This window comes from Glycine soja, chromosome 10 (genome assembly GCF_004193775.1).
Source record: "Glycine soja cultivar W05 chromosome 10, ASM419377v2, whole genome shotgun sequence".
In the NCBI taxonomy this organism is placed as follows: domain Eukaryota; kingdom Viridiplantae; phylum Streptophyta; class Magnoliopsida; order Fabales; family Fabaceae; genus Glycine; species Glycine soja.
The window spans coordinates 38,770,658-38,825,358 of record NC_041011.1 but is presented as its reverse complement, the minus strand read 5'-3'; the positions used below and the strand labels follow the sequence as shown (position 1 = coordinate 38,825,358).

At 31.9% G+C, this 54,701-nt stretch overlaps 3 protein-coding genes across 5 annotated transcripts; 1 reads left to right on the top strand and 2 right to left on the bottom strand.

Moving 5' to 3' along the window:
• The first annotated feature begins 29,747 nt into the window (after positions 1-29,747).
• On the top strand, positions 29,748-31,084 carry LOC114371734 (putative pentatricopeptide repeat-containing protein At3g23330). The gene is made up of 3 exons (XM_028329086.1): positions 29,748-30,439; positions 30,744-30,847; positions 30,924-31,084. The coding sequence occupies exons 1-3, from the start codon at positions 29,748-29,750 to the stop codon at positions 31,082-31,084; spliced, it is 957 nt and encodes a 318-aa protein (XP_028184887.1).
• Positions 31,085-34,759: 3,675 nt separating this feature from the next.
• LOC114370212 (transcription factor PHYTOCHROME INTERACTING FACTOR-LIKE 15-like) lies at positions 34,760-37,260 on the bottom strand. 3 transcript variants are annotated; one of them, XM_028327501.1, is made up of 6 exons: positions 36,895-37,260; positions 36,125-36,755; positions 35,933-36,034; positions 35,777-35,842; positions 35,601-35,666; positions 34,760-35,511 (listed from the first exon to the last, which is right to left on the bottom strand). In XM_028327501.1, exons 1-6 carry the CDS (start codon positions 36,963-36,965, stop codon positions 35,098-35,100), a joined length of 1,350 nt encoding a protein of 449 aa, XP_028183302.1. In that variant the 5' UTR covers positions 36,966-37,260; the 3' UTR covers positions 34,760-35,097. The 3 variants fall into 3 exon arrangements, with proteins under 3 accessions (XP_028183302.1, XP_028183303.1, XP_028183305.1); XM_028327502.1 differs by having other exon boundaries at positions 36,838-37,258; XM_028327504.1 differs by having other exon boundaries at positions 37,042-37,258.
• Positions 37,261-40,704: 3,444 nt separating this feature from the next.
• On the bottom strand, positions 40,705-47,993 carry LOC114369865 (meiosis-specific protein ASY3-like). The gene is made up of 11 exons (XM_028327134.1): positions 47,750-47,993; positions 47,368-47,443; positions 45,269-46,786; positions 45,037-45,163; positions 44,614-44,733; positions 44,462-44,522; positions 44,204-44,353; positions 44,070-44,128; positions 43,093-43,227; positions 41,944-42,035; positions 40,705-41,088 (listed from the first exon to the last, which is right to left on the bottom strand). Exons 2-11 carry the CDS (start codon positions 47,398-47,400, stop codon positions 41,017-41,019), a joined length of 2,367 nt encoding a protein of 788 aa, XP_028182935.1. The 5' UTR covers positions 47,401-47,443; positions 47,750-47,993; the 3' UTR covers positions 40,705-41,016.
• Positions 47,994-54,701: the final 6,708 nt, after the last annotated feature.

The window sequence follows — 54,701 nt, the reverse complement described above, 5'->3', positions numbered from 1 at the left end:
TGTTAGTAACTGCTAAGAGTTTCGGGGCTTTTGTAGAGTAGGCGAATTTTCTGCATTGGAACCTAAATTGGTAACTCTACCAGTATTAGACTAGCCGAAGTTTTAATAGCTTTTATGTCTCAAAATGAGTTGACAATTGTTGCATAACGTCATGTTATCACTCAATGGAGAAAAAAGAAATTGCATGATTCTCCATCAATCGTGGGCCATTATCCAAAGTAAAATGAAAATTAATGAAATTTTAAATAGAATTTCATTTTTCCCCCAATTAGTGTTTGGATAAGAGACTTTAAAATTTTAAAGAACTTAAAAACATGAAATTTAATTACTTTAGTTAAATTTTTTTTATTTTTAAAAATTGTTTGGATAAAATAATTTAAATTTTTTATATTTCATTTTTTATTTGGATAAAGTAGTTTAGTTTCCATATACAAAATCTATTGTTAAGCATTTGTTTTTTTTTTAAATGATAGCTTTTATTATTAATAGAAACGTAAATTGAGAGAAGGGGAGATGGACGACACAGAGAAACAAAGGGAAGAGAAAAAGAAAAAGAGAGAGAACACGTCAAAGTTTTGAGATTAGAGTATTCAAGTTAAGATCACCAAAATAATTCTTTCATTTTAGGTGTTATTTGAAATTCCTTCATTTTGCTATAAAAACATCTCTTATGAAATTCTAATAATTTAAAATTTATTTGAATTTGATATCCAAAAAAAAAAGTCACTTTGATGTAGGGTATTTTAAATTTACTTAAATTTAATTTTCTTTCTTAAAATTCACCATCCAAACATAATTAGTATTTTAGCCATCCAAATTCACTTTGATAAATATATCTTTGTATAATAATAATTTTAATTATAATTAATAATAAATAAATATACATAAAGATGAAAAGATATTAGTTTTTGATGAGTTGAAGAGATATTATTTTCTTTTGATGATCATATTATTGGTGAGTATTCATTAGTTTTGTAAATAATTAATCTTTATCAAAAAAATTAATTGATCACCTTTAATGGTATTGGTGTATGTAAATATACTATATGTGTAAATATATATAAAAAATTAATTTCATAATTAATTTGTTAGGACATTTGTTAGTTTGTTAGAACATAACATTGTTCTGTAACTTCCTTTTATATAAGGATAGTTAGTACCCCAATTGTTATTTTGACTAGTAATATTTAGCTATATCATTCATTTTAATTATGTTTAACATTTTTTAGTAAATGAGGTTCTCTCTTTTTAATTATATTATTTTTATCAAAAATACTTAATTACAGGATCTTATTTAAGGAAACTGAATCGAGTACCATTTAGACCAACAAATTATTGGTAAAAGACTAGATAATAGTTTGAGTTAATCGAAAGAGATCTTTATATGATAAAAGAGATTTTTATATGATAACATGTGATATACACCTTCTAAAGATAGAAGAAAGATGATGAGAAGAATGAATTTCTAGTTAAAAAAGTGAGAAGATTTAGAATTTTGCTATCAGAATTAAATGTTCTAATTATTCAGAGGTCTAACTCAATTAATTAAGTATGGTGTGTAGTGTGAATTTTTGTAAATTTTTTTATATTTATTTTTTATTTTTATAAATAAAAAATTCTAATTTATGATTAAAGAGTAAATGTATTTGAATGTTCATATTTAAATGATGATATGGTGATATAACGTAAAATGTTCTTCCGTATATCGGCAAATTTACTTCACAGGGCTTGTTTTAGAAACAATTTACCAAACAGGGTTCCTTTTAAAACTTATTACAGACAGGGTCTGTTATGGATATGGATGCCGCCATTGTTGCCGGTGGGAAAGCTTGTACCGCCATTGGCAACAGCGGGAACAAGGATGCCATCATTGGCAACTGCGGGACTCAGCCTAAACCGCCAGTACGAACGGCGGGACAGGCTGAGTAGGAGAGAGAGAGGTTGTACCGCTGCTGGGGCTGGCGGGACATGGCTGACGAGGAGAGATGGAGCCATGCCGCCATTCCTCCTGGCGGGACATGCCAACGTGGCAGTCCCGCCACTGCCTCCTGCGGAACACGTTGACGGGACGCAAGCTTCTGAAAGGCTAGGGTTCACATGCATGCTGAATCATTTTTATGCAGGCTAGGCTAGGGTTAACATGCAAGAATCATTTTTTTGTGATACAGGCTAGTTCACATGCACCCACCTCTTGCTTTAACACTCTATTGGATTGGATATAGGGTAATCAGGAATCTTGCTTTAACACTATTGGATTGGATAGGACACTGTATGTATTAGATAGGGCAATCAGAAATCACATGGATGTCATTTAGATTAGGGCTAGGCAAGTAAGTAGGAACTGACGTGCATACAAATTTACTTTAATAATAGCATGTAAATTTACTTTGCAGATAGGTTTTTGGTAAAAAAATTCTTTAAATAGAGCAAACTTGCAATCCTTCAGCATGCAAAAATTTGTCATTCAAGAGAGTATCAAATAGTGTGTGAGAGAGGAAGAAAGATTTTCGTTTCGACATTGAAGAGAGTATCAAATAGTGTGAAAGAGGCAGAAAGATTTTCGCTAAGTTTGTTGATTCTATTGTAAGGATGTTTTATATTTATTTAAATTAAGTTTTCTTTCGTTTTGTTTATTTATCATGTACAAATTTTTTATTTTGAACTAACAAATATTATGGTTAGAATGAAATTTGAATCTCAACTTTAAGTGTATTAATTTTGTAAATTACGTTTTAAATTTAAAAATTATTAGTAGTAATTATTTGTAAGCCTTTTTGTTAATGGTTTTTGCGTTTGAAGTATTATTTGACATATAATTTAATTTAAGACAAAAACTAATTACATGCTATTTGTTAAGTATTTTGTGGTTTGTCGTGAGTACGAAGTTTCACTTGTAATAAAATTTAGTATAAGTTAACAAAAAGAAATTGTAATTTTAATTATAAAAACAATAAGAAAAATATTACCATAATTTTAAAAGTCTCGTCATTTAAATTTACTAACATAAAAACTAGCATGGGAATAACAATTTTTCGTTACTATATTTATTAGTAATTTATTGATTTTTAATAATCTTAAAAGAACTTTACTTGGATTTTTAGATTATTTTATAGTTTATGGTAAATAAGAAAAATATTGAGACGACAAACTAACACTAGATCAGGTCTAATACTTCTCCAGTTTTCGAAAAATAATAGGTGAATATTTTATCTCTCTAAGCAATCACTAGGACAAAATATTAAAAAATATAGTTGAATTAATTCTTTAACACTCACTAATTTTGTATCTCTTTGTTTTTATGACATATATAATATTAGTTATTATACTTGAATTGTATATATTTCTTTTATCTCTTTGTCTCACTAAGTTTCAAATTAGTTGTTCATCGAGTATTTTTTGCCTTACATATACGTGCATGTAGTTAATTAATTAACCATTGAGACTATTCACTCGACATGGAGAACAATTAGGCCTTATTTGTCTCCCCTCCACTCCTATATATAGAATTTTCTCATATGTATATATATATATATATATGATATATCATTCATTACTGAACATATATCATTTGAGTTAAGTAAGTTGTTCTCGTCAATTAGTACTGAAAAACGACTTCGAAGATACAAATATTGGGGCGCCTAGGCGTGTTGGCCATGTTTCGTCTGAAATTTTCTTAAGTCTAATCCTTTCAGTTATAACCCTTCCATTTTGTGTCTGTCTGGAATTTTTTTGAAGTTGAGGAATTTTCCATAAATTATTTAATTAGAGTAATTTTTTATAGAATAAAGTATGAATGTGTAGTTTAAGTTTAATAGAGGAAGCAAATAAATATTTTATATTTGTATCATCGACAAAATATTTAATTGAAGTAAGGATTTTATTTGTTAGACTAAAATTTGAAGGTAAAGTTTAAGTGAATTAATTTTTTTAATTAGAATTTTTATTATAAAATTAGTATCATTAATTCTTTATTTTAAAACTACTATTGTTATGATTAATTATTTTTAATTTTGATCAAGTAGGTATATCATGAATTCAATTATTACAGTGTTGTATTTCAACGGAAGAGTATATGAAGACAATGATGGTGTAATATTTGAAGGCAGTAAAAAGGCCATTCAGATTAAACGCGAATTAGTTTCAATGCTTTGAAAAAAAATTGGAGATAAGGTAAAGTTAAAAAATAATGAAATTATTTATACTATAAGTTGTAGATTTTTAGTTTCAGGAAAATATATTGTGTTGCAAATTTGTGATGACGAAGATGTTGAAACTATGATCGAAAGTTTTCAACAACAACAACAAATGTCAGTTCTAGAATTGTACGTAGAAAAGGATGTTGCTAGTGGTTCGATGTTTCATGCTGCAAATTCTGTTACGTCATGTGGACGTAATGTATCTCATCATGAATCGGAACTGCCAAGAAATATAAGTAATTTACATGATGATGATGATGATGATTACCTTGCATCTAACTCATACGTTGAAGAGTCTTTCGATGAAGATGATAGTGATGATGGAATATCTGATACAGACGATGAAGTCACTGACATCGTTGAACCAGTTTCAATTGTTCACCCAACCGAAGGTAAATGTTTGTGAAATACAAAATTAGTTGAATACATCTATCTTTTTATGAGAATTGTATTTAATGGTAACTAAATAGGAGTAGTTTGTTGACGTGATTTTTTTTTTAAAATTATTAGGTGTACCACAAATTCAAAATCCATTTTGGAATGATGCTATGCATTATAATAATATCAATTGGAGTCATCCGGACGAGGAGGACATTTGTGGTCTGGACATGCCAACGACTTTTAATGTTGGACAAGAATTATATGTTGGCATGGATTTTGACAGTAAAGATGCGGTCAAAAATGCACTGAAACAATATGTGATGAAGGTGCATCAAACTTTTAAGGTTGTTGAAACGAAATCACACAAATATATTGTTTGTTGCCCCAACAACACCGAAGAGTCTCCTTGCCCTTTTTATATGAGTGCAATTTTATCCAAAAAAACTGATGCATGGAAAGTGACACAATGGGGTGGACTGCACACATGTCTAAATATGACTATGACACAAGACCATGAGAAGTTTGATTCAAATTTAATTGCGACTTGCGTAGTAGGTACGTTTTTTATGTTCATATTATCCTACTTTTGTGTTATTTGTTATTTTAATTTGTAATTTTATTTTATTATTTGAATTACAGGCATGATCAGAGAAGATCCATCAATAAAAATTTCTTTGATTCAAGAAAGGATAAATAGTGAATTTTCCTATAAGGTTTCATACAGAAAAGCATGGATGGCCAAACAAAAGGCGATTGCAATTGAATATGACGATTGGGAAGAGTCGTATGCGAAACTCTCGTCATGGCTAACACACATGCAAAATCATTCTCCTGGCTCTTACTTTCAAATACTACATGACGATTTTATTGTTGGTAATAGGGTAAGTCGCGAACATCGTCAGTTTCATCGAGTATTTTGGACATTTGGTCAATGCAAAGTGTAACATCCCAATTTTTCGTAAATAAATTTAAAAAGCTTTTTAGTAATAAATAAATAAATAAATAAATATAGAGCAAATAATAGGCTGAGTACCCTAGGTATAAATAGTTATGTTAAGTCAGCTGCCTCCTTTTGGCCTCATTTTCGTTTTTCCCCTTCTCCTCTCAAAACCCTTTCTTTTTCCCGCAGCCCACCAAACCAGTCTCAGAAAAACGACGATCTCGAACCCGTTCACCGTTGGATCGTCGTGAAATTTGATTATCATGTTCGCAACAGAATTCCGAGCATTCTCACCGTTGGGAATTTCGATATCATGTCTGAACTGAGAGAAACACCCTTCGCATTGTAGCCTTTTTCTTTCTCGCAGAAACCCAGAGCTGTCTTGGTAAAACTACGATCCCGGTTTCGTTTACCGTTGGATTATTGTTAAGTTTGGATATGTTGTTCGAAATGCAATTCTTCACGCTTCCACCGTTGGGATTTGCGAGATAATATTCGTGGAGGGAGAAAAAGGAATCGCATGAAGACAGTATAAGTGGAGGTTTCAATCTCTTCTCCGTCTCTCTGACGTTTGGGAATTCTATCGGAGCAATCGGAGGAATAACTGAAAGAATTTCAAGGAACCGCTAGAGATGTTGCTATCCCTGGCTGAAGACACGTGAGTCCGCTCAGAGGTAAGGGATGAGTTATTCACAGTTGGGGATTAGTGAGAACATGTGTAGGGATCCTTAGAGGATTAAATTGGGGTTTTATTTTGAGATGTTTATTAAATTGAAATTTTTCCTTTATGATTATAAATAAAATATTGATGTCCTAATGAAAATTGCTTGATAAATTGTGCTCTTGATATTTGTATATTTCGACCTATGATTTTGATATAATTGTGTAATATTAGTTAAGGGGTTTTAGTCCTAATGTTGTGATAGTGTTTTATATAAATTGTTATATTGAGGATATGAAATGATGATTCAAATTGTGAGTATGTGATGAATTGTAGAAGAATATGTTGCTCTGAGATTATAATATTGTTATTGAGATTGAGTATAAGTGTAAAGTTGAACATGTGTTAATTTGTGAGATACGTGTAAACATGTGATGGTGGATTGTCACACTATGAGAAGTGAAATTGTGAATGAGTTCTAGTTGTGGATAAGTGTGTAGTTAACACTTGATGTGAAATTACTTGTGTTGTAAGCTATGAATTGTACAATAACCCGACCAGTGTTATCTTGAGAAAAGCGTTGATGCGCAGTGTTAAAGAGAAAATGTAGGTTTCCTATTTAGGAGCCAGTGTTAAATCATAGTGCGATTGTGTTGAACGTGTTTAAAACACGAGTGTAAGGTCGTGGGTATTGTATAATTCATGAGCAGTGTCTGCATGCAAAAATTATTTTAGGGGTTGGACCTGAATCAGGAGGGAGAGGCCTTGACGGACTCTTCGGAGTGTAGGCCTTGGGGGTCACCGGGTTTGAGTGCTCCTTTAAGCCTATGCTGATCTCATATGGTTGGAGCATTCTCGCAAAACATCGTGACCCTGACTGGTCTCCCTATGATCTTACTTAGTGAGAGTGACCTGACAAACCAATTGTGTGGTGTGTCTTGTTATGTACTCCTAAGCGCCCCAGGGTGGTTTTTCACTGACATGGTACCACATTGCATATAGAATTGAGTCTTAGCATAACTATTGCATATGCTTGCTAATTGATGTGTTATTATATCTTGATCGAAGTGTGGGATTCTTGTGTAATGTGATTGATAATTGAGAAGTGAATTTTGAATGACGAAGTGGTGAAGTTACGTGAGCTATGTTTAAGCAAGTGGTATCTCATTTATATAATATGTATATTTAATTGTCTTGTTTCTCTATTAGTTAGGAATGTGATAACTCACTCCCTGTGTGTTGTTGTGTTTGGATCCTGTGATGATCTTGAACTTGTGTTCGGGGGAGCAGATGAATAGGTGGATGACTATGAAGAACCTCATGCTAGAGGACACGGGAACACCACGCTCTGATAGGATGTGACATTAGGATATAGGTTCTATATTAATTGTATGAGACTTATATGATTTTCTTTGAGTCGAGATGACTTTATTATTTATTTGCACAAGTTTGAATAAGATGTAGAAGAAAGTGAATGTGAGCCTTTTATCCATTTGAAAAGCTTGTATTTAAAAATGTTTTAAAAATACTTTTAATTAATATTTGAATTTTTATTCCTTTATTAATATATATGTGGGGGGTAGAGGGTGTCACACAAAGAGGCTTTTAAGTACTGTAAGTCAATCATACAAGTTGACGGCACACATTTATACGGCAAATACCGTGGGACCCTGTTAATGGCCACATCGCAAGATGGAAATGGTGGTGTTCTTCCTCTAGCATTCACGCGAGTATAAAGTCTGTTGCCGCTAACGAACATCTTGGTTGGCAACCTCCCCACGGTTATCATGTGTACTGCGTCCGACACATAGCCAGCAATTTCAATCGCAAATTCAACAACGCGAAACAAAAAGAGATGTTCAAGAAATTGGGTAAGGTTTATTTTATACATTAATTTAATTTGAGTTTGAAGTCTACGTATAACTTTTGATGATAACAAATTTGATGCAGCGTACACTCCTTGCAAGCATGTGTTTGATCAAAACTTAGAAAAATTTCGTCAACTGAGTCCAGCCATAGCAAGATGGATTGATCGCATTTCAAAGGAAAAATGGAGCATGGCTTACGATACATCTGGACGACGATATGGTCACATGACAACCAACCTATCAGAATGTGTGAATAAGGTGTTGAAAGATTGTCGCAGTATTCCAATAACAGCGTTGGTCAAGTCAACATATAGTAGGTGCCGAAAGTACTTTGTTGATCGTGGTCGCCAAGCCCAAAGACAATTAAGAGAAGGCCAAGTTTATTGTTCTAAGCTTGTTACAGAACTTAGGAAAAATCAAGAACAAGCTTGTTCGCACATCGTTCGCGTGTATGATATCCACTCGACAAGGTTTGAAGTAGAGGAGACCTTCAATCCTATAACGCAATGTGGCGGACAAAAATGGGCAGTTAACTTGTGCCTAATACTAAAAAATCTAATATTAGGTGTGTCTAAAATTTACAAATATATACCTAAAGTTAATATTAACTTGTGCCTAATACTAAAAAGTCTAATATTATGTGTGTCATCCTAAATATCATGCATGTATATATATTTATTAGGCTAAAGTATCATCCGTCTAAATATATACCTAATACTACAAAAACTAATATCACATATATAAAATTTAAGAATATATACAACAACTAAATATATATATATATACACGTAATATTTTTATACTAACTAAACAAATATATAATATTTTCAGTAACCAAATAATAATTTCAGCCAAATATTATTTTCAATTTCAGCCAAATATTATTTTCAACCAAATATATACAATAACCAAATAAAATTTTCAACCAAATATTATTTCAGCCAAATATTATTTTCAACCAAATATATACAATAACCAAATAAAATTTTCAACCAAATATTATTTCAGCCAAATATTATTTTCAACCAAATATATACAATAACCAAATATAATTTTCAACCAAATATTATTTCAGCCAAATATTATTTTCAACCAAATATATACAATAACCAAATATAATTTTCAACCAAATATTATTTCAGCCAAATATTATTTTCAACCAAATATATACAATAATCAAATATAATTTTCAACCAAATATTATTTCAGCCAAATATTATTCTCAACCAAATATATACAATAACCAAATAAAATTTTCAACCAAATATTATTTCAGCCAAATATTATTTTCAACCAAATATATACAATAACCAAATAAAATTTTCAACCAAATATTATTTCAGCCAAATATTATTTTCAACCAAATATATACAATAACCAAATAAAATTTTCAACCTAATATTATTTCAGTCAAATATTATTTTCAACCAAATATATACAATAACCAAATAATATCTAACAATATATACAATAACTAAATAAAATTTTCATTCTAACTAACCAAATAATATTTTCATACTAACTAACCTAACATTCAAATATCTATTAACACGTAAAAAAAAAAACCTACGGATACTAACTAATTTAAACTTAGAACTTTTGATAATAATACCTAACCTACTATTTACATACTAACTAACTTAGAATATTTCTTAATACGAGCTAACTTAAACTTATAATATATATTAACAAATTTACTTAAAAAATACTTACCAGGAATTTATGTGAAGATAAGAGTAAGGGCACACTTGAAGGATGGAAGCACAGCAACAACAACCACCAAAGAAATTTCAACCACGAGCACACGCAGGCACAATAAGCTCTCACACACAGAAGAAACAAAGAGAAAGAGAACACAGCTAAAGAGAAATGTAAGCGTAAACAATGAACTTCAACCATTTTTTTATAGCTGAAAACTTACCCAACGTTCAAAATTTTTTAACGTTCACTTCACATGCAATAGGCTTTTCAGAACTACAAACTCTAACCTGCAAGCCTACCTATCTTCTCATCACTGCAAGCCTGCAAGTCACGTCCCATCAACGTGTTCCGCAGGAGGCAGTGGCGAGACTGCCATGTTGGCATGTCCCGCCAGCCCCAGCAGCGGTACAACCTCTCTCTCTCCTCCTAAGCCTGTCCCGCCATTCGTATTGGCGGTTTAGGCTGAGTCCCGCAGTTGCCAATGGTGGCATCCTTGTTCCCGCTGTTGCCAATGGCGGTACAAGCTTTCCCGCCGGTAACAATGGCGGCATCCAAGTCCATAACAGACCCTGTCTGTAATAAGTTTTAAAAGGAACCCTGTTTAGTAAATTGTTTCTAAAACAAGCCCTGTGAAATAAATTTGCCCCGTATATCTCGATTCTCGACCAAGCCGAAACTGGTTTCATTTAAACGGCAAAGATTTTTTAGACAAGCTTTACCTATTATATATTATAAAATAATTTATTTTGATGATGATTTTTTCTTCTTACGAAAATATTGTTGTAACCATGGAGTTATTGAGTTTTTGTACTATATATATAACTCCCCACCACATAATCAATCCACAAAATTGTTGTTTTTATCAAAACTCAAGCCAAATTAGGCATTGATCTGTTTGGACAATTTTAGTTGTTGATCACGAAAGAAAGTATGCATATAGAGCACTGGTAACTACTAACTAACTTTCGAAGCCAACAAGGAATAAGCATTCAGGAGGGGCACACTAGTAAAAAGGGAAAATTCTTCTCGTTTGTCATTTAATTTTATATCTATGTTAGAGAAAAATGTACAATTTTAATCAACTAGTGAGTATTGTCTAGATTGATTTTATTATTTGTGTAGAAAAATTATTTTCTACATCAAAGATAATTAATTTAAAAGTTCATCTTTTACACTAATTTTAGAATGGCTGATTTAGAAAGAAGACTTTCTATATTAGTTTTTGTTATAATTGAAATAAAAATTCACTTTTTATATTGATTATGGTAAAAATCAATGTTAAAAACATATTTTTTACAACTTTTTTTATGCATGACATATCACATAACTATACTTTCAGTCATTCATAGCCAATTCAAGCACTAAAAATAGAACTATAGTTTGACATACCAATTCACATAAGTAAAAAAAAATTTATATACATTTATAATAATATATACAATTAGAGAATAATGAAGATGAGATGCAAAATTAAGATTTAAAAGAATAATCAAGATGGAAGTACAAAATTAAGGTTCAAAGAATGATGAAAATGAATGATAGAAAAATAAGGCTGAAATATTAATGAATATGGATAAAAATTTAGAATTTTTATTATTTTTATACAAAAGAATATTTTTAGTAATAAAAAAAAGAAAAGAGGTGTACTTAATAATTTTAACATTGTAAATAGAAACACCCATTAGTTGAATTACAATACGAAGCCCAAAAACGCATAGGCACCGGGTCTTTTAATATATTTGGGCCGCAAGCCTGATCCCAACAAACATTGCCCCCAAAGAGAAATACCAAGATAGGTGATAATATTTTCTTTGAAAAACAACAGTTTTTACTGAAATTTTGAAATAATCATTCTTATTATTAGATAATAGTAAAAAAAATAAAAATACCTCGGATGGATAAAATATTAAAGTAATTTATACTTTTAACCATAGTTAATTTAAAAATGGGACTAAGGTTATTTAGATTTACTAAGGCTAGGTTATATTCGGCAAATTAATTGAAAAACTCGCGGGTAGCAAGTGACTGAAAGCTGAAAAATTAGCTTATTAATTTAAAGGATAAATAATCATTTTTGTCCATCAATGTATAATTCGCTGACAAATGCATCCCTGGAAGATGAAAATACAAAATTTAGTCCCTAAAAATGTAAAAATTGTGACAAATATATCCGGCTATTAACTTTGTTCTTCATCGTCAATAAAATAACCTACGTGGCATGGAAGGACAAATTTGTCACTAAAATGATTGTCAACGTGAATTGCCAGCATAGGGACATATTTGTCATAATATTTTTTTGACTTTTTGTCTTCTCACTCCGCTAACAAATGCGTCACTAAAAGATGAAAACGCAAAATTTAGTTTCCGAAAGTATAAAAAGTGTAACAAATATATCCGGACGTTAATAATTAATTGTATAAGGAGAGAAGCTAGGGGAAAATGAGTAAAAAAAAAACAGTAAAATACGGCTTAAGATTTGAACTCTTATATTTTGATTATCTATCTATTTATCCATCTACCAAATTGTTAATTAGTTTTTTTAATTAATCAATATAACTACTTATTTTCCAAAATAAAATAAATTTCTTTAGTTTTATGGTATAAAAAAATTGAGTTACCATTTTAAAAAATGAAAGCCTTTTATTTCTTGAAATTTTTTGTTTTTTCAATTAATTAATAATCTTTATTACATACTCTGCCACAGTATATCAAATGGAATGCAAGGTTGATGTAGCCCCTAAATCAGCGAGAGATACAACTCTACGTCTCAAAGGCAAAGAATAAACCTCTGTATTAGTATTTTTTTTTTGTTTTGAAGTTAACCTTAGTATTAGTTTAAGCATTATTGTATTTTTTTATTTAAAGTTATTTGGGTTCTTTATTTATTAATAACTGTTTTTGTTTCATTCATACTATGTATAATAAGTGTTGTCTCGAGTAGAAGCACATAAGTTTTATCTAAGAAATTCTTTCATATTTGAGGTATATATATATATATATTAGTGATTAAGAAAAAATACTTATAATTTCACTTTAGCTTTATCTAGTTTAAACTTTGTGAGACTTTTTAAAAAAAATAATAATTGATTTTTTTTAAAATAAATAAATAAATAAATTTAGTCCCGCGGCTGGTTGTTTTTTTTCTACTCAAAACTTTCGGACTTATTATTTTCAATCTAAATATAAGGGTACTTAAGTTGGAATTGGGATATGTAATAATTTTAAAGATTAAAAGTGAGAAATTTAGTAAAATTTTGATAAAATTATAAGATATAAGATAATGTTTTTTTTTTAACAGCAAATATTAAGGTTTGACAAGGAAATCAAAATAATAAAAATATATATATTAAAAGGAAATTTAAAAAATATATTGCATAAATATCAAACGAATATGAACAGTAAATTACAAACACATAATAATAATAATAATAATAATAATAATAATAATAATAATAATAATAATAATAATAATAATAATAATGAGTCATAATCTATTATTAACGTCACAATATATTTGTTGCATTTTTTATATTTGTGGGGATTAAATTTTTCATTTTCATCTTTAAGGGACGCATTTGTAAGCGGAGTAGGAAGACGAAAAGTAAAAAAAAATATTGACAAATATGTCCCTATGTTGACAATCCACGTTGGCAATCAGTGACAAATTTATCCCTTTGCGTCACATAGGCTACATTATTAGACGAAATTTAACAGTCAGATATATTTGTTGCACTTTTTACACTTTCATGGACTAAATTTTGTATTTTCATCTTTTAAGAATACATTTATCAGCGAATTACACATTGAGAGACAAAAGTGACTATTTATCCTAAATTAAAAGTGTTCGATAAAATTAGCTGAAAAGTGTAAAATGATATAAATAAACGTATCTATATTATACTATTTTATGTTACATTTTTTTCATGTTAAGTAATTTACTATTCATTTTATACTATTTTCTAAAATATTTTTAATCAAGTTAAAAATAATAAAGAAAAATACACTTCAGTATAATACTTTTATTATGTTAATTAATGTAATAGTTAAAATAAATCATTTAATATAAAATTAATCAAAAAATAATAGACAAAATATAGTTTTTAAATAATAAATTCAATATTATAAGATGTATAATGATTAAAATAAATAATGTAACATAAAAAATGTAAAATATAAACATATTATCTATCATTATCAATCTCTTTGATTTAATGCTCAATTAATAAAAAAAATAATATAATCATTAAATTAAGAATGTAATCCAACAATATTCAAAACATAATGTAAAAATAAAATAAATTAGAGTAAATCTATGATCTATTATTCCATATTAAATAACCATAAAACCTCCATTTATTTAAAAAGGGTAAACATAAAATTTGATAAATACATTAAGGATAAAAGGAAACAAAATATAAAAAGTTAGAAGCTAGAAACTAACGTTTTAAAAAATGTTACTTCAAATAACGTTTCAAAAATAATAGAAAAAATAATAAAATCATGACTTATTTAAAAAAGAAAACAAGAAAAATAAATAAATATATTAAAAATAAAAATAAAAGAAAAAATAAAAAACTAAAAATTAATATTTTAAAAAACACTACTTTAAATAACGTTTCAAAAAATATTAAAAATTCCTTTGAAAAAAACAAATCAACTTTTCATCTAATAAAGTTAAAAACTATGTAAAATATTTTGCCCAACCTAACCTAATGGAAAAGTGCCTCCTTAAACTAACTAAGCCTAGCAAATTTTTTTTCCCATCAAAGGTTTTCAATTGAGCCCAAAATCCCCATAATGCCTTGCCTTTCAGACGGCAAGATGTCTCTTTTGATCTTTTTATTTTTTTTCCTTTTTTGTTTTCTTTCTTCTCGTTTTTTTTATATATACATTTTTTGTTACTACATTTGTTTTTTGTTTTTTCATTTTCTATTTTGTTTTTCCCCTGGAAATCCTAGTATAGCTTGCTTGCTATACATCTACCCCAAACTTAAAATCCTTATCCTCAAGCAAGTCCCCGATTAACAATCACAAGCTTAAGTTTTTGGTTAAAGGTTTCACTTCTTAATCAAAGAATAGAATATCCATGGTTTTTCAGGTTAAGAGGAAGATTATCACCAGCTAAAACCAGAAATGAAAGGTCATTAGAAAAATAATGGAGTGTCTAAAATATGTAAGAAAAAAGAAAAACAAAAAAAGAAGAAGTGTATACCAGAAAGAACAAGGAACAAAACGTGATCCCGATTCTTGGTTACTGGAGTAATAGGATATTGCATCGCACTCTTGTCAGTTTTGATTGTTGCGGGATTAAGCTTCAACCTCAAACTAATCTTGACGAAGCCAGAACATTGCACGCTCTTCTTCTTGTTTTGGGTTCTTTCAACCCACTTGTCCTCATACACCATCCTTTGCTTCACAGCTTGTCAATGTCTACGTCAACTTTGGTTCCCTCCAACACGCGTTTCTCACGTTCCGTGCACTGCTTCACAAGCCCAACATTGCTTGGAACGCAATACTCAGAGGCCTGGTTGGTGTTGGTCACTTCACCAAAGCCATTCACTTTTCTCACTCTATGCTCCAACATGAGGTCACACCTGATAACTACACATACCCTCTTGTCCTCAAGGCATGTTCTTCCTTGCGTGCGCTTGAGTTAGGAAGATGGGTTCATGACACCATGTTGTACAATGAGTTGCATTGTAAAACAAAGGCTAATGTTTATGTTAAGTGTGTTGTGATTGGCATGTTTGCTAAGTGTGGAAGCGTTGAGTGTAATACTCTCTACCCCGACATATATATAAATAAATAAAATATATAAAAATATAAGTAAACAAATACACATCGGTAAAAGATTCACATTCACTTCACTATTACCAAATAAAACTTATTAAAAATATATTCGGCTCAAAACAAGGCCATCAAAATTTACAAAATGTTTTGTTAAATTAGTGAGGTAAAATAAAATAAAGTAACATCATACCATTAATATAAAAATTTGTCGCAATGTCACATCCTATCAGAGCATTGTGTCTCGACGTCCTTCAGTACAATATTCCTTAAAGCAATTCACCTAGTTATCTGCTCCCCCGAACACCAAGTTCAAAATCATCCTAGGATTCAAACACAAATAACACACAGGAAGTGAGTTATCGCATTCCTAACTAATAGAGAGAACAAGATAACATGTAGGTATAAATATCATATAAACAAAATAAAACTTACTTAAACATAGCTCACGTCATTTCACCATTTTGCCACCCAACATCACATGACAACACAACACGTCTCATTCATTTTCACAATATTCACGTACTCAATGATCAAAACCCAATATCACCAAGTCAATCAATCCATATCGATTAATACACAAACATTATGCAACAGTTATGCTAAAACTCAATCCACTACAAGAATTGTGATTTTTAGTGACTAAAAAATTGTGATGAAAATTCAAGTTGTCACTAATAATATATCATTAGTGACTAAATTTTATTTTGTCACTAATATTATTTACAATAGTGACAAAAAAGTTGTCACTAATTTCATTATTAGTGACTAATATTATTTGTCACTAATATCTACATATTTTATTTTCATATTTAAAATTGTTACTAATGCATATTCTAGTAGTCAATTAAGATATTTATGACAAAAAGAAAAAAAATGAATTTGTCATAAATATTATATTTTTTTAGTCTATTTGTTTTCAATTACAATTGACAAATTATTCATAATTAAAAATTTAAAGCAATTATGAGATAATAAGTAATTGACAAATTATTCATCATTCAAAATTTAAAGCAAAAAGTAGATTTGAACCTATGACCTCTTACTATGAGAAGCAAACCAAACCACTAAACCACCTTTGTTTCTTATAAATTAAGTGAGAATTAATTTATTTATTTATGTTCTATTTATTTTATAAATTTGCATATTGTATTATTAATATTGCATTATTAGTATTTTATTATTTATATTTTTAATATATAAATTCTATTTATTTTTTATTTATATCTTATTATTTATAAATAAAAAAGCATAAATAAGATAATATAAATAAGAAAACATAAATAAAATCATATAAATAAAAAATATAATGATGAAAATATAAATAATAAAATGTAATTAATGAAATATTAGTTATGTTGTAAATGTAAATTTTAAAATTATCAATGTGTTAAGATTTGAGATAAGTAATTAAAAATACTTATTATATGCAAAAAAACTTAAAATAATAAAATATTTCAATTATATATTGGTTATCACATAATTTATTCAAACTTCATCAATTTCAATTTTTTGTATTAATTAATTATCATTAACTGTTGATTTTTTAAATTTTAGCTGTGAAATCGTTTTAAATTATTTATTATCTTTTAAATTATTTATTGGAGTTTTAAAATACATATATTAATTTTTTTGTGACCTTAAAATATTATTAGAATATAATATTGTAGTTTGATTGCACGGGTATCTTTTAATAGAATATCACGAGGACTTTGGGCAGTTAACTTCCATGTGTGAGAAAATAGACCACTAAAATATTGCTATAGTAAAATCTTAACCACCTTATTTTCTTTCCTTTTATCCTTACTAACCAGGTAGTGGTGGATTTGAGGATAGTTAGAATACTAACTACCTTTTAACATTAGCCTATTAAATCAAATTTTTCATCTATTATTTCTATCAAACTAAAAATATAAATTAAAATTTTAAATTTGGTTGTATTATTTAAAGTAAATGACAAGAATCGAATGTATAACCTTTAGACTAGCAATTATTGTAACAAGCAACAAAGTTTGATGTATTATAAACTAAAAAAATACTAAAAGTAACTAATAATAAAGTTTGGTGTACAAAAATTAAAATAAATATATACAATACTAATAATCATCGTCACTATTATTAGCTTCATTAATGTAATCACTTTCTTCATCTTTTGCTAAATCAATAATTTCGTCATCACTTTCTTCTTCTTCTTCGCGGTCGACAACTTCTGAAGGTACCACCGGTTTTCCATCAACTATGGATCGGACTAAATCATTTCTATCCAAAGACAATCCTTGATTATTATCTAGGACATTAGATGTAAAAGGAATAGAGTCAATATCATCATTTTCTTGACAAGCCTCAAGTGTAGCTTTCTCAGGAACATCATACAAATCTCGAGGCTTTGTTTTCACAACAACTAGCCAATTAGGATCTTTGGTATCTTTAACATAATATACTTGTTGAGCTTGACTAGCCAAGACATATGGCTCATTAGTCCTCATTTTACAATTACTATTAATAAGAAAGAATCCATATTTGTTAATCGAGTGTCCTCTCTTGGAGGACACATCCCACCAATCACATTTAAACAAAACAACATTGTTTCCACCAGAGTAACTCAATTCAATAATATCTATTAAGACACCAAAGTAATCTAAATTACCTATAATTTCATCACCTTTAACTAAAACTCCACTATTTTGTTATTTCAAATGCATATCACGATCCTTTATATTAAACCTCCAACCATTTATAAGATAACTTGTGTATCGAAAAACACGTGTATCAGGTCCACAAGCTAGGTTAAATAATAATTCGTTTATACTTCTTCTCCTATGCCTTTTCAAGAGTGTCACAATCTGTTGAAAAAAATATAAGTGGTCATATTCTTAAATTATATAATAATAATTAATAACAACAATAAATCATATTATTATTATTATAACTAGAGGGGAATAACGAGGCACTTGGTGCCTCCCTAAATCTTTAAAATAATAATATAATAAAGAAAAAAAATAAGAAGTTAAAAAATATATATGAAAAAATAATTAATAATGGGGAGTTATAAGGGTATAATAGACATAGAAATGTATATATCAAACGGTGGTTACACAACATGGTACCCCTTTATATATTGTTATAGATTATAGATAGGGAACATATATAAAATCATACTTACATGATTTTTAAACCGCGACAAAAATTCCTTCTCATGCCTTTGTTCCACATTTTGAGAATTTGCTTTCTCTAATTCTTCTTTGTGTAGTCTAGTCATTTGAACACATATATAATAAATATGATGAATTATATGTAATTATAATAAATGTAAATATATAATTTAATAAAATTACTTACTTAATAAATGGTGATACTTCATCGCAATTTTGAAGAACATAAATCCTTGCTTGCACACATTCTACTAAACTCAATTCAACATACTTTTTCCCGAGCAATGGTTTGCCAACTTGTGAAAAAAAATTCAACTTTGAATTTTTCAATTGATCTAAATCACCTTCATAATTTCTTCTAGGTCTATTCAATCTTGTCTCAACTCCATGTAAGTACCTAGAATAGAAATGCAAACATTCTTGTGCAATATATCCTTCAGCAATAGATCCTTCTAGACGGACCTTGTTTTTGACATACAATTTAAGCCTTCGTAGGTATCTTTCAATAGGATACATCCAACGGTATTGCACTGGCCCAACAATCCTTGCCTCATCTACTAAGTGAATGGGCAAATGGACCATTATGTCAAAAAAAGAAGGAGGAAATATTTTCTCTAACTTGCATAAAGTTAGAACTATTGTTCTTTGTAGCAAATCCAAGTTCTCCAAACTCAATGTCTTAGAGCATAACTCTCTAGAAAAGAAACTAAATTCAATTAATGCCTCACAAACTTCCTTCCGTAGAACACCACGTATTGCAAGTGGGAGATAACCATGTAAAAACACGTGGGAATCATGACATTTCATCCCGGATATTTTTCCATCTTGGACATCTATGCATAGAGAAATATTGGATGAATAACCATTAGGAACCTTTAAATCCACTAAAAATTGGCAAAAAGCACGTTTTTCCTGAGATAACATAGTGTAACATGCATGTTGGAATGTATATTTACCTTCTTCAATCATGGTTGCATGAAGCTCATGTCGAATACCCATACACTCTAGATCAAAGCGAGACTTTATATTATCTTTTTGTCTTCCCTTCAAGATTCATTAGTGTTCCTATTATGTTGTCACAACCATTTTTTTCAATATGCATGACATCTAAGAAAATACTTTTCTTCTTCCAATTCCCAGGCAATTGAATCTTTCCTCCTTTTTTTCATATTTACCAAACTTCACCTAACATTTAAAAAAATATTAGAATTTAATATAAAATGATATATATATATATATATATATATATATATATATATATATTTCAATGATAATGAATCTTTAAATATTTTAAATTAGAATTTAACTAAACTTATGTATAATTATGATTCATTTTCACCTAATAAAATGCCAACTAAATTAATTATTAATTTTTTTAAATGATTAATATTACATAATTTTGCATTATCTTTTATTGATAATAATGTAAATTAGGGGAGAACATTCTCTGCAACCACTTTATGGTGTCCACATTTCTATACTTATTCTACCTTTTATAACTACCTAGTATTTATTTATTTTCATATATATTTTTTAATTTTTTAACTTCTAATTTTTATTATTATTATTTTTTAAACAAAATAAAGAGGCACAAATCTTTTAATTTGATCTATGCGTTATTCTTCTGTCAATCATTCTAAAATTGAATTTTGAATGAATTTGAACTAATATAACTTAATTTCACCAAATAGGTAGTTATGATTTTATTAGGCTATCAATATATTATGGTTAAAGATTTAGTATGATAAGTAAATTAAAAATTTCATTGCGTGGACAAGATTTAAATTTATTTATCATATAATTAATTAAAATCTAATTATTATAAAATGCTTGAAAAGTTAAAATTTTGGTTAGATTTATCTTTAATTATATAATTAATTATAATTCTAAAAATTATAAAATTTAAAAAAAAATTCAAATTCTGGGTAGAGAATCTTATCTCCTATGAGGCTCTAACATGTTGTGTGGTTAGATAGAGTTAGTGCGCTAGCAATAGATTATGGTGAAATGGTTAGTATAATAAGTAAGTTTAAAAATTTATTACGCTAACAAGAATTAAATTTATTTATTATATAATTAATTATAATTCTAATTATTATAATTTTTTGAAAAGTTTAAATTTTGGTTAAAGTTATCTTTTATCATATAAGTAATTATAATTCCAACTATTATAAAATTAAAAAAATAAGTAAATTTTGGTTAGAGAGTCTTACCTTTTATTATATAATTAATTATAACTATAAATATTATAATTTTTTAAAAAAATGGTTTTCAACTGAGTCAAATAATATTGTGTGATTTATATAGGTAATCTCATTTAATGGAATAAAACTTTGTTTTTATTGTTATTATTTGTTGTATTATAAAATTTAAGAATTGAATTTGATATGCAATTCACAATTAAAATATAGTTCTGTTAATTTTATAATTTTATTTAAATAGATAAATATAATAGATAACTAAACATATAAATTAATATAACTAAGTTGTTGTCGTTAAATTTATTTGAAGAGTGTAAACTAATAAATTAATATACACAGTAATTGGCTCTCAATTGAAATTTAGGCTAAGCAATTAAAAATACTAACCTGGTCAAAATGTTGATATTGTTCAATTATATCATCCTCGGACAATGGTTTAGGGGCGGATTGTTTTTCTTTCTTGCCATCAAATGCTTTTGCATTATTTCTCCAAGAATGATCATGTGGCAAAAATTGACGACTTCCCATATAAGAAAATTTTCCTCCATTTAGTAACCATGAAGACCATGTATCCATGTTACAACAAGGACAAACATATCGCCCTTTAGTGCTCCATCCTGATAGATTTCCATATGCCGAAAAATCATTAATAGTCCATAAAATTGATGCATATAACCTAAACGTTTCTTTGGTTGATGCATCATATGTCACTACACCTTTCTCCCATAATTCCTTCAGCTCTTCAATTAAAGGTTGTAAATACACATCAATATCATTTCCAGGAGTCGTAGGACCTGGAATAAGAAGTGACATCATGAAAAAAGGATCTTTCATGCACATCCAAGGCGGCAAGTTATAAGGAACTAAAACTATTGGCCAAATACTATTTGAAGAGCTCATAATTCCAAAGGGATTAAAACCATCAGTAGCTAATCCAAGCCTTACATTACGTGGATCCGCCGCAAAAGATGGATATTTTGAGTCAAGAGTTTTCCAAGTAATTGAATCAGCTGGATGTCTCAATTGCCCATCTTCAATTTTTCTATCTTTGTGTCACCTCATCTCTATAGCAATTTGTGAAGTCATATATAACCTTTGTAACCTTGGTGCTAGAGGAAAATATCGCAAAACCTTGTGGGGCAATTTTTTATTTGGATCTTTATAACGATAAGTAGTACAAGTTGGACAAGATGTAGATTCCGAATAATCACCTCGGTAAAGGATGCAATCATTCAAGCAAGCATCTATCTTAACATAATCTAGCCCAAGTTCACGAATAAATTTTCGAGCCTCATAGTAAGACACATGAACTTTATTTCCTTGTGGAAATGCTTTTGCCAACAAAGAAAGCAAGGCATCAATTGCTTTTCCACTCAAGCCAAAGAGACATTTGATATTCAATAGTTGAACAATAAATGATAGCTTAGAGAAGTTCTCACAACCACAACCAGGATATAGTTCTTGTTCGGCAATAAAAAATAGTTTAGAAAACTTATCTTCTTCTTTGTTCACACTATTAGTGTCCGTGCCAGTTGTATAATTTATTTCCTCAGCTCCTGTGATGTTCTCAATATTCATAGCACTTCCAAGATCATGTAACATATCACGAACCCCATCATTGCAATTATTTTGATCATCATCATCAAATTCATCAGGCTCACTAATCACTTCTCCATGATGCTCCCATATAACATAGTCCCTTTTTATCCCATTTATGATCAAGTGTTCGTACATAACTTTCTGATCACAAAAAAGATCATGTCTGCATTTTCTACAAGGACAACGAAGTAACTTTCCTTTTTCAAAACTATTGAATGCAAAATCAATAAATTCTTGAACTCCTTTGTCATATAGAGGAGTCGTCCTATCAGTTATTTGCATCCAACTTTTATTTAACTCCATATCTATCAAAGAAAAAATAGTGAAGAATGAAAAAGATGAAGAGAAATAAATTCAATTTCAGGGATAAATCTTGTGCATTCTAAGGTAGTTAACATAAATAAACTCATCAATAAAAATTCACGGAAGAAATTGAAAGTTTGTTTTTCTTATCTTGGTTTGCTTTTATATATCTTTCCTAATTTTTCTCAATATCTGTTTATCTTTATCTCTTTTGCTTTATTTATAACTATTATTTTATCATTTTTTATTTATTTGTTGTCATTTTATATTAACTGTTATTACTCATTATTTAATTGGTTGAAAATAATTATGCATTTTTTTTAAAAAAATATTTTTAACAAAATTGTGTTATAAGAAAAAATGTTAACCCAAAAATAAAATAAAAATTAAAATTTAAGTAAATAATTTGATTTTTTGTACTTTTAAAAATATTTTTTAATACATAATATTTATTTAGCTTAATTACAATTTAATATTTTAATGATAATTATAAATTTTATACATTAAAATAGACTCATGTAATGCACATGATAAAATAATAGTCAGACAAAATACATATTTAATAAATTAATTATGATGATAAAGTTATCTTGGTTAAGAAAATAACATTATCAACATTTAAAAAAAAAGGTAATTTATCACATTAGATTTAATGATCTGGATCTATCTTTTCTTTTAAACCGACTAAAAGTCTAGTTTTATTTTTTATTTAATTATCTAAATTTATGATTATTTTTAGATGATTTTTCAACTTAGTGCACTTTGAGCGTTCAATGCAGTTGTATATATACACACACATAATATATATATATATATATATATATATATATATATATATATATATATATATATATATATATAAAGTATCTTATATTTTTTATGCTTGTATAGTATTTAATGTTTTCTTTAATTTTTTATACAATTTTATTAGTCACCTCTTTATATAGTTTATCTTATAAGAGTATTTTTAACAATCATATTTATCTTTGTGTAAAATTTAAATTAAATCTTTGTATTAGAGAAAACATAAAACAACTACTAATGATCATATTCACTTCAAGCATTAAAAGCGAATTCAACTTCCACATTGTAGTTGCTTTTGTTTGTTTTTTGAATTTAAACTTAATATAATACTTCAGTTTTCCCTTGAGTTAATCAAATTTTGAAAATTCCTTGTAATATGGAGGCATGTACCGTACATGAGTAACAACTTACAGTTGCAAACTAAGGAAAATTTATCCACCAAATTAGAGTTTTTTTTTTACTTAAATATATTTTTGGTCCTTGATAAATTAACAGATTTTATTTTTGGTTTCTAATAAAATTATTTTTTGCGTTAAATCTCTAATAAAATAAGAAAATAAATTTTTTATCCTTGTTTTTTGTTTTAATCCTTCTAATATATCTATTTTTTTTGTTTTTGTCTCTATAGTATGTAAATCATTTTCTATTAGTCTCTATCGAGTATTTTTCAACAGGACTAATAGAAAATGAACAAAATTTTATAAGGACTAAAATAAAATAAAAATAATTAAAAATAAAATTTTTGTATTATTAGGAACTTGATGAAAAAAATTATTAGAAATCCAAAATAAAATTTAACTAATTTATTATGGACTAAAACATAAACTTTTTTATAAAATTAGAACTATGTCTTGCCTCGTTAGTAAAAAAATTCTTCATTCACGAGTGCTCCCAATCATGCTAATTAATGAAATAATTTAATCTTATGAATGTTTGTTGCAAATGGAAATATTCTGTTTGGTTTAAAGATCACGTGGACCACATTATTTGTTCCTTTCATTTGCTCATTCAATTCTCTCTTTCTTTCTATGTCTGATTCCATCACTCAAATCGTGCATATTATTTGGATCCATTAGATATAGGAGGGAGTTATAACTTCCCCATTATTAATTAACCTCTCTCATCCTAAACCATCATTTTTCTTAAAAAGTTTTAAAAATAATTATAAAAAAAACTCAACTATAACCACTATAACCTTGCACCTACGTATGTAGGTCCAAACCAAAAGCACCCACACAAAGAAGTTACCTTCCCTCATAGTGAAGAAGAATGAGAAAATAATGTCAAAGGTTGAAGGTTCCAAGTACAAGGAACTTAGAATGCAGAGAATTTAAGAGAATCAAGAAAAAATAGAAGCTTTAGGGTTGTCCAAATTGATCATCATTTTCAAGGATAGAATTCAAAAAGCTAAGAAAAAGGATAAAAAGAAGGCCAACGATGATGATGAAGACTACGTACCTGAATATGGAGAGGGACTTGGATCAAAGTCTTCAAGTAAAAATTACGTGGATGACAGACCTGATGAGTTTGCTGCTACAAATGATCTTGAGTCACGGAAAAGAAAGGTAACTCTTAAAATTTTTTCAATATAATGCTGCAAGTGAAAATTACTTTCTTGATTTATTACAATTATAGTTTATATTATACACAAGTTTAACTTGTATTTTATTTCTTATTTTTATGATTAATCATTGTAATTGATAGGTGATGAAATCATCGATATTGAATTCTAAAAGAGTTTATAATGATTCATCCATACACCACTCTCTTGATAAAAAAAAGTGAAGGAGTCTTTACCTAATAATGCATCTCATGATTCAGAATTTACCAATGTAGAACAAGTTGAATCAAATGCAGGTACCTTTGTAGAATAATCTTTAATAAAAAATTATCATTGAAAGTGTTATAACTTATCTTATTTATTTTAGGCGAGCATGTCATAAAGAAGGGACATGGGAATACAATAAATGCAAAATATTTCAAGTTTGAGGCACAAGTGTGTATTTGCCAGAAAGCTTCTTTACAAGTTAATGGTTGGAGTGAAATTAGTAAGGATGATGTAGATGAAATGTGGCGACATATGAAGGTCAGTATATATTTAGATCAATTATATTAAATTTATTTATATATTTGAATATTAGTTATGTCTTCAAATTGGTTTGATAATGTATCTTGATAGTATTTAATTTTTACTTTTTTGATGAAAAACTATGATATAAGGATGCTTTTAGTTTATCTGGGGAGGTGAAAGAATATGCAATGAAGCAAATTCAATCTCAAAACAAAAATAAGCTTTATCATTTACATCAAGCTTATCTTAAAGAAAAAGGTAGACCAAAATACGTTTCTCCAGAAGATTGGAATTGGCTAATTAAAAACAAGTGGAGTGGTTCAAAATTTCAGGTAAATTTATTTTATTATTTTGAACAAATTTTTTTAATAGGTTTATACTTATAATATAAAATCATTTATACTTTGATGTAGGAAAGAAGCTTGGCAAACAAAGCTAATCGAAGCAAGCAAGAAATAAAATCAATTATTGGCACAAAATTAATTGTGCAAAAGGCATTTGAAATGGTAACATCTTTTAATATTTTATATTCATTTTCTTATAAGTTATATAATAATAACTCGTTTTTTTATTTTTTATATGATATATGAATGTTTGGTGAAATTTATATAAAGACATCATACATTAGATTATATTATTTTTATATTATTTAATTTGTCTTTTACTATATTTAATTTTAATAGAAAGAAGATTCAAAATCTGGTGAATGGTCAGATGCTGTAGAAGTTTGGAAGGCCACGCATATGAGATCTAATGGAACTTGGTGCATTCCAAAAGGAGAAGAAATCATGGTAAAGAAAAAATTCATTTTAAAGTCTTGATGTCAATATTAGAATTGAAGACATTAATTGTATTATGATATCACATCTAGTTGTATTTTTATGAAATGTTTTTCTTTCCATTTGTCAACTAATAATGTGAAGATTTTAATGTATTTATGAAAATTATACATACTTTTTTCACATTGTACAGGAAGCTTTGGAGAATGTGGGTGATATATATCAAGAGGAAATTTCAAAATAGGAAGAAAGTCAAACCATTATTAAGGTGTTGGTAGTGCACCAATAACAAAGAAGTTTTCACACAAACAAATTATTCAAAATCAACTTGAAAATGCACAAAATCGAACAAATAATTTGGAGCCGGAAGTGCAAAAATTAACAAATATTACAAAAAAGCAAGAGGATGTCATTACCCAACTTTATATTGAAGTACAATCCCAACAAGAGTTAATTGAAACTAATCGAGAACAAATGAAGCAAAATCTTGAAAATGAAGTGAAGCACCAAATTGTAGGCATATTGGAAGAACTGTCAACCTCTGAATCACCTACTAACTCAAGTGCTCAGGTTAGTAATACATAGCTCTTTTATTGAATATTTTCTTTTAGACTTATTATGTGGTCATTTTTCTAAAACCAAAATATCATTTTTATTTTTATCTGATTTATTTTTTTATATTTATTTGCAGGATTGAAACGTACGAAGATACTACTTATTGTAGGCATATTGGAAAGAATTATCGAAATCACCTACTTGGCGCTTTATTATTTTTATGAGAATCTAAATATCATATTAATGTATTTGATTTATGTATTTTTTAATACTACTCTTTTAGTTTATTGTTCAACATGTAGTGACTTTGTTATATTTTAATGTAAACTTTGATTTATTTGATTTTTTTTACTTTTATTTCAATGATAATTATTCCATCATTTAAAAATAATTTTCAATCATTATTGATATATTTAAAAAATAATAGTGATAATAAAACAATATTTTATTTTAAAATAGAAATAAAAATCATACTAATTACAATTAGTAACTAGTTGTGATGAAAAATTAACACTAACAATAACATTTTATCATTAATTATTTTGTCAATATAAACTCTTATAGGACATTGGTGACAATTATATAAAAATATTAGTGACAATATTTGTTTTCACAATAAAATAGTATTTTTGTGACAACAAAAAATATTGTCACTATTATAACAGTGACTCGCATATTAGTGACGACTGGTGACAAATCAAAATATTGTCACTAAATATTTCTAGTGGCGATTTTTTAAGGTTTTAGTCACAACTTTTTTCATCACAAAAGATATATTTTCTTGTATCCTATATGCAATGTGGTACCATGTCAGTAAAAAACCACGTCGGGTGCCTAGAAGTACATGACAAGACAAATCACATACTAGTAAGTCAGGTCACTCTCGCTAGGTAAAATCATAGGGAGACCAGTCAGGGTCACAGTGTTTTGCGAGAATGCTCCAACCATATGGCATCAACATAGGCTTAAAGGAGCACTCAAACCGGGTGACCCCCAAGGCCTACAGTCCAAAGAGTTCGTCAAGGTCTCTCCCTCCTGATTCAGGTCTAACTCAGAAAACATTTTAGCACACAAACTCTATCTATGAACTGTACAAAACACACGACTCCTCAATTGTTCTCAAAATAATTTTAACTCGTCGCCCTTTAAAAGACTTAACATTAACTAGTCGCCCTTAAAGGGTCTTATAGTCGTGTGATTGTACAATTCATAGTTCATAACACAATGCACACAACATCTCAATGCACACAACATCTAAATCACGTGCATATTCAGTTTATCACATACACTCAATCTCAATCACAATGGTATAATATCAATTTAACATGTTACCACACTTCATGAATCATATACATTTTACCTATGAACTATGCAATACACACAACTGCTCAATTGTTTTCAAAATCATTTTAACTCGTCGGGTTCCCACAGTGGATCTCATCACAATACTTATCGTCCTTAAAGGGTCTTACAATTATGTGATTGCATAATTCATAACTCACAACTCAATACACACATCTCATCTCAATACACATGTATTTCATCATTCATCACATGTTCAATTTATCACATACTCACAATTTGAATCATCATTTCATAATCTCAACATAACAATTTATACAAAAGATTTATCACAACATGGGGAGTAAAACCCCTCAAATAGTTTCTCACAATTATATCAAAATCAATTAATCAAAATCATGGGCCAAAATAAAAAAACATCAAGAGCACTCAAGTTTATTAATCAATTCTCATCAAAACATCAATTGGTACATAGAACACAACAATATTGTATTTATAATCATAAAGAAAAAATTGTAATTCAATAAACATCCCAAAATAAACCTCAATTTAATCCTCTAAGGATCCCTACACATGTTCATTCTAACCCAATTGTGATAAACTCATCCCTTATTTCAAAGCGGGCTCATGTGTCTTCCGACAATGATAGCGGAATCTCTAGCAAGTTCCTGAGATTCCTCAATATTTTCCTCTGATTGCTCTGATAGGGTTCTCAAACGTTAGAGAAAAAAGAGAGGGGATTGAAACCTCCATTTTATATTGTCTCCGTGCGATTCTTTTTCCTCTCTCAGTGGATACTTTTTCACAAATCCCAACGGTAAAGGTGTGAAGAATTGAATCAATAACCACATATTAAAATTTTACGATAATCCAACGGTTAGTGAATCTGGGATTATAGTTTAACCGAGACAGTTCTGGGTTTTTGCGGGAAAACAAAAGGCTACGATGTGAAGTGTATTTCTCGCAGCTCCAACATTATTTCTGAATTCCCAACGGTGATAGTGCTTGGGGTTAGGTTCCGAACCTGGTGCTTAAGTTTCAGGATGATCCAACGGTGAATGAGTCTGAGATCGTCGTTTTTCTAAGACAGATTTGGATGTCTGTGGGAAAAAGAGAGGGTTTTGGGAGGAAAAGGGGAAAAAGCGAAAATGAGGGGAAGAGGAGGCATCGTCGGTGTGAAAATTGACCTAACACGTCCCTACTTATACCTAGGGCATTTACAACTTATTAATTACTCTATTTATTTATTTTTATTATTTTATAAAAACAAACTATATTTTATTCCCTATCAAATGAATAAATAAAATATTCTCTTTATTTTTTCTAAAATCATTATTTTAATTAATAAATTTATTTTTCCTTATTTATTTAATTATAAAAACCTTATCATTTTTCTAAAACTCTATTCATTTATAAATACAATTATTTTTAAATTAGTCTACGAAAAATGGGATGTTACATTGAGGATGCACGTAGGATGTTTGACGAAATGCCGGATAGAGACTTGGCTTTATGGTTTGCCTTAATATGTGGGAACATGTGGAATGATGAGTGGCTTGAAGCGCTTCTGCTGTTCGGAAAGATGAGAGAACAAGGTCTGGTGCCTGATTCGGTGATTGTAGCATCTGTCTTACCAGTGTGTGGACGATTGGAGGCTGTGAAATTGGGGATGGCATTGCAAGGGTATGCTGTGAGGAGTGGCTTTGAGAGTGATTTGTATTTCTCCTTCGCAATGATAGACATGTATTGTAAATGTGGTGATCCATTTGATGCCCATCGGGTGTTTAGTCGCATGGTTTATAAAGATGTAGTTTCTTGGAGTACCTTGATTGTTGGCTACTCACAGAACCGCCTATACCAAGAAAGTTATGAGTTGTATATTGGAATGGTAAATGTGGGTTTAGCAACAAATGCAATCGTTGTTGCAAGTGTTCTTCCTACTTTGGGAAAACTCAAGTTGTTGAAACAAAGGAAGGATATGCATAACTTTGTTCTTAAAGAAGGACTCATGCCTAATGTTGTTGTAGGAAGTGCATTGATTGATATGTATGCTAATTGTGGGTCAATCAAGGAAGTAGAGTCAATATTTGAGTGCATGTCAGATAAGGATATCATGGTGTGGAATTCAGTGATAATAAGGTATAATTTAGTTGGTGACTTTGAGTCAACATTCTTTACCTTTAGAAGAATTTGGGGAGCTAAACATAGGCCAAATTCCATTACTTTAGTAAGCATCCTTCCTATATGCACCCAAATGGAAGCTTTTAGACAGGGAAAGGAAATCCATGGTTATGTGACCAAGACTAGTCTAGGATTAAATGTTTTTGTGGGAAACTCTAATAGATATGTATAACAAATGTGGATTTCTAGAACTCAGAGTGAAGATCTTTAAACAAATTATGGTAAGGAATGTCATAACATATAACACTATGATCTCTGCCAGTGGAGCTCATGGCCTAGGTGAAAAGGGTTTGGCATTTTATGAGCAAATGGAGAAGGATGGAATTAGACCAAACAAAGTCACTTTTATTTCACTGTTATCTGCATGTAGTCATGCAAGTCTCTTTGACAGAGAAGGTGGTTGTTGTATAACTCTATGACTATGATTATGGAATTGAGCAAGATATGGAACACTACTTATGCATGGTGGATCTCATTGGTACAACAGGAGATCTCGATGGTGCATACAAGTTCATCACAAGGATGCATATGACACCAGATGCCAATGTCTTGGGGAGCTTACTAGGTGCTTGTCGACTTCACAACAAAGTGAAATTGGCTTAGCTTCTTGTAGAGCGTATTTTCCAATTGAATCCTAATGATCTAGGCCATTATGTTCTTTTGATTTATATGCTTATGGGAAAAGATGGGAAGACATGTCAAAGGTGAGAAAAATCATAAAAGATAAAGGGTTAGAGAAAAAACCAGGAAGTAGCTGGATTCAATTGGGTCACCGCATTTATGTTTTCCATGCTACTAGTACCTTTCATCCGACATTTGCAAAGATTGAAGAGACTCTGAATAGCTTATTGTTAGTGATGAAAAGTGAAGACTGTATACTAACCAACGTTAATGATCAATTTTTGGGTAATCAACGTCCCACAAATAAAATTACCCACACTCACAAAGGATCGTGAGAACACACACAAAGATTACACCGTAGGAAAAATAATAAAAAACACAAGAATTTAACGTGGTTCAACACCTCTTGTTTACGTCCACAAAATCGTCTCAAAAAATATTTTACTCTCACAAAAATTATTACAAGATTGTAACTCACCCCAAATAGTATATCACTCTACAAATCCGAGTATCCCACTCAATGGTTACAAGAAATAATAATACTCTCACACAAAGACACTTTTCTCTCAATAAAGTGACTTTGGTTCATAATCTCTCTTCTCACACACTCTCTCTTCATGTGTGTTTCTCCACTAAATCTATTCTCTATTTATAGCGAAAATTGTCACCAACTATAATAAATAAGTTCTCTTGAAAGTTGAAACAAAAATAACTTCTAAGGCATCCATTCAACTAAGGTTCTTCTGGTAAAATACAATCTTCCACTTTGCATTTAAGTCACCAAAACCTTAGTGATAAAAATCCAATTCTCAATATGCATGCACCTTATCTTTTGGCTTGAAACCCTACATCAACTTTTAACTTATAATGAGAATATGATATCATCAAATATTGTCAATGAATATTTACAGTATTAACTATTAAGGATAAAATCTTTGGTGATTAAGTTGAAGTTGTTAAACAACCAATATTATGAAGTGTTGCCATCAACCTAAGTGTTTTCTCATCACATTTCCATGTAGCACTGAACCGGGGTTGGATGGCTAACTAGTAATGGGCTGATTGCAATTTTAAATATGGATATCATGTTTAATGATACCAACATACAATACGATCACTACTAAACCTTATTTATACACACTTTGGTAACGTGGTAGATCAGAGTCAGACTGTTTAAGTAAATATGAGTATATGACTAGTGTGAGATCCTAATTACTAATTAGCATCAAACCGACAAGGCCAAGCTCCAATATCTAACTGACACGCATGTAACACTCTATTTTTTGTCAAATAAATAAAAAGAGTTTTATTTAAAAATTAATAGAATCTTTAGAAATTAAATAATTGTGAGAGAAAAAATTTTGTTAATTAAAATAAGAGCTTCATAGTATTAGAAAATAAATAGAGTAAAATGATGTTTTAAAAAATAAAACAATGTTTTAATTGGTTATTTATTCAATGATAGAGTAAAATATTTTTTTTATAAAATAAAAAATAGATTAAATAATAAGCTGAGAGTACCCTAGATATAAATAGAGACATATTAGGCCAGTTTTTACATTTACAATACATCTCTACGCTCTCTCTCTCTCTCAATTTTTTTCCCTTTTCCCTCCTAAAACTCTCTCTTTTTCATGCATACACCCAAACATGTTCCAGTAAAATTATGATCCCCGACTCGTTAACCGTTCAATCATGGTGAAATTTGGACACCACCTTCGAAACTCATTTTCACACATTCTCACTGTTGAGATTTGTGAAATAATGTCTGTAGAGAGAGAAATAACCCTCACATAGAGACAGTGAAATTGAGGTTCCAATCCCTTCTACTTCTATTTAATGCTTGGAAATCTTAGCAGAACAACGAGAAGAAAAGCTTCAATAATATTAAGGAACCACTAGAGATGTCGCTATCACTACTAAACTACATACGTGAGCCTGCTTAGAGGTAAATGATGGGTTTATCGCAATTGGGGTTAGAATGAATATGTGTAGGGATCCTTAGAAGATCAAATTAGGGTTTATTTTGGGATGTTTACTGTATTGTAATTCTGTCTTTATGATTATAATTACGAGATTATTATGTTTGACGAACCAATTGATGCCTTGATGCGAATTGGTTGATAAAATTTAGTGTTCTTGGTGTTTACGCATTTTTTACCTATGATTTTGATATGATTATGTGAACTTGTTTGAAGGGTTTAATCATATGAACATAACATATTAATATTATTATTGTGTGACATGTATATGATGCATGAGACGTGATAATGTGTTGTCTTGAGATTATGGAAGTCTGATGAACTGTGTGTAGACCCTTTAAGGGTAACGAGTTAATGCGCGATAAGTATTGTGATTGGATCGACTGTGGGATGTAACATCCCATTTTTCGTAAGCTAATTTAAAAAGAATTGTTATTTATAAATAAATAGAGTTTTACAAAAATAATGCGATTTTATAAATAAATAAATAAATAAATAAAGAGATATAATTATTAATTAAAATAATGATTTGAGAGAAAATAAATAGGGTATTTTATTTATTTGTTTGATAGAGAATAAAATAGAGTTTGTTTTTATAAAATAATAAATAAATAAATAGAATAAACCTAGCTATAAATAGTGTTAGGTCAGTTTTCACACTGACGTTGCCTCTTCTTTCCCTCATTTTCGCTTCTTCCATTCTCCTCTCAAAACCCTCTCTTTTTTCCACAGACCACCAAATTTGTCTCAAAACCCTCTCTTAATTCCGAGCATTATCACCGTTGTGAATTTTGAAATAATTCCGAATCTGAGAGAAATACCCTTCGCATCGTAGCTTTTTTCTTTCCCGTAGAAACCCAAAACTGTTTCGGTAAAACTATGATCCCAGACTCGTTAACCGTTGGATTGTAGTGAAATTTCGAGATGTTGTTCGAGAGTCATTTTACGATAATACAACGGTGGAGGTGTGCGGAATTGGATCTCGAACAACATATCAAAATTTCACGACAATCCAACGGTTAACGAAACTGGGATCGTAGTTTTACCGAGACAACTCTGGGTTTCAACGGGAAAGGAAAATGCTACGATGTGAAGGGTATTTCTCTTAGTTCTGACATGATATCGAAATTCACAGTGGTGAGAATGCTCGGAATTGGGTTGCGAATCTAGTATTTAAATTTCACAACGATCCAACGATGAATGAGTCCGAGATCGTTATTTTTTTTAGGCAGGTTTGGTGGCCTGCAGAAAAAAAAGAAGGTTTTGGAAGGAGAAGAGAGAGAAAAACGAAAATGAGGAGAAGATGAGACATCGTTCTAACCTAACATTACTATTTATACCTGGATACACACAATTTATTATTATTCTATTTATCTATTTTTAATATTTTATAAAAAGAAATTCTATTTTATTCCCTATCAAACGAATAAATCAAATATCTTTTTTTTTTCCTTCAAACCATTATTTCTCATTATTTATTTATTTATAAAAACCTGATCATTTTTCTAAAATTCTATTTATTTATAAATAATATTTTTTTTAAATTAATTTACGATAAATGAGATGTTACAAACATCACTTTGTAAAGTATGAATGAAAGTTGAAGTATGAACAATATTCTATATTTAGCATGCACATCACAACTAATGTTAGTGAATGAAGCACTTGGCAATAGTTTTAACTTCTAAATGTTGTGTTGTTATTAGAAGCCTTCATCGCCTAATAAGACACCTTAATTTGAATAATTCATACAGAATGATACTGGATGATAACTAAGAACCATACTTCTATGCTTCCAATGAATCCAATGACCATTTTCATCAGTGTTTCAAATTAAGCAGTAAAGCATCCAACCATGAAGTGTCAGTGTCTAGTTGCTGAATATTTATTATCAGATCCCACAATCTTTAAATCGACTTTTCTAGCAATTGCCTTAGACATGCTAAATTTTATTTCTTCTCTTTTTGGGATACAAATTGATGGCTAGTGGGGAAGGGAAACCTGACTCGGTGCTTATTGCTTTGTTGCATATTCAGCTTGTCCACTAATAAACAAGTTCTTGGGGGACGAGGCCATTAGAGTAGTTAACTGGGAAGAAGCAGGGTTTTCCGCCAGGTTGATGTTTGTGCTAGTTGCAAGAGGGGTGGGTTGTGTAGAAGGATTTCCAAGCATTGGAATGAAAGGTGCATGAGAAATTGGCATGGGTGGAACTTGGTTAGGGAAACCAAACATGTGAACTCTGTTGTCAGTGATACCATGCAAAGGTGTAATAGGGAACTGAGGGAGGCTACAAGGCATGGCTGTGCCTGGCCTGAACCCCATACCAAGTCCCATTAACTGATGTAAATGGGGTGTGTTCATCATATGATGAGCAGCATTAGGTAGCATCATGAACGGCATACAAAATCCAGCACCCATTGACATCATCTGCATCATAACACTAAGCTTAATATATGACTGTTTAACTAACAAGGCCTAAAAGCAATTTGATAAGAGGTAAAAGACTTGAAAATTACCTGTAACTGAAGCTTTAGGGTCTTAAGATATTCGATGGCATCATCAAGCATTGAAGCTTTGTCCGTCTAAGTAAGAGACATACAAGACAAAAGTATAGAATTAAAACAAGTACAAAAAAAGTATAGCATATTCAGAAAAGGAGGGGGAAGGGATTATGTATATCCAAATTCCAAACCTTATTGCAATTTGGTATGAGCTCCTTCAATATACGCATCCTCTTGTTGATCTTATCTCTTCGCTTCTGCCAACATCCACAACAAGATGTTACTAATTAATCTAATAATCTCCAAGTTACTCTTTCTCTAATAATCTCCTACATTATTTCCCTCACCCTTTCACATAAATTATGAACTTCTGCATTCCTACTTCTCTTGACACCGGTGCCTTCCCAAGCAGGCTTTTCCTTCACTACATCTTCTGGTTCTTCATCATTCTGCACCAAGTTAATCAAGCTTCATGAGACCTGATAACAATGCTATGCTTACTAAGAAGGTGAAAAAATAGAGTATACTTTTCCACTTACATTGCTTAAATACGTTGAGTCATCGATATCATCATGTGTCCTGCTACACACGTTTCTGTTATTTGAGGCTCCAATGGAGCATAGGGAAGAAGATTCCAACAAGCCTTCATCACAGTATTTTTGTTTAGTATCATTAGCTTTTCCCTTTGCTCTATGTCTTGCTGAGCTTGAGGTTTGGTTAAAATATTGACCACGAGATCCATGAATACTATCATGACCAACAGCTTCAGATTGCTCATCAGGAGGTGTTGTTTCCTCACTTCTTGGAACCATGTTTGATGTATCAGAATTTAAAGGGTTCTTTTGTCTTCCCGGTGATCCTTTAGGTGAGTTTATCACTAAGGAACGATCAAGACCTTTGCTGCTAGAATTAGCAGCCTTTGCAAACTTACCAGAATTTTGGTCATTGCTTTGATGAGAATTTGGTTGAGAATTGTCCAAGGCAGAGTCCCTTTGAACTGGGAAGTCCATGAGGGAGTATAGTGAGCTTAACCTTGCACTTTTTGCATTGAAGGAACCTTCGCACGAGGGAGTCATTCGTGTGACGACACTTGATGTTGATGATGAACCTCCTTGCTGCACGTGAAGTTGACCATTTTCCCATACCAGCTCAAGGGAACCTTTGCCATAACTGGAACATAATAAAACCACACACTTTTAGTAACTAAAAACCATAAAGAAGAGAAGAAAAAAAAAAAGAAAAAAAGACAAACTTGCTTGTTGAATATAAAAAGAGAATAGAATCGAATCTTTAAGTAGCAATAACTTGCATGGAGTCTAGATAAGAGGTGCTTCTAGTCATCCCTGGTTTGGTGGAATCAGGCATCTTCTCAGCAGCCATTAAATAATTACATTATCTTCCAAAAGAAATTTCAGGTGCTCACAGAAAAACCAAACTGCGTGCAACACAAGCTCACCTATATGCTGTATTGTAACCGGTTTCACTTGTGAGGACTAATGTAACTGATAATCAGCACTAGCTAGAACAGATACAAAGATACTAAATAAAGAAGCTACAATTATATTATACTAGTTTGCAGTACTAGTAGTATTGAAATGGAGAGGGGATGGAAGTGGACAAAAGCAAAATATTACGTTATAAGGAAATATTGAAGGGATGATCATAGTTCTGAAATTAGTTAATTAAATTAATAATAACATCTAGTGGTCCTCCTCATAACTGTTGAGGTTGTACATTGAGCAATGTAAAATTGAGCTAGTGTCGCATCGTGTCCACAAAATTCTAGTTATCCTATCTGTCATATATTATGGGAGTTAGGTGCCAATAGATGAGATGGGGATATATCCGTCAAGGGAGTGAGGTGGACCAGTGTCAATTTGTTGGGTAGCAACTAGCAATGGGAGATGAAAATTGGAAAATCTCAATCTCAATCAATGGATCATGAGCAAGCCAAAGAAGCAACTTGAATTCTGTGTATAACCCTAAACCTTATTATATGAATTATTTTATTACTCATTTATGTTTCCCCATTTGATCATCCTCGTACAAGTTGAGACTTTTTCCTCACTCCCAATGCAGAAACAATTATTTTCAGAGCTGATCATAAGAGATAATTTTGTATTTCTTCATATGAGAAGGTAAGATAACTCTATTCTCAGTTTAGTTTTATTAACTTTAAAAATTATTTTTAAAAAAGTTTTAAATGAAAATTTAAAGGTAAAGTAAAAATTATTTATCATTTTATATTTTCTGAACTTAAAAAATGATTTAAGTCTTGAGAGAGAGAAATGGAAAGAAAAAAAATGATTAGCAAAGATGGAAAATGTTGATGTACACTATTTTTTAGAGTGTAAATGATAACAAGAGATATAAAGAAACAGAAAAGTAAAAGTTAAAAAAAGTTATAAATAAAAAGATATATAAAAGTGAAATAGAAGACAAAGAAATAAAGTATATCTATGATCATAACCTAACAACGATGGAGAGAGAAAGAAACAAAAGAGGAGGACTCACATCAAAGAACCCATTATGGAGAGAGAGAAGAGAAAATAAGTTAATATTTAAAGAAAAAAAATCATTAATCAAAATTCTCTTAAATTTATTTTTTTAAAATTAAACTTAATTAAACTTTTAGTGTTTTAGATATAGTAACTATGCAATTTTGGTTCTTAGGTTCCAAAGTCCTTCAAGAATAATAATTGTGCTACTTTTTGCATCTCTATTAATTTCGTTTAGTAATTTGATACTAGATTATGAGAAAACTAATATATTATTTGACATGTATATTGACATTACTTAATTACACTTGTATCCTTTCGATATAATGATTATAAAAGATCAAAAGTGTAATTAAATCATGTCAATATATATCACTCAACATATCAATTATCATAATATCTTCTAATATTATATTAACAAAATTTATTATATATTTAATTTGAGATTGAAACATGGAGGGATCATAATTACACATACAATACTTGAGGACTAAACTTTCACAATAATACTAAAAATGTAATTCAGTCAAAAATCATTAATCTAAATTCTCTTAAATTGATTTTTTTAAAAGAAAAATTAGACTTGATTGAACTTTTAATTTTTTAGATATAGTAAATATGTGATTTTGGTTTCCAAGGTTCCAAAGTCCTTCAAGAATTACAATTGTGCCACTAATGTCTCTTTATAAATTTTTCATAAATATTTAACAAATTTTGCTAAGTACTAAAGTATGACATATTGATGGCATGACAACTAACATATTGTTTGACACATATAATTACGTATTGCCTACATATATGTTCACATAACTTAATTACAATTGAAAAAAAAAACTTAAATATAATTAAATCACATCAATATATGTGTTAACAACTATCATTTTATCTTCTAATGTCATGTTATCAAAATTTATAAAACGAGGGATTGAGACATGGAGGGATCACAATTACACGATTACGAGGGGTAAAACTTTTGCAATAATGCTAAAAATACAATTAAGCCTCACAAATAAAAATGTTAGTTTTTTTTTTTAAAAAAAAAATGTTATTCAATTTCATATTTTAATGAGAAGAAAAAAATGCCAAACATGTCACGTGCGTGGTATGATCCTTCAATTAAAATCCACGTTTATTTATGAACAGACACATAATACATTGACAAGATGTATCTCATGTATATCAACTCTGGATTTTTTGCAAATGGGTGTTGAAACTAAGAGAGGTTGCAGGAGGGCAAGGAAGGTTAACAAAAGAGACTGTAGATGAGAAGTGAGAACACATCCAAATAAAACCCAACAACAAGGTTAGGAATAGAATGAAGTGTAGTAGGAAGCCACACCCTATCCTGAAGGAGACAACGGCTTTCACGTGGTACACTCACTGGGTTCACGTGTCTAGGGTTCTTCTTGTCTGTACTTTCGGTGTTCACTCCTTTGAATTTCATCGTCCAGCTGGCTTCACCATGACAAACTGGGACTGGGAGGGTGTCAAAACGATCCATCTTTTTCCCCAAGATGGTATTCTAATTACTATGCTTGTCAACATGCATGGTCGATGTTGACATTCTCATTCATTCGTATTTTATTATTATGCAATCTAAAACTCTGTTCACCACTTTGGGGGTGGATTAAGGATGAGTCCTAATCTCTCTATAGTCTATACTCTATACTATAATCCAAACCTTCTCTTCCCAAATAATTTCACCACTGGTCCCCTCTCCTCAGATACAAACAAAGAATCTTGCTTCTCTTTTTTTTCCATTTTTAGTTTCCTCCTAAAACAAAAAAATAACTCACGTTCGAAGTTTCTAGGCTTTATAGCTGACACACTGTATGTGGAACAAAATAATTTACACTATTGGTGTAAGTTGAAAAGCATTTTTTTAAATAGAGTAAATCAAGTAATCAACAACTGGTTTAGAAAATCGACAATATCAGTCGATTTATTACTTTTTCTTTTAAAAAAATTTATAAGAAAGTCAACAATGGTGTGGTCGATTTATTAAAATATTTTTTAACTAAAAATTAACATGGATATTATCTACTTTTTATTTTTTTGATGTTTGATCTAAAGAAGTTGAAAGGAAAGAAATAAAAAAATGAGATAATTTTTAAGTAGTTCCGTGAGAGAAAAAATGAAAAAAAGAGAGTGTAAAATGACAATATCAACATAAAAATAAATATATATATATATATATATAATATAAATAAGAGGTATTTTTTTATTTTGTACATAATAAAATAACTTCTCTTTTTCTTTCCAATTTGGTGAAAAACATCTTTCAAAGGGCCATAATAAAATGTCTTCTTTTCCTCCTTTGTTGAACCATTCCACAAGGTGGAAAATCCCAATTTTCATTGTTTTCCATCCTTCTAGAGTCATTCCTGAATCCTTCCCTCTTCTACTCACTCAAACAAATATAACCCTCTTTGAAACATATAAAAAAAAATATCTAACAACTTTAAAAATATCTCATTTTCTTTTTCTTCTTCTTTCCTTTCACTTTTTTCCCTAAACTAAATGTATCATAAAACATTTTTTTAGCCTAAAACTCAAACAGCATGCATTTGAAATATATTTATCAGTTGTAAAAACAGTGTAGTGGAGCAGCCATCTTGCGATTGGGAAATCAGAAAATGACTGAGGAAATAAAAAAAAATCTCAATTCTCAATGGCACGTGAGGATGTCTTCTATCCTACAAATCACACACAGTAATAGACCCAGAATTCGAGTTTGATAAAGGAAAATTTAAGTGATGTTACTTGAACTCGGCCAAATTATCTATTCTATGTACTTAAAAGAAGAGGAGGGGGGCATAATATTAAGTACAGAGTAATCTTTAATGATTAGTCCTAAGGATCTAGCGAAATCTCAAGGTGCACTTCCTTCTGAGCAAAGTTTCCTAACTTGCAGAGAATCAGCAAAAATCATATCAATTTAGTATTTCCTCTTTCAAGCACATAGCTACAACCTGCTTCAATTGTAGAAGTTTCCCCCTCGCATTCTGCAGCCAATTAAGAGGATACAATCAGAATCCAACAAGGTAAAAATTGCTCGTTATCTCTATTTACAGCAATGTTGTAAAGAAATGACAATCGATAGGTAAAAGGAAAATCTAAACAAGGGGAACAACTAATGCCAGCTGACCCAGCAAGATATCACATTCACATCCTAAATTCAATGAACAATGCAAGGGAATCAAAAAGAGCCTGGTCCCAACAAAACTTGGCGTTTTAGTTTTATTTTCTCTACGTGTATGGATTCTCTCATGCCTCTCCAAATTTTTTCTCTACAGCTAAAACCAAAACCATTCAATATATTATCTCTCCAAATTAATTGCTGTGCAATGATCAATGAAAGGCCAAGATGTTGAAGGATATTGGCTGTATGGTAATTTGGCTGGAGAGGATCTCTGCCTAACAAACATAATCCAAATGGTTGGTTATCCAGCATTTTGCAGGCTTCAGTGATTGTAGTCTTGCAGACAACGATTCAAGGGAAATTTTTATCATCACCTATTTTCTCTTCCATCCCACTTTCACATTATTTTCTTCCTATCTTTCTCTTTCTTTTACATTGCACATATCATATCTATCATTTTCTCTCTATCTTTTTCTCTTTTCTTCCTATTTTTGTCCTTTTTTCACCTCAGTCCACCCCAGTTATAAGCTGACAAATATCATTACTCGTGATTCAAGTATATTTTAACGCAATAGTGTGATTCAGTGTATCAGGACACTAGTAATTCGAGAATCAAGCGATTGATTGATGACCAACCACCAACTCATTCATATAAAATCATATCAAGAGAGTGAAAACCAAGTACTGCACATAGCAACTACATGTAACGAATACTTTCCTCTTGTGTGAATGTGATTTTCCTTTGAGCGTCATCAAGTTGGATCTGCACTGCTGCTTCAACTTGCGACAGAAGCTTCTTATGTGCTACTCCTATAACACAAGATATATTCAAAATGAGGCCACAACCTACATGATACTTACCAATAATGCAAATGGTGATTTTTCCCTTTTTAGGAAGAGATTATAACCAAGAGCTCTACCAAGCTCTAATCCTTTATCAAGCTAACCACAAAGTGGTTGCCAGTCAAAACTTTACAAAGAAAACTTTAAAAATATCTCGAGTTTTCTTTCCAAAACATCATTGTCCATGATTTTTGTTGTGTAATACATTGAGACCCTTCTCATTAAAAAAAAAACTTGCGCTGCTGATACTATGACACTATCTTTATGTAACTAAAATTTTAAAACAAAATAATTAAAAGAAATAATACAGAAGCTAACATAAATATGTCCAAACTGTATCATGGCTCTAGTGATTTGAAAGGTTAAAGGGGGAGAAAATATGAAAGAATTGCACTACTCCCTTGACATGACTCCATCTCTAATAGTCATCAACAACAACAACAACAACGCCTTATCCCACTAGGTGGGGTCGGCTACATGGATCAACTTCCGCCATAATGTTCTATCAAGTACCATACTTCTATCCAAACCATTAATTTCGAGATCCTTTTTGATAACCTCTCTTATAGTCTTTTTGGGTCTTCCTCTGCCTCGAATTGTTTGTCTTCTCTCCATCTGGTCTACTCTCCTCACTACAGAGTCTACCGGTCTTCTCTCGACATGCCCAAACCACCTAAGTCTATTTTCCACCATCTTCTCTACAATAGGCGCTACTCTAACCCTCTCTCTAATAGCTTCGTTTCTAATTTTATGACATGGATCTCTAATAGTCATAAACACCGTTTATTTAATCTTTCTTTTTCAAATAAAACTAAATTAAACACTACCCCTGAGTTGATATTTATAGATATTTTGTACTTAAAAAACAAAAGGACGTATCTATATCCAAAAGACATCTTTTGCATATTTGGATTAGATTAATTTGTTGGGAAAAACTGCATTTAGAAAAAAAGCTACAATCAAATTTTAACTATAAGTTATTCTAAACACAAAATAAGCTAATACAAATACTGTGTTTTCATACTTTGCTTTTCCATGGTTCTCTTGATCTCTATCCGATCTGCTTCAAGATCTTCAACAGTGCTCCTGCAATCCTGTAGATGCTGATTAACCTCTTCCTTGAATCTATTGTATATTAACCTCAACTGTTTCTGTTGATCTACATTTTTGTTAGAGGAAGAGAAGGTTAGAAAAGGTACGAAAGAGAGAAGAGAAAACACCTCTGGAAAAATTCATGCACTAACATAATCATATTACCAGAAAATGCCATTAAGAAAAGAAAATAAGAGGAAAACGTTGAATATAAAATTCAGAGGTGATATGTACATAAATAGTCATTTGCAGAACTACTAAATGCAAGATCTAGTGTAAGGACGCTTTCAGTAGAACTATACCATTCCATTCCTTTTGTATTGTCCTTTTTAAATTCTGTGACAACTAATTTTAGGACTTTCATCATAACTGTTGCCCTCATATATTCTTACCAATATATATCTGCTTTCAAATCAAACTTTCTTCTGGATTTGTAGTGACCATTGTTATAGTACAACAATTAGAATATCATGTATTATTGAATTTAAAAGGCAAATAAGAAAAGGAGAAAGGGAACCGGGGTCCTCTCATGTACATGATAGCTTATATGCAAAATTTATGTCTATATCACTCTTCATTAAATGTCATTTAAATTCATACAACATTTTGTACAACAATATTTTGTGTCTCTCCTCCCCCACATCATTTTTTATATGTCAGAATGATGGAGCGACATAGACACAAAAAATGGTGTTGTATGAATTGTTGTATTGTATGAGTATCACAACTTGTTTCTATAGGACTCCATTTATTTAATGTCTAACAAGAGAGACAAACACAAAAACTTGCACATGACATAAACAATTTGAACACCTGAGATCTATTTCTAGAAGACAGACATATACAATAGCTACAATAGTTAAATCAAAACATAAATATATTAAACATTTGAGATCGAAATTTTGCTACCTTCAAATCTTGTTTCCAGCCGTTTTCTCTTTGATTTACCGAGACTAGTAAGCTTTCCCCTGAAAGATTTTTTTCAGAAAAACATAAATGTAAGATACCGGAAGCTTAAGAATTCATCAGTCTAATATACCTACATGTCTGTCTGAATCTGGGAATGAACATTCTGCAGCTGCAGATGTATTTCTTCAGCAACAGACTTCAAAATTTCTGAGGATTTCTGACTTGTCATTGACTTAAGTTTGCTCTGAAGTTTGCCCAATTCCAAGGCTAACAGTTCAACAGCCCTATCAAATTGACAAGAATCATACAATTAAAAGATTGTGTAAACATGAGCAGTAATTTGTATGGTTCTGGACTCATTAATCAATTTGTTGTGGGAAAAGATAAAACACCTTACAAACCCATCTTGATTCTGCTCAGAAGCTTCATCTATCCAATCACTGTCTCCTATCCCTAATCAATTGTGCAAAATTATAGTATAGAAATTGCATATATCTTAATAGCATATTTAGATAAAAATATCAAGTGTGAAGTGAATTTTTGCCTTTTGAAGACACTGAAGCTGGACTCTTGTTATTAAATTTACTGCCTTCTTGCTTGCACAGCCTTTTGATGGGATGAAGAGCAAAACTTTTCCTCTCGGAAGCATGTCTAACTTTTGAACCTACACTTACAGAATTTAGATATAACTAAGAAAATGGCTCTGCTTTAAAAGGACACAATGGTGTACAAGGAAGGAAAACTACAGAATATCAGATAACAGTAACACAGTTTGTGCAACTGAAGTAAAAGCAACTAATGCATCAAATAACTAACACATAGGGATTTTAGAGGGCATGCAATGTTACATACTACTAACAATTATATGTGATGAATTTTAATTATTCATGGTGTATCAAGTGCAATGGCATGTATTTCATTCCTCAAAACCATTATCAATTATATCCTTATTTAATTACAGGCAAACCTTCATGATATCCTTGAAAGTTGTGCTCTTCAGATGATGAATCAGATGAACCACCTCCCTGCTCTTTTTCCTCTGTCTCAGAAGATTTGTCTTTTCTGGGAATAAAAGACTTGAGCTCTTCCATATCCTGAAATCTAATAAGGAATGGCAAAAGACAGAAATGCAACATTTCCAGTTCAGGGCCAAAACACTCAAAATTATCAACTTGAGACCTTTGGTGTGATAAGGATACAGAAAGTTGCATTTGTTCTCCTAGCCCATTGAAGTCTGGCTCTGAAGCCTGGGTATGAACGCTTCCCAGAGAAAATGTCCTTTCAGTTGATGCTGGACTATTAACATCATCTTCCTTTTGGCCTGTTTTCGGTGTTGAGTCAGGAAAAAAACTTAAAATAGGTGACTTAGGTTGAAAAGTAGGACTTGGAAAATCATCTTGTGACTTGGCAGCAGCGTTTTGTATAACTGGATTACTTCTACATTCTTGCTGGTTTCCATTTTCTGAAACCTCAAGTTCTCCATGCTGATCTGTATTTACTATTGGTAGCTGGTAAAATTCTTTTCCTTGGTTTATGTTCTCTGTCTGAGGGCATTTTGTCTGATATTCAGGTGAGCTATATCCCCCAGCTATCTTCCCAAGTGAAAATGTTGTCATGTCATGCAATGGTAGATCAGTCTTCGAAGTGTCTTGATGAAGTTTATCTATGGTGTCATTTTCAGTTAAGCAGATCTTATTTTTCCCAATTTTGGAATTCTTTCTTTGACTCTTTTTCTTCAAGGAACCATCATTTGGAAAAGCATCTTGCCTTCCAGTCCATTTTTCTTCAAAAGAGAATATAGTTTTCTCTCCATGCTTCTCTGTGTTTTTTGAAGATGGGCCACTTTTATCTTTTCCCAGTTGCTTTTTGGAAGACGTTCTCTTTCTGCTCAAAGAACGAGTTATTGGCCTCTGAGGAGTACAATCAGGATTTTCTGAATCAGTTTCTATAGTATCCGAATTTTGTATGGTCTTAGTGGATTTATTTTCCTTCTGGTACAAACGCTGCTCAAGTGGTAAACATTCCTCATCCGTGTTACGAGCATGAGAACCTGAATGGCAACTCTTAGGGGAAGAAGTGGTCCCCAATATTTGGCAAAGTTTCATCCTCAAATTCTCAGTTCTGTTTTCTGTTCTATTTATTTTGTCTTCTGGGTCGGTTTTGTCAGACTTGAAGACTTGCAGTGCAGTGCTAAATGTAAATTCCTTTTCCTTTTCAGTGGTCCCGCCCTTCCTTCCCTTCATTCTGGCAGTGTCCGCATCAAACTTCTTGTAATTATTAGAAGCAAAAACAGAAGTCTGATGTGAGAAAAACTGAACCTTATGTTTCCCAGCTGCAGACTCTATCCCATTAGGCTCATCCCGGCCACCAGGAGAGACTAGTAAAGTAGAGGCTTGGTTGGCTTGCAAAATGGCCTCAGAAGTAGGTGTTCTTTGGTAAAAGGATTTAGAGATCCAAGAACACTTCACCTCTTGTGGACCTCCAGTTTGCTCTATATTAAAGGAAGGTGTCACTCCTTCAACTTGACTTTTTTCTCCAGGATAATTTCCCACTTTAGAGGTTACCCTTTCTGTATTTGGCACGACAGCCCCGTCACCTTTCATGGCTCCATTTCTTGTGCTACCAATTGAATCTGCCATAACTCCTACAGAAATTTTCCTTGTCTGGCTAGAGGGATGGATATTGCTGCCAAAACTCCTACAACCACTCGTTCGCTCCTGAATACATAGTTCAAATCCATGAATATCTTAACTTTTTGTCCCTCAATAATAGAAACACTGAAACTAAAATTATAATTGGTCGTAGCCAGCAATAACAGTGAGAAGGGCATTGGAAAGTAATGGACAACATATTATTTCTTATTATCGGGTGCTTTTTGTAACGATTATTGGGAAGCTTTTCTTCATCGTTTTTAACAAATCTCTTCCAATTTTGTTAATAGCGTTTTTTACAAAAAATATCCGTAAGTGGAGATAAATTAATTAGTTAAATAGGAAGAGATTAAGAAACCAGAATCATAATAATAAAAATTACAAGCACAAATTAATAATAAATATAATATCACTAGTTAAATTAATTAAAGGTCTTAACTAGTCAGAAGTCAGAACAAAGGAAAAGCACAAACTAACTAACAGGACAAATTCCGCAGTGATCAACAAAACAAAACCTAACGAATCAATTACCCAGTGTTTCATATTGTTATAAATGAATTAACGAAGTAGCATAAATAAATTAGGTAAATAGTGACCAAACTAAGTCAGATCAGAAAAGTCGCCAAATCAAGTTTGCAGCCACTTACATCATGCAAAAATTGACGCGCTTCAGCATCCATTTTCAGTTGTAATCCCCGCTAAGCATGGACGTGATTAACTAACCTGAAAAAAAAGTAACAAAAAAAATCAAATAAAGTTTAATAGAACAAATCCACACAAAACTCGGTTCAATTGCTCCTGAAGCCTCTGTTCAAGTCAGCAAAACGCAAAATACAAAAGAAACCATCAGTTTCGGAAGCTCCTTATCATCTCAACAGCCAAACAGAGTGCAAATAAAACCTCGCAAATCGAGAAGAAAAAGCATGCATATCGCGTTCAAAGGGACTAACAACGCGAACAGGGAAATGGAAAGGAAATTCCAAAATTAACCCGAAGCAAACTAAGAATCGGAACTCGCAAATCGATTACCTGAGCAGAAACCCGAGAGAGAGGAATTGAAGAATTGGGAATCGGCTCGTAGAAACAGGCTGCAGTGTGAATAGAGATTTGCGCGAAGGAGGAAACACACTTACGGAGTAACTCACTCTTCTGTGGAGCGAGGAAATGAGGAATGTGAATTTGATTTGCTGCAACGAGAAATGGAAACAAAACCCGAAAACTAAAAGGCGGGAAAAGGGTGTGAGAGGCCAAACCGTCTTCGAGTTAATATTGTCAGCATGGTGCGCATTGCGCATGACTGTTCACTATACATATATATATATATTTGAATTACAATTTAAAATTGTATTAAAAATACTAGTAGTTTTGATTTTTAATTAATTGATGGGAAGGAAAGACCAAAAGATTCAAGACTTCATACCGTGTAATACTATTTAAATAACACCCTGAAAGTTCATAGGAATTTAGAATAAGTTTATTTATTTTTTACTTTGCTTCAGAGAATACGAGTGTTTTTTATTTGATGAATCAAAGACTAATTTTGTTCGTAGTACATGATAGTTGTTAGATAAGAAAATTGTATCCATGATAAAAATTAAACACAAATTTCTTATTAAATAAATTATTCTTACTCATGTAAATATAAAAAAATCGTATATCATTGCATCGACATTTTAAGTTAAAACAAGTTTAATTAGAAAATGTTTAGGTACTTATTTATCAAGATAATTTCATTTTTTATAGCCCCATAACTAAACTAATATGCTTATAAAAAAAATTGAACTAATACTATGTCTTTACTAGATTTTACTTGTCAAACTAAGAAATTATTGAAGTTCATGTGTCAATCTTGCCAAATTTAGTGATGTTTAACTAACTTAACCAATACATTGGGAACAACTGATATCTATAATCGTTAATAATCTATAACTATTAATAATCAAAATTATTTCATTTAGTGTTTATATTTTGAATATCTATAATAATAGATAAATGGATATCCATCTTGATAATGATTTTTTGTCTTCACTTTTTCTAGACGATTTTATCTCTAATAAACACCAACAGTCTTTACATGATTTAATAAAAAAAATAACAAGAATCATTTGCAAATGAGAAATACAAAATTTGGATTACCCATTCCATTCAACTAAAACTAAGTAATCGTAGTCACCCACTAGCTTTTCCCCACTCTTTCATTTTTATGCCTCCTTCCCTTCAACTCCACAGTGTAGAACATAATTGAAGATTTATCCCTTTTAAGTTATTGTTTCATTACCCCTTGAGTTTTATGCTTTTTGAAGTCATTTATTCACTCAGCGTACTAAAATTTTACTCTCTTGTTACATATGTGATGTCCTGTGGAGGATTCTTTTTTTTTTTAGTTTTTTGATTTGACATGGATTAGAGTGATGTTTCGAATTTTGATCAGTTTGATTATTTTTTTTGAGTTATTGGTGGTCTTGGATTGTTCTTAAGCATTATTTTCTTATTTGACATTTGCGAAAAGGAAAAGGACTTATGAAAGCAAGGAATCCCTTTTCCTTCTGTTACTTTCGTTGTCTTACGATATTTTTTTTTGTTTCTTACTTGAATTTGTAGAGTTTCAAGCCAAAAGATAAGGTGCATGCATATTGGGAATTGAATTTTTACCACTAAGATTTAGGTGGCTTAAATGCAAAGTGGAAGATTGTATTTTACTATATGAAGCTTATTTGAATGGATGCATTGAAAATTATTTTTGTTTCAATTTCCAAGAGAACTTATTTGAATGGATGCATTGAAAATAGAATTAGTGGAGAAATAACACATGAAGAGAGAGAGTGTGAGAATAGACATTGTGAAACAAAGTCATTTTGTTGGAGAAAAATGTCTTTGTGTGACAGTGTTGTCATTTCTTGTAACCATTGAGTGGGGTGCTTGGGTTTGTAGAGTGATACACAATTTAAGGTGTGTTATAATTTTGTAATCATTTTGTGAGGAAATACTTTTGAGACAGTTCCGTGGACGTAGGTAAGAGGTGTTGAATCACGTAAAATTCTTGTGTTTGTTATTATTTTTTCTACGGTGTAATCTTTATGGTGTTCTCACGATCCTTTATTGGTGTGGGTAATTTTATTTGTAGGAGCATTGATTACCCAACAAAATTCTAGTTGATTGTGTTGTTGTGAAAGGGCGTAGAAGTCCTAAAATCGTTGGCGAAATGAGCGGTTTGGTTCTTGGTGACAGTTTTTCGTTACTGAATTGTGGGATCGGTGGTAAGTGTTGTTGTATGACTCAGACTTTTTCCCTACGACTCTAACCGCGATGGTGAATTTAGAGGTCACAAAGTACAGCAAAGCCACAGGGATTGGCGAAGGTGGCAGTGGTGGGAAGAAGAGGAAAGCTAAAAGTATCTGGAAGCATTACTTTGCAATGCAAAGAAGACTTCACCAGTGTCGGCACTTTGATGCAAAGAATGCGACTGAGGGGTGTGAAGTTAAGGAGAATTTAAGTTTAAACAGTAATGTTATGAGTAATAATTTAGTTAGTGATGTTCCTATGTGGAAAACTATTGAGGGTGTTTCTTTGTTTGATATCCAGTTAATATTGAAGGTAAATGTTGTACTTTAGAAGAGAGAGTGAATTCCAAAGGCAAGTGTGGCAATGGTGGGTTGAAAATAAATGCTCCTAATGTTTCTGCGTTGAGAGACAATGCTAAGAATGATTTGGAATGTCTTTTAAACTCAACAAATGAGGAATGAGTATATGAAACTAAGTAAAAATCATAATCCTATCTTTTTACATGTGTTGGGTGTGAAAAATCCTATAAAAGCTCTATTTGGTAGAATACAAAGGTGTTATGACAAAATTATCATGTTGATCAATATCTAGGAAAGGAGTACAGGACATTAGATATATGAAAGGAAAACAATTAATCCATAAAATCCATGTTACACACAAGATTGACATTCACAGAAAAAAAAAATGTTATTTTTCAAATTTCACCTCAAGCAAGTGTTTCTCAATGCATTCCTCAAATTGTCGCATTTAAGACGTACCACCAATAAGTTCTTAAATAAATAGAATCAATATCAAATATGCATGAGTAACTTCTATAAATTAAAACTTTTTCAATGTAGTGTAGTTTTAACATGTATATTTATCTACATCAATTATTTTAGTGGCTTAACTACTTTGGTAATTGTTCTTACCAAAATCCGGAACCTTGGCACGTCAGGGATGACGTGGTTGAGTGAAGTCCCGAACTTTGCCCATCGGCGTTGAGGGTGTCTTTGATAGGAGAGGGGACCTGCAAAACAAAAGACTCTGACACTCAAGTAAGAATGTGTGTAAGGAGAGTAAAACAAGTAATGTTGTAAATAGCTCGTATGAGCGAAAGAGAAAGAGAGGGGCACAGGCTTGTTGCCGTGTGCTGAGTGTGTGAGAGCAGGTCATGTATGACTGCATGCAAAGGGGTTCGATGAAACCTGTATTTATAGAAGATGAGCGAGGGTGCTAGTCCTTGTTTGTAGGGGTTTTTGTTAGCCTTGTAGATAATTTCCGGCTTATAGATGATAATTGGGAGCTTAAAGATAATGTTAGAGATAAACATTTGAATTATAGATAAAGGTAGAAGATATTTGTACCTTGTAGATAGTGTGGCGTTATAGATAATTTAATACATGTCAATAGATAAGATATTCAAATATATTTGAATAGTAGTTAAGTTAGAGATAACCTGTTTGTTGGGGAGCCCGGCTGCTAACGGCCATGTGTTTTTACTCCTGTAGCAAGGCTGACGTGGAGGGTGGACACGTGTCTCTGAGTGTCATGTAGGATTTGTGGGTCCTAGACAGTACATAAGCCCCCCAAGCATTGAGCCGGTTTGCGGGCGAAATAGGTTGTCGAGTACTTAACTACTATTCAAATAGAGGGTGATGAGTTTTTCAAGCTCCCTGAGTGTGGATGAGCGTTGTTTGGTGTCGAGCGTGGTAGCCTTGAAAAATGTGAGAGTTGCAAGTCGATGTGGCTTGTTAAGCCCCCGAGCTTGGACATGTGTTGTCCGAGCTGCTTTTGCCAAGTTGTCCATGATGGACATGTGTCAGGTGAGGTAATTCATCAGATTTGACAACTCTGCCCTTTTTTTGACTGTTTGAGAGTTTATTTAAGATAGTTCGTAATGGTTATCTGCTGTAACGGGGGCGTACGACACTTGTGAGGTACTCTTGCATACATGTCACACGCAGAGTGGGCACGTACTAGAGTAATGGTCGTACGCGAGTGGGGGAACGTTATGGTGCGAAATTTTAGAGCACCACTTTAGCTGCCACCAATTACCCAAAAGTCCATCTCCCCTATAAATGGGGTGGACATTTGATTCAGGTCATTGTTCGTTGTCCTCTTGCTTATTTGCTCTCTTGTGGTTTTAGATTTTTTGGCCTCTTATTCTTTCTTCGTTCTTTAAGGTACTTCTTTCATCATGTCTTCTTCTTGTCTGATTCCACCATTGGTTTGGGTGATAGTGATTCAGGGGGCTCGATTTAGCAGCCCATTAGAGATCGGGAGGCCATCTTGATAGGCGGTCCCTCGTTTGAGGATACTTGCCGAGGTGTCTCCGATAGCAAGTCGTCCTCGTCGGAAAAGGTAAGAACTTCGCATTGAACTGGTGGGGCAACTTCTCGCCCTCGCAGAAGGGTGTAACCTTTTGCGACTGCTGGGGAGTCAATCCTAGTTACTATGATTATCTCCCTTTTTGCTTCTGTGGGTGCGAGGAGAGTTGGTGGCAGTAGAGATGTGAGGTCATCTCCTCGTGTTCGACCTAGCATGAGTGTTGGGTTATTGTCGTCCGTCTCGGGCATTGTTGGGTATGAGTAGGTGAGGGACGATGTGCTGAAGTATAGGTCATCCTTGACCTCAGTGGTGAGCATCGTTGTGCTTCAGAGCCAGGTAAAGATGGTGAATGCTGAGGACTCCTATAAGCTGGTCGTTCAGGCTTGTGAGAGTGATGACTTCCCATTTCTGAGGGCGGTGCCCAGTTGTACGCCCTTCTTTTTTATGTGCATATGCTTGTTCGAGGTCTTGGGTGTTATTCTGCCCTTGACCGCATTTCAATGTGCTTTGTGGAGCACTTAAATACGTCCTCGTCCTAGCTTCACACAAATAGTTGGGCGATGGTGAGGGTGTTTGAAATCTTGTGTCCTTTCTTCAACATCCGGCCTAGTGTGTTGTTCTTCTTGTTTTTCTTCCAAATGAAACTGTTTGGCAAGATTAGATGGGCATCCTTGAATAGTGTGTCCTAGAAGCTGTTCGAGTTTGACGCAAACGTATTTTGCCGTTTCAAGGACCCTTTTTTCAAGGTTCTGGCTATTGATGTCGAGGTTGATGGAATGCCATTGATGTTCAATAGGGACGGGGAGCTCCGTTTCCCGCTTTACTGGCAGTATGATCATACCAGGTTCAAGTTGTATGACGAGGATCTACTGACCCTTATGAAGAGGGTCGATAAAGCAATCTTGAAGCAGCTGTCGGCCTCATTGGATGCGCGGTCCATTTTGTCTCTTCCGTTGGCAAGTGATCCTCTTGTTGCCTTGGATGGTAAGTGCCTAACCTATGTCTAACATGTGTTTGTGTTATTGTCTTGGCTGTTTTGTAGGAATAATGGGTGACTTTGCTTGGAGGCCACTCGTGAAGCAGGTCGAACTTGCAGGTGGGATCGTGCCACCGTCTTTTGCTGCTCTGTCTACTGGAGAAGGGAGTTAATCTGCTGGTGTGTTTGGCCCTGTTGTTGCTGCTGCTTTGGTCACCCCTAGCGCTCCTTCGTTTGTTTTGGCAAAGAGGAAGAGAGACGATTTTGCTAGGTCGTCTTGCTGTCAAAAGTCGAAGGCCTCTATGAGCCTCCACGCCATGAGGCAGGCCACGAGGTTGATGCCTACTGCGTGATGTCTTCCAACCGAGCAAGATGTGCCTCCGACTGCGCCTACCGTTGAGGTTCATGCTACTGCTGTTGAAGCTACTCCTGTTATCCCTGCCCATTCACCTCCTACTGTTGATGTTGTGTAGGAGGCTACTCTTGTTATTGTTAAAGTAGTTGTGCTAGCTGCTTAGGATGGTTTGTTGTGGTTCTGCCTTCCACTGTTGCGGCTCCTTTACTAAGTGTCGATGTAACGACCACTGGTGCTATGGCATGCCTCATTCGTCGACTTCGATGGCTCTCCTTGCTGTTATCTTGGTGGCTATGGTGTCACCTTCTTCGTCCTTGTGCCCTCATATCTCCCTGGATCATTTGTACACCTCTATGTTGATTCACTATGGGGTACTACTTATAGGCCGGAGCAGAAGACCCCGACTGGCTTTGTGTCAGCCTTCGACATAAACCTTATTACGTCGGCTGGGGTGCAGAATGCCACTGATTTTTCCAAGGTTTTTCTCCAAAGGAGCTTGATGATTTTGGAGGAGAATGAATTGCGGCACCAAGAGGCGGTGCAAAAGATTGCATCTCTGGAAGTGGAGGTTGCCAAGTGAAGGGTTACTGCTTGGACTCTTTGGCGAGTGGAGCACCCGAAGGTGGTTGGTGCCACCGTTGCTTTTGCTGAGGTCGTAAGGACGAACCATCAACTGTCTTTCAAGGTTGGCAGTGCCTTGGCCAAACTGCTGCGCACCTGGTTGGATGGTGATGACCTGTTTAAGCGCTGCAAGGGCTTGCAGGTTGAAAAGTTGGACTTGGGTGCAAAGTGGAGAGCATGGCGACTGAGAAGGATGAGCTTGCCAAGAGGATTACTAAGTTAGAGGCCCGACTTACTGATTCAGAGTCCAAGCTGGTAGAGTCTGAGTTACGGGTGGCCAAAGAGAGGGAGGCCGACAAGGAGCTTGAAGAGGAGTTGCTCTTGTACAAGAAGGAAGTTGTGGAGCAGCATGAGAAAGGCTTTGAAAAGGCTGTTAGGCAGGGTAGTTTGTTTGCAAAGGACCTCGACTTGGGTCAGGATGTGAAGGATGACATCCT

Bases quoted from the DNA above. Each gene is read 5' to 3' on its own strand.
- LOC114371734 (XM_028329086.1), top strand. From the start codon at position 29,748: ATGGGATGTTACATTGAGGATGCACGTAGGATGTTTGACGAAATGCCG. The intron at 30,440-30,743 runs GTATAATTTAGT...GATCTCTGCCAG, and splicing joins TGGAATTCAGTGATAATAAG to TGGAGCTCATGGCCTAGGTG. The intron at 30,848-30,923 runs GTAGTCATGCAA...GAATTGAGCAAG, and splicing joins TATTTCACTGTTATCTGCAT to ATATGGAACACTACTTATGC.
- LOC114370212 (XM_028327501.1), bottom strand. From the start codon at position 36,965: ATGGCTGCTGAGAAGATGCCTGATTCCACCAAACCAGGGATGACTAGA. The intron at 36,035-36,124 runs GTAAGTGGAAAA...AACTTGGTGCAG, and splicing joins ACTCAACGTATTTAAGCAAT to AATGATGAAGAACCAGAAGA. The intron at 35,667-35,776 runs GTTTGGAATTTG...TCTCTTACTTAG, and splicing joins TCATACCAAATTGCAATAAG to ACGGACAAAGCTTCAATGCT.
- LOC114369865 (XM_028327134.1), bottom strand. From the start codon at position 47,400: ATGGATGCTGAAGCGCGTCAATTTTTGCATGAT. The intron at 42,036-43,092 runs GTATGAAAACAC...CTTGTGTTATAG, and splicing joins GAGAACCATGGAAAAGCAAA to GAGTAGCACATAAGAAGCTT. The intron at 41,089-41,943 runs GAAAGTATTCGT...AATTGGCTGCAG, and splicing joins AAATCACATTCACACAAGAG to AATGCGAGGGGGAAACTTCT.